Source organism: Miscanthus floridulus, chromosome 8 (genome assembly GCF_019320115.1).
Source record: "Miscanthus floridulus cultivar M001 chromosome 8, ASM1932011v1, whole genome shotgun sequence".
In the NCBI taxonomy this organism is placed as follows: Eukaryota; Viridiplantae; Streptophyta; class Magnoliopsida; order Poales; family Poaceae; genus Miscanthus; species Miscanthus floridulus.
In genome coordinates, this window is record NC_089587.1 from 46,387,441 (window position 1) to 46,459,529 (window position 72,089).

Genomic DNA, 72,089 nt, shown 5'->3' on the forward strand with positions numbered 1-72,089 from the left:
CGACGACCAACGCTGCGCTTCTACTGCTGCTACTAACCAGATGCGCCTGTCCTTCAGAGACCAGCGTTCGGTCACTTACAGTGACCTCTGTCTTTTCTATCTAGGGTGCCGGTGGCACCATCGGACTGTCCGCACTCTACGGGCGAACACTCCACCGGTGAAGTTCCTATCCCTTGCTCAAATATGCCAACCACCAAATGTATCACCTTGTGCACATGTGTTAGCATATTTTCACAAACGTTTTCAAAGGTGTTAGCACTCCACTAGATCCTAAATGCATATGCAATGAGCTATAGCATCTAGTGGCACTTTGATAACCGCATTTCGATACGAGTTTCACCCCTCTTGATAGTACGGCTATCGATTCTAAATGTGATCACACTCGCTAAGTGTCTCGATCACCAAAACAAAATGGCTCTTACAATTTATACCTTTGCCTTGAGCCTTTTATTTTTCTCTTTCTTCTTTTTAAGTCCAAGCACTTGATCATCACCATGGCATCACCATCATCATGTCATGATCTTCATTTGCTTCACCACTTGGAATGTGCTACCTATCTCATGATCACTTGATAAACTAGGTTAGCACTTAGGGTTTCATCAATTCACCAAAACCAAACTAGAGCTTTCAGCAACCTGGTTCATGCCAATGCTGAGTAGGTGGCCAATCGCATCACCGCTAACGAGCAAAAGGGCTTCATGGCTATAGAGGAGACATTTGCGTCCAGACTTTGCATGTTGAGCTATTTACACGTACGTCCAATTAACATATTTGGCCACATTAATTTGGTTGATATATGGTTGTATACTGCTAGTGCTAGAGTATGAGATGCATGAAGAAAAGGAAGCCAATCAGGATATATATTATTATTAGCCAAGTTGATCAAATCATGTGCATAATATGCGTTGTAGAGGAAAAGCGTCCCAAGCACATGGTTATCATTGGCTAGTATGCGACAGTTGTGCATACATGTTTACCTGAAGGAGTCAAGGGGAAGGAAAGAGAGACATGTACATAGATATATTGGATGGCTATGTACTCAAGTCTGTGCATAGAGGGAAAGGAAATAGATGTAAGCCAAGAAAGATGAGATCAACCAGAGGATCGAGGCACATATATGCCAACACGTTACCGCGGATTATTTGGTTGATGAGTTGCATGGCCAATTAAAATAGATTTGAAATATTTTATTCAGTTTGTAACCAAGAGAGAATTATGTATCTTTCGTTTTTAGGAAAGGTCGTGTCATGTCTAATTAGGACTCTTATCAGCCCAGGATATAAATATTGGACCTCAGCTATTGTAATGTACATCTTATCCACACATCAATCAAAATCGGTCTTTACTTTTTTTGGCTTCACGCCAACCCTTAGGAGTAGAAGTAATGTAGCTTTTTCGGCAAGTTCTTCAACAAACAGCGCTGCATCGACTAATCGACCTCCAACTTGCTTGTGAGTACCATCACAACTTGTATTGTGCTTGTAAAGCTGCATCAGCTGATTAATCTTTTATGAGCCATAATATAAGTTAGTTATCGATCTGTATCATAGTTTGTAAGGCTGCATTAGCTGATTGATCTCTTATGAATCATAATATAGATCAAAGTTATCGATCTTGTTTAAATAACTTGTTGTTTAATACAATATCACCGGTCATCGAATCTACTAAGATTAGTAAGATTTTTCTTGCTATTTTTGGTTGATTCACCAGCTATCGATCTTGTTATAATCAATGTTTTATTAATTATAACAAATCACCTGATTGAGATAGAGATAGATTGGCATCGTATCATCTTAATTGGTCGTCATTTGATCTGGTCATGCTTTAAATATCATAATTGACGACTTAATTCCACTAGATCGGCTATTTTATGTCTATTTCAATCAAACATAGTATATATCCAAAGACATGTTTCAATCTTGAATAAATTAGTTAATGAGATCTAATCTAATGATACTACCATAGCTGCATCGATTCGGTCAAACCTCACTGGTAAGACTTTAGATCAAAAATTATCGATTAGTGGTTTTGTTCATGATTGGGATATGTACTCTGTTTGTTTGCTATGCCTGTATTGGCTGTTTTAGCCGATTGCCTATGCTCTCACACATATAGCATGCTTTCATGAATCTATCAATATATAGATGGTTTCATAGATTTTCTGGCTTTAGTTTGTTATCATTATTATAGCTGCATCGATCCGGTCGAACCTCACTGTTGATGATAATAGATTGGATTCAGATTGTTTATGGATTCATTTATGGTAAACAATTGATTATTCATGTGTTATACTCTTTTCATCAAACTTATCGGCTCAATGTTTTATATTGATCATGTTCTATTTAGCCAATGATATTTTCTGATGTTCCATGAGCATCGTTTATTTCGATTCGTATCATTATCGTTTAATATTAGCCGATAATCCTTGATTCAAAGGTCTTCATTCCATGAATAAGCTGGATATCGACTATTTAGTTGATAGCCCCATTGAATTAGCTATTTGGCCACATATTGGAACTGTCTGGTGCAACACCGATATGTTCTACCTTAAACTACTGATTATTCTCTCCTTGTCAATTGTAGGGTCAAATTGATTGGCACGCCTTTGGTCCCGAAACCAACCGTTCTTGTGTTGAAGCTAAGCAGATCTTTGGGTTCACTCCATCAAGATCATCTAGCTTGCTATGTGTTGATCATATCACCACATTTTTGTGTCAAGAATATTGTTCATCACATATGTGAAATTAGTTCAATGACGAAGTCCTGTTCGCAACAGTTTTAAAGGAGATCGTCATAGATGAGTCGCGCAAGTGATCTGTGATGAAATCCTGCGCTCTTCTATGATGTTTTTTGTGATGATGCCTGATTTCGTTATAGAAAGGGAGGGTTGCAGGATCGTCATCACTAATCTACGATGAAATAGAAATATTTGTCATAAAAAGCGATCTTCTATGACGGTTTTGGATTCGTCATTAAGATTTTCATCATAGAAGTGGATATTTCTAGTAGTGACCAGATGGAACCAATGAGAAAGAAGCTAACGAAACAATCTAGTTTAAGAAGAAAAAGACAACAATGTATATGATAGCACTTTCAAGCGATATTTTCAATTACAAGAAGTACTTCAAGTGATCCTCAACTTTAAATGATCATATCAACCTCCAAGTGCTATCTCTCTCATATTTCAAGTGGTCATCACTCATATCCTCACTAGAAGCATCCTTTATGGTAATTGATGATGAAGGGGAAGAGAACGGAATAAAGATGTATATGAAGAATATGACAAAGGGGAGAAGGATAATGCAAGATTGAATAATAGAAGGTGATCAAATTTTTTGAACAACATGAAGCACACAAGTAGGGAGAGCAAGCTCATGGACTTTGTTTGTATCATACATTTGGTTGTGCATAACATATGTTTGCTTGCATTGAGGATTTAAATTCAAATATATATGCTTGTGTGATGTTTGCTAACCATAGCTTGATTGATGTATTGAGTAGTAGATGTAGTTATTTTATCCTTTTTGTGCTATAATATGTTGTTAAGTTTTTAATCTAAGCAATATCTAGTTATTCCAAGTGGTATCTAGGAAACAATAATGTTAAGGATGTATTTCACAAGTGGTGTTCATGCTACAAAGGTACATTCTAATCTTGTGGAACTTCCCCACAATTTTCATATTTATACATATATGCATGACTCAAAGACAAACTTAGTAAGCAGATATGTAGGGGAAGTTATCACTACCAAGTTGAATTTTGTGAATTTTGTCCAACATATAACATGTTCTTCATGCTAAGGATAAAATGCGCAAAAAATCCAAAGCAAGTTTGCAATATATGTGTGTATAGTGTGACCTTTGAAATTTCACTTATTTTCATATATTTGTAGGGTTTTCAACAATTACCAAAAAGGGGGAGACTGAAAGCCTAATTTGGTTTTGTTATTTGAGTGACAACATTAGGTGGCCTAAGTGAAAGGATCTAGATGGCTAGAGGGAGGTGAATAGCCTATAAAATTTTACTATACAAACTCACAAACACTAGAGCAAAGTGGTTAGTAAAATAACAAATCCTAATAGCCCCTACTGTGCCTATAGCTCTAGTTTACCTAGATCAAGCTCCTACACAATTCTAGTTGCAATAGAATTCTATCACTAGAGCACATAGCCACACAAGTCTATCAACTAAACTAGCCACACTAGAGACCTAAACTACAAGCAACTACACTACACAAGAAAAGTATGAAAGAAAGCACAAGTGTAGTAATCAATAATACCGAACCAAGCAAGAGATGAACACAATATTTAACCCCGAGGTTCGGTTGCTTGCCGACAAACTTCATCCTCGTTGTGGTGAGCCTAAATGTGATGATTCAAATGCTAACTAGATGTTCAAGCTGGCCCCACAACTTGGGTGCTGCAACAATCACACAAGGAGCACTCCAACAAGCCATGAGCATTCCACTAGAGTTGTTCTTTGCGATCTCCCACAGGGACAAACACAAGAGCCCCTTATAATTAAATCGATCGAAGGAGTCAAACAATCACCACAAGCCCCTCAAAGATCCTTCAATCACCAAGGCTGCAACCACCAAGAGTAATAATAAAACCAAGGCTCAAATGATGAACTAGTGCCACAAGATGCAAATAAACTAATCAAATGCACTAGATCTCTCACAAACTTACTTTGGATTAAGAAACAAGCAAGAGATGAGTAGGTGTTCTTGGAGGCTCACACAAGTGTTGGAATGCTTAGAATGCCAATATAGCTCACACAAGAGCTCCCGCCACCCACCGAAAAAGTCTAGTGCCCAGCACCGAGACTTTTGGTGAGTTTGTTTGAAAACCCCTCTTGGTGAACAAAACACTTAGGGTCTATTTGGTTGAGCTATGCCTTCTAAAAAAGTTGTTTGTGAGCTATTGACTGTGAAAAAGCTGCTGTGGGTTATGAGCTATGGGAAAGTTGAAAGCCGCTTGGTTCAACATTTGTGGCTTCTGTAAAAGCTGTTGTCAACATGCCCCACATGTCATCTGTGACCGTACATGTCAACCAACCACCAAATTCATATTTCTCTGTTGTGTGTTTCTTCATTGGAGAAGGCAGTGGCACAGCCCATGGTGGAGCTCGTGCCAGCACCAAAGGTCACGACCGCAACATATCTCATGCCTATGGTGGTAGTGGTAGAGCTCGCGCCCACGCATTTACCCATGATGAACCTCATGCACACGGCGGCAGCGGTGGAGCTTGCACTCATGGTGGCCACGATAGTGCAGCTCACACTCAGGAAGGGGACAGAGGTTGAGAGAAAGAGTTGTTTAGGAAAAAAGAACGGGGCGGTACCTTCCATAACCAATGGCAAGTGGGTATTTTTTTTCAAAGTTACCCACCTCCACAGCCGGTGAAAGCAGAGGGAGCTACTGTGGTACTAAAGGAAAATTGGCTTTTGCCCCAAAGTAGCTATGGGTTCCCACCCCATTGGTTGGCTCCTCGCTTTTTGGAAGCAAAAGCATGTTGTAAAAGTCCAACCAAAGGGGGCCTTAATCTTCCGATGATGTCTTTTGGTATCCACTGTAACACCCCGGTGTTATGCAAGCATTTAGGCACTGCAAATCATGCATATTGTGCATCATCAAGCATCCTAAGTATCCATGCCTAATCATGTAAATAATAACTGAAACCATGCTTCGAAACATATAAAACATGTTCGTGAAACATGAATGTTGCATACACTTGTTTAGAGTTATTTTGCCCTAATTATGCTTGCTATGTTAGTAAAACATGTTTGGCTATAATTGTAAATCATCTAAAATTATTTAGCACAATTTTTGGAGCAAAGTTTGTATTCAAACTTTTGACAAAATATGCATTTGAAATTTTTATTGAAAATGGTAAAAAATCCTCCCTATTTAGCTTTTACTTCCCAATTCAAAATCTATGCAAAATTTTTAGCTGGTCCCTAAAGCAAAGTTGTAGAGGATTAAATTCTAAGCAACTTTTATTTTTGGGCCATTTTCAAAAGAAGTCATTTTCTTGCTCAAAAGGGTATTTGAAAACTGATATTTGAAAATTCATTGAAAATAGAATTTGAAAAATTGTTTCTCTCCTTTAACGGGCCGCCGCCTCACTTCTGGCCCACCAGACAAAGCCGGTCCAATGATCCACCCCGTGCCATGCCTTCGCCTTGGCCCAGCCCACCTCGCGCGCTGGCTTCCTTCTTCCCTCGCGCGCGCGTATGCGTCCGACCGCGTCAGGCACGCCGCGCCGCGTGGCGAGCGCATGCCGGTGACGCCGGCTGGGTGGTGTCCCGTGGCCCCCGCAAGCAAGCGCGCCTCACCGTTTTCAAGCCACCATAGCTCCACTTCTCCCTGCACTCCTCATTTCCTCTCCCGCGCTGTGTCTCTGCCTCGCCCCGCACCGAGCTCTGCTCGTGCCGCCATCGCCACCGCAGCCCCACCGGCGAAATTGGCCGCCGGTGGTCCACCATTGCTCGGAATCGAGCACACATTGCTCCGCCTCGCTCCCTGGCACCTGGTGCTCGCTGCAGGGACACCATTTGAGCAAGGTATAGCGGCCTTTCGCGTTTTCGCCGCCGTCGATCATGGCGCCGCCGCCGCGCTTGACCTCGTCGTGGAAGAGCTTCCCCTGTCCCTTCACCTGTTTGCCCGGTCGTGGTCGGCAACGGCCACCGGCCTGCTGGCAGCGGTCGCACCACCGTGGCACCTGGTACGCCGGCGTGGCGTGGCGTCTCGCCTCGGCCGAGCTGGGCCAGGACGGCTTTGGGCCGGAGCCCCGAGCCGGGCCGTCGCCCTTCCCCTTCGCTCAGTTGCGCAGGCCGAAAGCGGCCGTGGGCCAGTCGTTCCCATGGGCCGGCCCAGTAGTAATAGGAAAATTGTTTTCGGTTTTTCTTTTATTATTTGGGAAGAGAAATACTTTGAAAATGTTTGTGTACTCATTTTGGCTCCAAATTTGTTGAAACAAATTTTGTTGTGCTCCTTGTCACCAAATCTACATGACAAAATTATTGCATGTCATTTTTTAGATACTTTTCTGTAGAGCTTTAATTAATTCTTGATATTGCTGATATCTTGTAAAATGTGTAGTAAAACCTATATGTATCAGAAAAATATGCTTCCAAGTTTGTTACTCCTTCTTGTGTAATGTACTTCCTAGGAAAAATATATGCCATGCATGTCCTGTAGAAAAATTGTGAGGTGTAGTTCAAGTGCCTTTAATGGCTGATTTTTGTTATTTTTGCTAGAGCAAAATTTGTATAAAACATGCATGTGATAATTTTTGTACAGTGGTTATTTACTGTTTAGAACCTAGGAAAAATACTAAATCTGTTGTTTGACACTTTTCACAGTACAAAGTATTTTCATGTTCATAATTATGCCATAGCTTGTCATTTTTGTGTAGGCTATTCCACTTATCCAAATGCCATAAAAATCTGATGGTAGACTACTTAGGGTAGTACTGTGCTATGGTAATTTTCTAAGATTTTTCTAAACTATAAAAATAGATGTTGCTATTCAAACCTATTATTAATTAGGGTTTAATCAAATGTTGCTTTATGTATGATTAAGAAATTAGTGAAGCTTTGGTGTATCTTTGAAGCATTTAATGAGATGTGTTGACTTAGCATATTAGTAGTAGAAGAGAATGCAGTAGAAGACATGTGCTTGTAGTACATGTTCTTGGATGATGTTGACTACCTTGCATTCAAGCATATCCATTGTGTTCATTTCATCCGATGCACCTTTTGCATAAGCACTTACGCACCTGCATCATACAGGATCGCAAACCGAGAGCCCAGTCATCATACCCGAGGAGCCCAAGGAGCAGCTTGAGGTGCAGCCGTAGGAAGTGACCGAAGCAGACGAGGAGGACGTTGAGGAACTTTCGGAGTGCCCCCATCACCGCCCGAGCTCTTTCGAGAGAGGCAAGCCCTGGAGCATTTTTCTCCCTGGTTTGCAATTATTAATTAAATGCTTTACTTTAATTGATGCATTATGTTTAGGGGTTGTTTGCAACCGTTGCTGCATTATACCTTGTCTACCTTTGTTATACTATATCCTTATTACCCTGGTATCTGTAGTCGAGTCAATGTTTAGCTGGCTTAGACCGGTAGAAGTCGGGTGATTTCCTGTCACCTGCGAGCTATAGGTGGTTACCTAGATCTGCTTGGATAACTATGTAATCATGGTATAACTAAGTGTTAATTGAAGTTGAGACCGGACAGAGACTTATAGAGTTTCGGACTGTAGTGCTTTCCGTCTGTGTCGATTAAGGACCGACCGTTGTTGGGCCTCAGGTCATGTTGAACGCATGCCTTACATTTAGTTGGCCGAATAAAGTACCTTTCGACCGCAAAGCTGGGAGATTATTTGGGCCGAGTAGATTGCCCGCAGCGCACTGTACCAGAGCAGGTGTGGTAGGACACGGGGGCGCGATGATAAGACCAAAGGGCAGTCGGTCGGCCCCCGGGTACATGTGGTTCCTGGCAAACTCGAGATTTTTCTGGATAATTGACTCAGTGATCGATACCTCACTTTAGCGGGTGAGTGAGGTTTGTGTTAGGAATAAATCACTAGCTGGTTAGGAATCGATTCGAATCGCCATCACTCCTGGATAGTGAGCACTTGACTTGAGTGACTTCATCGTAGTAATGTTGATAGAACACTTGGACAGTTATAATGAATATGACATTATGGAAGTTGTTAATGATCTTGGTTATCATTATTTGCTTAATCACATGCTTGCTCTAGTATAGGTGCAAATGTAGTCGATAGGCAAATAATAATTAACTTGACAATAATGCTTTTGGAAAGGTTCTTGAAATGCTAAAAATGCCTCTTTTTGCAAATGAGTCAGCTACCCTACTATAAAGCCCTTCATAATCCTTGGTGTCACTTTATTTTCGGTTATGTCGGGTAAGTCTAGCTGAGTACCTTCTCGTACTCAGGGTTTTATTCCCCCTTGTTGTAGATGGGCAGATGTATTATGGCTACTGTATTAACTGCCTTTATCCTGCGATGGGTGATGCTTAGGACCATGGGCATGGTTATTCCTTACGTCTCGTCTGATGCTTTTGTTGGAGATGATCATTAGCTAGCACTGTATTTGAACTCCATGTGAGTGTGTGTGGTTTTGAACAAATGGCTTCCGCTACTTCTATTTGAACTCATTTTGTAATAACTATGTTTAAACTCTGATGTATCTATGATGTGAACTTTTATGTAATATGTGATGGTGACCACTAAACTTATTATGATCTTGGCTAGTATGTGAGTTGGTTTGAAATCCTTCATGATTTCATGGACTACCGGGTTATACGGGCTTAAGTTTGCTAAATCGTCTGCTCTAGCAGATGATTTTCTTAATTTTGTATAATTGGTCGGTTCGTTTACAACTGGCATCAGAGCATGGTTTAGCGTGTTACTGTTCACAAGTGTATTTAAAACAAAAAGGCATTTGAAAAATGTGATTTCTAAACTAAAAAGTGTGCCAGTGGTCATATCCTTTATGCCCAGTTAAGGACTCTAGGTGGCTTAATTAAGTACTAACTTGGGGTTCTTGCATCATATTTCTTTTTTGTTGCTCATACGGCGTGCTATTGTATGAGTGCCACTTGTTTGAGTGGTAGTGTATGGATCATTTGCCTCTACGCATCGGTAAGTGTGAGCTGTGAGAGCATGATCAGATACACCGCCGATCTAGAGTGAATGCTTATATGGTGCTGGAGTAATTACATGTTCTACGCATGTTTTACAAAGGTATCTCATGTGTGGGTATTCCGTCTATTGAGGCGATGCCGTCAATAGGACGATGGTTCGGGTAGTTACTACCATTGTACACGTATCTAGGGATTCGTGTAGAGCATGTAGATAAAATTTACTGTTTTTGTGCATTCATCGGGAATTGGGCTGAGATGAATCTTCTACAGGTACATAACAACGTTATCGTGTAAAACGTATTAGATACGTATTTGAGAGATCGTTTGTATGCCATCGAATTCGTCGCTAGAAATTATTTATTTCATAAGTTTGTGAGAACGTACGGCACGTACATACATCATATTACTTGTGCATTTCATTCATGTCACGCATTCCTCCCCTTATAAATTGATTATCTCATTTTGATAAAAGTTACATCACCTAAAATATGTTCCCACGGAGTGATAAAAGAAATTTTGCTACAGATGGCCCGCACAAAGCAGACTGCCCATACGTCCACCAAAGGAAGAGCACCTCGACGTCTGTTGGCCCTGAGGGAGCACCGCACCACGGACACCTTCTTGAGCAAGTTTGGCATGCTGACCTTGCTTTGGAGAGTGCTCCATGATGTGGGGTACCCAGAGGGTCAAGAGCCGGTGTACTCTTGGAATGAGAGCCAGTTAGCAGAGGATGGACTTGTAGTGGTAGAGATCACATTTCCTGCTCTTGGTGATGCTCCAGAATGGGATGGTTGGCACTTGGAGTTTAAGGGTCGCACTCCTATTGAGGGTGCAGAGGGAGCAACTTTCTGTGTCATTAGAGATATCATGAGCAGATTTCCTAGTGAGCTTGCAGCAGCTCTAGCTAGCACCTTTCCTAGGGATGATCCTTATGATGCTATTTGGGTTCAGCCTCAGGGAAGTGCCTTGGTCAGAGGTCTAGCTGAGGAACAGGCTAGCGACAACAATGCTATAAGTGCTATGTTCGTCGCCATCAGAGCGTATGAGGGTCTTGAGAGTACCTACTAGACTTTGACTGGCTTATGTAGTCATGATAAGCTCAAGGTAAGAAAGCAGAAGAAGAAACATGCACGTGCTATAGCTAGTTTATAGGAGCAGTTGGCTGATATGAGCTTACAGCGGGACCAGGCGGTAGAGAGAGGTGATAGAGCTATGCAGCGGGTGCATACGTTGACTCAGGCCAACAATAATGCAGACCGCATGATTGGACAGTTGGTTCAGGAATGGAATGAAGCCTGAGATGAGAGTGACCTTCTGCTGCAGAGGGTCGATGAGCTAGAGGAGTACAACATCAACCTGCACAAGGAGTTTCACGCGCTCTACAATGGGGTTGGCCCATATGCTCCTCTAGACACCGCTGGCATGGACATCGACGACGAGGACGAGCCTATAGTTTCACCTAGGGACGATGGTGATGTCTCCGACCCTGACAATGGCCCCGAGGAGTAGGCTAGTTGCCTTGCGCTAGTATCTAGGTCCTGTCGTCATGACCTTTCTTTTGTTGGCATGTAACCTAATGTATCTTGCTTCGGAATTATGAGACTTGGCATGTGATTGGAACTTGGCTAGTAGTGCGATATCTGAACGCATAAAAGTCCAGTATATGTATGCTGGCAATTTGGTTGTATGGATGCGATGTTTGCTTTTGAAGTAATTTAATTAGTGATGTTGTTTTAATTGGGATGCAATTATTGTGCCTTTATTTTATTGTATGAATTTATTCTCTCCAGTAAATTTAGTACGGCATAATTTTTCCTTTACTCACAATTATTATAGCTTCACTCAATCATTACTTGTTGCTAAAATATGTAGATGACAAATACTCATCGTACCACTTATGAGGCCACTGAGACCGGTGTTAATGGTGCTGGGACCGGTGGTGGTGGTGGGAATCATGGCAACAACAATGAGCCCCCCATGAACCACATTTGCCACCTCCTCCCCCGCTCACCCCAGAGGTGTTCCTCGCACAGTTGCTCGGGAGTCAGCACAACACGGAACAATCCCAGAAGAACATGGAGGATTTTCTGCGTACTATCGCCAACAATATTTAGCGCGGTAACAATCAGGGTGGTGGCATTGGGGTGAATCAGTATAGCAGCTTCAAAGATTTTATGGACACTAGGCCGCCAATATTCAAGTAAGCAACAAAACCACTTGATGCTAAAGAATGGATCAACACTATGGAAGATAAATTCAGTGTGCTGAGGATGACTGAGGTATTGAAAACTGAGTATGCTGCACATCAGTTGCAAGGACCAGCGGGAATGTGGTGGAAGCACCATTGCACCACCTTCCCTCCAAATGCTCAGATTACATGGAGAGAGTTCGCTGAGGCCTTCCGTGGAGTTTATATTCCACCCGGGCTGACCGAGATGAAGTTGGGAGAGTTCTTGGCATTGAATCAGGGCACCAAGACTGTGACGCAATATTTGTATGCTTTCAATAACTTGTGTCGTTATGCTCCCGACATGGTTGACAATGATGCTAAGAGAATTGCTAGTTTTAAGAGAGGACTCAATCCAAAGATGATGAAGCATGTGGGTACCAACACCCACGCCAGATTCAATGACTTCATCAGTGATTGTCTGAAGCAGGAAAAGAACAACAACGCCAGCACCACAGCCAAGACTTGCAAGAGAGCCCTAGAAGGTGGTCCATCCCCAAGCAAGAGCACCTGTGGGAGGTCGTCCTCCCTATCGTCCATCTACACCTGGTGCTAGGTTCAGGCCACCACAGCAGAGAGGTCAGAATTTTAGGGGACCACAGAAGCCTTACAAGATGGCAGTACAGTCTAACAAGGCAGCCGCAACTGTGGTATAGGGTAGTTCCAAGGGAGGTGTGGGATCTGCTGGTACAGTAAGGGGGCCCTGCTACAATTGTGATCAACCTAGTCACTTCTCAAGGTTCTATCCTTATCCACCCAAGAAGAAGCAGCAGACCTATCCTGCTTGGGTGCATAGTATGACTATGGATGAGATTCCTGAGGGAGAGCCCATAACCACTGGTAAGTTTCCTATCAACCAAAACCCTACAGTTGTTCTATTTGATTCTGGATCATCGCATTCTTTTATGAGTCAAGCATTTGCACGGAAACATGAACAACTATGCACAGAATTGGGTTATGGTTACCGTATAAGTTCAGCAGGGGCTGATGTTTTGACCAATCGAATAGTTTGAGGGGCAACTCTTGAATTAGGTAGCAGAAAGTTTCAAGTGAACTTGATAGTTATGCCTGGACTAGTTCTGGATGTCATTATAGGGATGAATTGGATGAAGGATTAGGGAGCAGTTATAGATACTGAAAGTCGGGTACTTACCCTTAAGGATCCCCTAGGTGAGGGTACTTTCCAAGTACCATTGCCTTGGAGAACAGACCTTATAAGTGTGACATGTGCTACTGAAGTTATTCCTATTCATCAGATTCCGGTAGTATGTGAGTTTCTGGATGTATTCCTGAATGAGCTACCTGGTCTTCCGCCAGATAGGGATATTGAGTTTGGAATTGAGTTAATCCCCAGAACAGCTCCGATTTTAAGGAGACCCTATCGGATGCCTCCAGATGAATTAGTTGAGCTGAAGAAGCAGCTAGAAGAGTTATCGAAAAAGAGGTTTATCCGGCCAAGCAAGTCTGAATGGGGATGTCCTGCCTTGTTTGTGAAGAAGAAGAAAGAGGGCACGTTGAGAATGTGCGTGGATTACAGGCCACTTAACGCTGTAACCATCAAGAATAAGTATCCCTTGCCTCATATTGATGTTCTATTTGACCAGTTAGCCAAGGCTAAGGTGTTCTCAAAGATAGATTTGAGATCCGGTTATCATCAGATCAAGATTAGGCCACAAGATATACCGAAAACTATATTTTCCACCAGATATGGGTTGTATGAGTATCTTGTCATGTCCTTTGGCTTGACAAATGCTCCTGCATACTTTATGTTTTTAATGAATACAGTTTTCATGCTAGAATTGGATAAGTTCGTGGTTGTGTTCATTGATGACATTCTGGTGTACTTCGAGAATGAGAAGGATCATGAAGAGCATCTAAGAATTGTCTTGACTAAACTTAGAGATCATAAGCTATATGCTAAGTTTAGCAAATGCGAATTCTGGTTGAAGAAAGTTCCTTTCCTTGGTCACATTCTATTAGAAAATGGAGTTTCAGTCGATCCAAGTAAGGTGCAAGAGGTTATGGATTGGAAGGCACCGACCACAGTTCCTGAGATTAGAAGTTTCTTAGGATTAGCCGGTTACTATCGTCGTTTTATACCGGACTTCTCGAAGATTGCCAAGCCGATGACAAGTCTGCTACAAAAAGATCACAAGTTCATGTGGACAGAGGAGTGTGAAGCAGCTTTCCACACCTTGCGGAAACTGTTGACCACTGCTCCTGTTCTAGCACAACCGGATATTGAGAAACCATTTGATGTGTTTTGCGACGCATCAAAAACTAGATTGGGCTGTGTAATGGATATGGGGATCCCGATCTTTCGTCAGGTTCAAGATAAACAACGATTTGTTCGGAGAGCGACACACTAATCCGGTTTCAGATCACAAAGACTCGAACCCTGCAACCTTAGCACCACGTCTCCTCTGGTTATCAACCGTGTCACAATCCGGTTGACCTCGCTAGGAAGGCTAATCCCTGCTGTGAATCGAAGAACACAAGCAAGAATAAGATAAAAATCAACTCAAATAAAGTGACAATTACAGATGAATGATTAAGCACTCGAAGTTGGGGTCTTGCAAACCGATAATGGCGACAGTTCAATAATAGATTGATCTAAAACAAAACCCAAAACCTAATTTAGGTGGTGGCTACTGATTATATAGCCTAAGGGACGTCCAAGGATCCCTCTTCACATCCTAAAGGTGTCCCAACACGTTACAAGGCCCAACGGCCCAAAAGACGACGACGCAGCGCCGTGACAGATTTTGGATGTCAACTTGTTTCGACGATTCCCATTGATTTTGATGGAATTTTGATGTGCGACCACTTCCATTGGTTTCCTTATGAAATTATCTTTCCATCCATATGTGGATCATCAAAAACGGAGTTCGAATACGTCATGGGCGTCCATTTTATTGCAGACTGGTCCCGACGGCCGAGGCAGACTCGAACTCGGATTGGACCGGGCCTCTGGCTTGGCTTGGATGTCCTTGCTGGCCTCCTAAGGTGGTGGCCAAGGAGGAGGACGTCCAAAGCCATCTCTTAGGCATTCTCCATCTTCTTGGGCATGCTCTAACTTGGGCCTGGGTCTCAAGGATGTCTAACAAGCCCATAACGACAGTGTAGCTCCTGCCAGAAATAGCGACAGAATATCACTGTTCGCCTAAACGGCCGTTTAGCCCGTTTACACACCGTTTAAACACTACACGGTGGTACACCGTTTCCATTTAATCGGTTGTTTTGACCGTTTAAACGGCCGTTTTTCCCGTTTAAACACACGTTTTGTCCAAATAATGGGCTAAACGGTAGGTGACCGACTGTTTACCGTTTAGCGTTTAGGATAACACTGCAGAATATATTGGTGATTTGGAGGCCTTGATGACATGATATTGAGATGGAACTAGATCTATTTGAAAGCTTATCAAACAAGCTTTCCATCAAGTGCTCATTGACCTCGATCGCACTCTGGATGGATGAGTTATGGCCTTCCCAATGAGGCACTATCGGGCTACCGACGAACCAAAAGTTCAACTTTGATGAACTTCCATTATGAAACACATTTGAACCTACAATCAAATAGTGACATGTAGATGTGGAACCAAGTGAATTATAACAAAAGCCACTATGCAAATGTAGGAATGAGTGCACCTTATAATCATTGTTCGTATCTGAAGGTGCCATGTTTTCATCATCCTCCCCTTCTTGACAACAAACCATCCTCGGTATGAGCTTAGCTGGTGGACAAGTTGTCGGTAGTAGCCAACATTGCTCCCCTTCTTGAAATTTAACCTGTTGCCTCATTACAAAACTTGGGGATTTCGACATGACAACATTATCGCTATTGGTGCCCGCTAGTTGATCATATTTTTGTACAATGAAAGGAGATTTCAGAGTTGAACAAATATAGACACGATGCACCATATACTCCCCTTTACAATTATATTTGCCAATAAAGTGACATGTACATCTAGATAACCATGGCAATCCTACACAATTAAATTTCTCCTCCAAACTACTCAGAGCACATAGTGTTTCAAACTCAATATACCCCAAAGTATTTAGAGAAGACAACAATTTTAGTTCATCTTGTTCAGTGGCAATTGGAAGCAATTATTTATTTTTAGCACAAGTATTTTTTCCAAAACAAAAGAATCATTCTCATTCACTGGTTGTGGTACATTAATAATCATATCACTATCACACAACTCTTCTCTATCGCAAAGATCAGTAGAACATTCGCCATGTGTCAAAGGTAAATCAATAGAAGATTTTAGTATAGAATTATTAGCATCATTGGTGAAAAAAATCAGCACATCAAGAGAGCTCTTACCTGATACATTTACCTGTTCTTTCTCAGTCACCTTGTCCTCTTTTTGGGATACATGCTGCAAAATATTAGTTCCAACAAGAGGCAAAGCACTATCTCCATTTTGTAAAAATTCAGATTTAGATGACGGTATTGTAACATCTGAAATAGCCCATTCTTTTCTAAAAGGCTCATTTTTTCTTCTCTCTGCTCTTATGATATCTTCTCTTAAAATTTTAGTAGCAGTCATAGATATAAAAGTAATTTTTCTACCATTATATCTGAGCAAATATTTATTAGTAGTTGTGCTGTGCAAAACATTATTTTTAGATATCTATGGCTTGCCTAGCAATAATTGACATGCTTGCATAGGTACTATGTCAAATTCTGCGCTGTCCTTATAAAGACCAATTGAAAACTCAATACAAGCAATTTTAGTTACCTTTATCTTATCCCAAGAATTTACCCATTGCATGCAATATGGATATGGATGTGGCTGTGTGGTCAGACCAAGCTTCTCAACTATCTCTAAGCTTGCAAGATTGTTGCAAGTCTCACTATCAATCATAACACGACAACGTCGTTCCTTCACAACAAAGTATGTTTGGAACAAGTTGTTGAACTGGTTTTGCTCTGCCTTCTCCATTTGAGAACTAAGCACGCACTGTGCAAACTCTGTAGTAGATGCGGGAGGTGACGGTGATGACGTTGTTGTAGCAGCGGAGGAGGAAGGTTGTGTGCACGCTCTAGTGACCGCTTTTGCAATTATTTCATCCATCCTTGTAGTCAGTCGGTCCATGATGTCCTGCATTTCACACTTAAAAAGAAACTCGTTGTTTAGCATTGTTAGCAATCAAAATAAATGCCCTATCAACTATTTATGGGTAAGTGGAATCACACTCACACTTCTTACCAAGTTCTTACAAGGTTCTTACCAACGCAAAGCAGTGGACGGTACAACCGGTGGCTGGTTCGTGATACCTATGAGGGTGTGACACCAAGATTGCAAGGGTCTTTTCTATACCGATCTGAAGTATATGTGGAGCTTGGGAGGCACGAAAAAGAACAAATATATATACGTGGCGCACAAGTCAGTGACAGACAACAATATTGAATAAATGTCCAGAGCACTTGTCCTAGTTGCTGGCCTATACGTGTTCCTATCACCAGTTGTGATAAACAAGAGAGGAAACAAGGATGAAAGGAAACAAGTATCAAAGGTAGCAATGGATGTGAACAAGGTAAAAGGTATCACAAACAATAGAGCTATTGAGTGTTCCTTATGTGCTCCTTTTCGATATCTTATATTCTCTTTTACTATTTTTTTCTTTTATTTTTTTGTCCAACCTTTTTTTTCTTGCTTTTGCTCTTTTGATATTTTTTTCTCAGCAAGGAGCACACAAGAATAAACCACAAAAAATTTGAGCTCAATTGAATAAAATATGTGGCCTATAGAAAATTAGGACTGTGCTCTAAAAAGCATACCAAAACTTGTGGGCTCAAAAACTCAATTTTCCTAATCAAATTTCACAAATCTAATTTTTGCAAACCCAGCAATGCTAGGATGAAATAGATCTACAATTTTCTGGCATTCTCCGTAGATATAAAATTTTCTCCGTTTCGAGTTCGGATGCAAAAGTTATGACTATTTTAAGGAAGCTGCTCGAATTAGGGTTTTAGTGGACATAAGATGCAAACCGATGGTGATACGGAATAGCGGCGGGTGAAGGGATCAACACAAACTAGAAAAGCACATAATCTAAACCAGCAATAAGACTTTGACCTAGGACACAAACTCAACAAAGCAGACTCTGAAACTGAATCATGCAAAGGCTATGGCGCGGATGGTTATAGGATAGGAAACAAATATGGCATTGGACTATGGGATAAAAGCAAAAACACTCGAACTAAGGGTAAGATGCGAACTTGACGGTATACCTGAAGCTTTGATACCACTTAATGGATACGGGTCCCGATCTTCCGTCAGGTTCAAGATAAACAACGATTTATTTGGAGAGCGACACACCGATCCGGTTTCAGATCACAAAGACCCGAACCCTGTAACCTTAGCACCACATCTCCTCTAGTTATCAACCGTGTCACAATCCGATTGACCTCGCCAAGAAGGCTAATCCCTGCTGCGAATTGAAGAACATAAGCAAGAACAAGATAAAATACAACTCAAATAAAGTGACAATTGCAGATGAATGATTAAGCACTCGAAGTTGGGTTCTTGCAAACCGATAACGGCGACAGTTTAATGATAGATTAATCTAAAACAAAACCCAAAACCTAATGTAGGTGATGGCTACTGATTATATAGCCTAAGGGATGTCCAAGGATCCCTCTTCACGTCCTAAAGGTGTCCCAACACGTTACAAGGCCCAACGGCCCAAAAAACGACGATGCAGCGCCGTGATAGATTTTGGACATCAACTTATTTTGATGATTCCCATTAATTTTGATGGAATTTTGATGTGGGACCACTTCCATTGGTTTCCTTATGAAATTATCTTTCCATCCATATGCGGATCATCAAAAACGGAGTTCGGATGCGTCCTAGGCGTCCGTTTTATTGCAGACTGGTCCTGACGGCCGAGGCAGACTCGAACTCAGATTGGACTGGGCCTCTGGCTTGGCTTGGACGTCCTTGCTGGCCTCTTAAGGTGGTGGCCAAGGAGGAGGACATCCAAGGCCATCTCTTAGGTGTTCTCCATCTTCTTGGGGCGTGCTCCAACTTGGGCCTGGGTCCCAAGGATGTCTAACAAGCCCATGACAATAGTGTAGCTCCCGCCAGAAATAGCGATAGAATATATTGGTGATTTGGAGGCCTTGCCGATGTGATATTGAGATGGAACCAGATCTATTTGAAAGCTTATCAAACAAGCTTTCCATCAAGTGCTCATTGACCTCGATCGCACTCTGGATGGATGAGTTATGGCATTCCTAATGAGGCACTGTTGGGCTGCCGACAAACCAAAAGTTTAACTTTGATGAACTTCCATTATGAAACACATTTGAAGCTACAATTAAATAGTGACATATACATGTGGAACCAAGTGAATTATAACCAAAGCCACTATGCAAATGTAGGAATGAGCGCACCTTATAATCATTGTTCATATCCAAAGGTGCCATGTCCTCATCACTGTGTTCTTATGCAAGAAGGAAGAGTCATTGCTTATGCCTCACGTCAATTGAGAAAGCACGAGGGCAACTATCCGACACATGATCTTGAACTTGCTGTAGTTGTGCATGCCCTAAAAATTTAGAGACATTATCTACTTGGTAATGTGTGCAATATTTTCATAGATCACAAGAGTCTCAAGTACATCTTTACCCAACCAGAGCTGAACATGAGACAGCAAAGATGGTTAGAATTGATCAAAGATTACAACTTGAATGTGCAATATCATCCTGGAAAGGCCAATGTAGTGGCAGATGCTTTGAGTAGAAAGTCACATTGCTTGAATGTGCAGCCATTACTTGAAGATGGGTTCGATTTGATGCATCCTGCTGTGTTACATAGTATTCAGATTAGTTGCTCTTTGGAGAGTAAGATAATAGAAGGCCGGAAAATAGATAAGGGAATATTCCACATCAAAGAGAAAATAAAAGAAAAGCCGTCTAAGCACTTTAAAGTGGATGAACAGGGCGAGTTGTGGTTCGATGACCGTCTTGTGGTTCCCAAGGATCGAGAGCTTAGGAATAAACTCATGGATGAAGCTCACCTTTCTAAGCTATCTATCCATCCGGGAAGTAGTAAGATGTATCAAGAACTAAGACCTCGTTATTGGTGGACCAAGATGAAGAAAGAAGTTACAGCCTATGTTGCCAGATGCGACACGTGTTGTAGAGTGAAAGCTATTCATATGAAACCTGCCGGTTTGTTGCAACCTTTGTCCGTACCTAGTTGGAAGTGGGATGATATAAGTATGGATTTTATCTCGGGTTTGCCCACTATTCAAAAGGGACATGATTCGATTTGGGTGATTGTGGATCGTCTTACTAAGACCGCTCATTTCTTACCTGTCAAGACAACTTATCGACCACCTCAATATGCCAAGAAGTATATCGCAGAAATTGTGAGGTTGCATGGTATACCAAAGACTATAGTATCTGATAGAGGGCCACAGTTCACAACTCACTTTTGGGAATATTAGCACAAAGGCTTGGGAACTAGTTTGATTCATAGTACCGCTTATCATCCTCAGACAGATGGACAGACTAAACGAGTGAATGCTATTCTAGAGGATATGTTAAGAGCCTGTGTGTTGTCTTCTAGGGGATCATGGGAGTCGTGGTTACCAGTAGCTGAGTTTGCTTACAATAATACTTATCAAGAAAGTATCAAGATGGCTCCATTCGAAGCTTTGTATGGCAGAAAATGTAGAACACCATTGAATTGGGTTGAGCCAGGAGAAAGAAGGTATTATGGCATTGACTTTGTAGAAGAGGCCGAGAAGAAAGTTCATTTTATTCAACAAAATATAAAGGCGGCCCAATCACGTCAGAAAAGTTATGCAGACAGAAGAAGGAGACCCCTTGTATTTGAAGTTGGTGACTATGTTTATCTGAAGGTCACGCCAATGAAGAAGAAATGGTTTGGAGTTCGGAGAAAGCTTATCGCTAGATTCGTAGGACCATACAAGATATTAGAAAGAAGAGGTCCAGTAGCTTATAAGATAGAGTTACCTGAGACAATGAGTACCGTATTTCTAGTTTTCCATGTATCGTAACTCAAGAAGTTTTGCGTGTTCCGAAGGAAAGAATAGAACCTCAGGGCATCAAACTTAAATCAGATTTGGTGTATCGTGAGCAACCGGTCCGTGTGTTAGACACTAAAGAACGTGCTACTTAGAATAGTGTGGTGAAAACATACAAGATACAGTCGAATCACCATGATGAGGGAGATGCAACTTGGGAAACGGGAGAATATCTACAAAAAGCTTATGAAGATTTTTATAACAAATGGTTCATAACCCAAATCTCGGGACGAGATTTTTATAAGGGGGGAGGGCTGTAGCACCCCAATGCTATGCAAGCATTTAGGCACTGCAAATCATGCATATTATGCATCATCAATGATCCTAAGTATCCATGCCTAATCATGTAAATAATAACTGAAACCATGCTTCGAAACATATGAAACATGCTCGTGAAACATGAATGTTGCATACACTTGTTTAGAGTTATTTTGCCCTAATTATTCTTGCTATGTTAGTAAAACATGTTTGGCTATAATTGTAAATCATCTAAAATTATTTAGCATAATTTTTGGAGCAAAGTTTGTATTCAAACTTTTGACAAAATATGAATTTGAAATTTTTATTGAAAATGGTAAAAAATCCTCCCTATTTAGCTTTTACTTCCCAATTCAAAATCTATGCAAAATTTTTAGTTGGTCCCTAAAGCAAAGTTGTAGAGGATTAAATTCTAAGCAACTTTTATTTTTGGGCCATTTTCAAAAGAAGTCATTTTCTTGCTCAAAAGGGTATTTGAAAACTGATATTTGAAAATTCATTGAAAATAGAATTTGAAAAATTGTTTCTCTCCTTTAATGGGCCGCCGCCTCACTTCTGGCCCACCAGCTGATGCCGGCCCAACGATCCACCCTGCGCCGTGCCTTCGCCTCGGCCTAGCCCACCTCGCGCGCTGGCTTCCTTCTTCCCCCGCGCGCGCGTACGCATCCGACCGCGTCAAGCACACCGCGCCGCGTGGCGAGCGCATGCCGGTGACGCCGGCCGGGTGGCGTCCCATGGCCCCCGCAAGCAAGCGCGCCTCGCCGTTTTCAAGCCACCATAGCTCCGCTTCTCCCTGCACTCCTCATTTCCTCTCCCGTGCCGCGTCTCTGCCTCGCCCCGCACCGAGCTCTGCTCGTGCCGCCATCGCCACCGTAGCCCCACCGGCGAAATTGGCCGCCGGTCATCCACCATTGCCCGCAATCGAGCACACGTCGCTCTGCCTTGCTCCCCAGCACCTGGTGCTCGCTGCAGGGACACCATTTGAGCAAGGTATAGCGGCCTTGCGTGTTTTCACCGCCGTCAGTCGTGGCGCCGCCGCGCTTGACCTCGCCGTGGAAGAGCTTCCCCCGTCCCTTCTCCATCCCCTTGGGTAACCCGCTCGGGTTCGCCATCTTCTTGCGGACCCAGCGCTCACACCTGTTTGCCCGATCGTGGTCGGCAACGGCCGCCGGCCCGCTGGCAGCGGTCGCACCGCCGTGGCACCTGGAACGTCGGCGTGGCGTGGCGTCTCGCCTCGGTCGAGCTGGGCCAGGACGGCTTTGGGCCGGAGCCCCAAGCCGGGCCGTCGCCCTTCCCCTTCGCTTGGTTGCGCAGGCCGAAAGTGGCTGTGGGGCAGTCGTTCCCATGGGCCGGCCCAGTAGTAATAGGAAAATTGTTTTCGGTTTTTCTTTTATTATTTGGGAAGAGAAATACTTTGAAAATGTTTGTGTACTCATTTTGGCTCCAAATTTGTTGAAACAAATTTTTTTGTGTTCCTTGTCACTAGATCTACATGACAAAATTATTGCATGTTATTTTTGAGATACTTTTCTGTAGAGCTTTAATTAATTCTTGATATTGCTGATATCTTGTAAAATATGTAGCGAACCCTATATGTATCAGAAAAATATGCTTCTAAGTTTGTTACTCTTCTTGTGTAATGTGCTTCCTAGAAAAAATATATGCCATGCATGTCCTGTAGAAAAATTGTGAGGTGTAGTTCAAGTGCCTTTAATGGCTGATTTTTGTTATTTTTGCTAAAGAGCAAAATTTGTATAAAATATGCATGTGATAAATTTTGTACAGTGGTTATTTACTGTTTAGAACCTAGGAAAAATACTAAATCTATTGTTTGACACTTTTCACAATACAAAGTATTTTCATGTTCATAATTATTCCATAGCTTGTCATTTTTGTGTAGGCTATTCCACTTATCCAAATACCATAAAAATCTGATGGTAGACTACTTAGGGTAGTACTGTGCTATGGTAATTTTCTAAGATTTTTCTAAACTATAAAAATAGATGTTGCTATTCAAACCTATTATTAATTAGGGTTTAATCAAATATTGCTTTATGTATGATTAAGAAATTAGTGAAGCTTTGGTGTATCTTTGAAGAATTTAATGAGATGTGTTGACTTAGCATATTAGTAGTAGAAGAGAATGTAGTAGATGACATGTGCTTGTAGTACATGTTCTTGGATGATGTTGACTACCTTGCATTCAAGCATATCCACTGTGTTCATTTTATCCGATGCACCTTTTGCATAAGCACTTACGCACCTGCATCATACAGGATCGCAAACCAAGAGCCCAGTCATCATACCCGAGGAGCCTGAGAAGCAGCTCGAGGTGCAGCCGCAGGAAGTGACCGAAGCAGACGAGGAGGACGTTGAGGAACTTTCGGAGTGTCCCGATCACCGCCCGAGCTTTTTCGAGAGAAGCAAGCCCCGGAGCATTTTTCTCTCTGGTTTGCAATTATTAATTAAATGCTTTACTTTAATTGATGCATTATGTTCAGAGGTTATTTGCAACCGTTACTACATTATACCTTGCCTACCTTTGTTATACTATATCCTTGTTACCCTAGTATCCGCAGTCGAGTCAATGCTTAGCTGGCTTAGATCGGTAGAAGTTGGGTGATTTTCTGTTACCTGCGAGCTATAGGTGGTTACCTGGATCTACTTGGATAACTATGTAATCATGGTATAACTAAGTGTTAATTGAAGTTGAGACCGGACAGAGACTTATAGAGTTTCGGACTGTAGTGCTTTCCGTCTGTGTCGATTAAGGACCGATCGTTGTTGGACCTTAGGTCATGTTGAACGCATGTCTTACATTTAGTTGGCCGAATAAAGTACCTTTCGACCGCAAAGCTGGGAGATTATTCGGGCCGAGTAGATTGCCCACAGCGCACTGTACCGGAGCAGGTGTGGTAGGACACGGGGGCGCGATGATAAGACCAAAGGGCAGTCGGTCGGCCCCCGGGTACATGTGGTTCCTGGCAAACTCGAGATTTTTCTGGATAGTTGACTCGGTGATCGATACCTCACTTTAGCGGGTGAGTGAGGTTTGTGTTAGGAATAAATCACCAGCTGGTTAGGAATCGATTCGAATCGCCATCGCTCCTGGATAGTGAGCACTTGACTTGAGTGACTTCATCGTAGTAATGTTGATGGAACACTTGGACAGTTATAATGAATATGACATTATGGAAGTTGTTAATAATCTTGGTTATCATTATTTGCTTAATCACATGCTTGCTCTAGTATAGGTGCAAATGTGGTCGACAAGCTAATAATAATTAACTTGACAATAATGCTTTTGTAAAGGTTCTTGAAATGCTAAAAATGGCTCTTTTTGCAAATAAGTCAGCTATCCTACTATAAAGCTCTTCATAATCCTTGGTGTCACTTTATTTTCGGTTATGTCGGGTAAGTCTAGCTGAGTACCTTCTCGTACTCAGGATTTTATTCCCCCTTGTTGCAGATGGGCAGATGTATTACGGCTACTGTATTAACTGCCTTTATCCTGCGATGGGTGATGCTTAGGACCATGGGCATGGTCATTCCTTACGTCTCGTCTGATGCTTTTGTTGGAGATGATCATTAGCTGGCACTGTATTTGAACTCCGTGTGAGTGTGTGTGGTTTGAACAAATGGCTTCCGCTACTTCTATTTGAACTCGTTTTGTAATAACTATGTTTAAACTCTGATGTATCTGTGATGCGAACTTTTATGTAATATGTGATGGTGACCGCTAAACTTATTACGATCTTGGCTGGTATGTGAGTTGGTTTGAAATCCTTCGTGATTTCACGGACTACCGGGTTATACGGGCTTAAGTTTGCTAAATCATCTGCTCTGACGGATGATTTTCTTACTTAATTTCGTATAATTAGTCGATTCTGTTACATCCACTAGATAAATCCGATGGCTAACCATAGCCACATGTAACACCAACATAGTATCTCTTTCTCTGGTGATGTTGCAGACACGCTTGATATAACTCAATCCTAACAGTACTTGCCATCCATTTGGCACTAAATACCTCAGAGACCGAGTTAAACAAACAAGTCTGTCGAACACACCACCAAGTTAAACAATCAAGGCCAACAGCAAGTAAGGGGATGTTTAGATCCGGCAAATAAATTACATAATCCGTCAGTATCCCATGAGACGAATTTTTTGAGCCTAATTAATCTGTTAGTAGCACATGTTTACTGTAGCAAAATATTGTCAAATCATAGACTAATTAGGCTCAAAAAATTCGTCTCACAAATTAGTCGCAAACTATGTAATTACTTTCGTAATTAGTCTATATTTAATACTCCGTACATGTGTCCAAATATTTAATGTGACAACGACTAAAATTTAAGGGGAGAATAAACACCCCCTAGCTCCACGAAAAATGGCCAGCAACCGGTAAATAGCACCAGCGACCCACCGCGTGTCGTTCCAGAAGCGCCAGTGCTGGTGCACGGCGGAGGTTTGTGCAGAGCGTGAGCTGGGCTGGCTGCAGGTGCGCAAGGAGGATCAGAACGACAGCGAGCGGGAGGGAGAATCGCGTCGCAGGAGATCTGGATGAGCTAGCTAGACTGAAACTCGACGGGCTCAGTGTCACGGTGTGTGTGTCAACCGGTTTCATCACCACTCGTGCAAGTCGAGTTTCATCGAAACTCTTCTCTCTCTTCTCGTTAATATCCCCTCACCTCAGTAATTTTGCTGATGCGTCACAGCATTAATTAGAAATAAAACTTCTTTAAAACCCTCTGAGACTGGCCTAAAACGTACAGTCAACATCATTGCTAACTAAAAAGAAACCCTGCTTCCTAGAAAAGGCACCACAGATAGCTATAGAATCAAAAGGTGAAGAAATAAATAAAAGGAGAAAAAAATAAGAGAAAAAGCTTATATACTTATTCAAAAGAAAAATAAAGGAGAAAAAGGTACCTGGCCGTACACCGGCACACGAGACAGCCACCCCAAAACGCGGATTGATGATGATATCTTGGTGGCCGACGAGCGGGGCCCGACCACTCTCTCCTCCCACTCCCACTCCCACTCCCACTTCCCCTACCAGTGAAGGAAGAGACAGCTCTCCGCCGACGCCGCCGCCGGAGTTCGATACTGACTGATGGGTGGCTTCGGGACCTCGCGCCCTGCCTCCATCGCCCTCTGCGCCTTCCTCATCTTCCTCAACCTCTTCGCCTTCCTTCTCGCCGTCGGCGCCGAGCGCCGCCGCAGCACCGTACGCGACCCCTTTCTCTCTCTCCCTTCGCTCCGGTCCCTCTGCATCTCCTCCGCTCCTACGCTACGCGCGTCGCTGAGATCTTCCTGCTCGATGCCTCGATGCAGGGGAAGGTGGTGCCGGACGAGTACGACGAGCGGTCCTACTGCCTCTACGACACCGACGCCTCCACGGTCTACGGCGTCTCCGCTTTCTTCGTGCTCCTGCTCCAGCAGGCCGTTGTCACCGCCGCCACGCGGTGCCTCTGCTTCGGCCCCGTGCTCTCCTCCCGCGGCTGCGCCGTCACCGCATTCGTCCTCTCCTGGTGCGTGACTTAAACCCTAGACCCGCACCTAAACCCCGCATTTTCCCCCTTCTTTCTTCTTTCTTTGATCTGTATGTAGCGTCATGGGCTGATGACGCGTGCCACGGCCTGTAGGTTAGATTGATCCGTAGATTTGGTTCAATTTCAGTACATTTGTTTCTCGGGTTAGGCACATGTGCATACGCTTGAGGATTGCAAATCCGAATCTGTTTGTGCAGTAGCCTCCATGGTTGCCTTTTGTAAGCTTCATTTGGAGGCAGATAGTTTTTCTTTGAAATTTTAAGATGTGGGGGCTAAGAGGTTTAGTTGTTTTCAGTAGTAGTTGTTCCTGCTTTGCTAACTAACAAACTGTTGTGTTCTATGTATGATTCAGACACAACTTGTTTCTGTTATTGAGTCCTTGCTAGTGAAAATAATCAAGAATGCACTGCTTATTTTCAATATGCTAGAACAACAGTAATGAACTTACTGATGAATAGTTTAGCAACATAGGCTTGGAGCTGTTTACCAGTTTTACCTCTACCATTAGTGCAAGAGCAGCGGAAGCAATTTCTCCATAATCATTTGATAATACTGTAAATGTAGTTTTGTAATGCTGCCATGGTGCATTCATTAACGAAATTATTTATTTGAATTCATTATATGGATAGGTCGCACTCATTTGGTTGAATTATATGGACCTGTAACGGCTTATTGTGGGTCCAAATGATGAATGGCAGTTATGCAATTATGGATGAATTATCAGCATAGGCTTGTAGTTGTTTACCTGTTTTGGTTGTTCCATTACTGCAAGAGCAGTGGAAGGGCTATGTACTCACAAGTATAGAGCAGATTCTACAAAATCATTTGATAATACTGTCAGTGTACTTCCAAAATTCTCGAATGGCTTATACATTAACGGTAGCATACCGTTGTATTCTTTCAATTAGTTCTATGGACAAGTGGCACTCTGCTGGTTCAATTATATGGACCTCCATCCTACCGCAGTACAGCTCTTTATGTGTCCAAATGGTGAATGATTTATGTAGCATACCAATACACATTTAGAAGAGAAGAGTAACGTCAATTGGTCTAACATTATGAAATCAGTGTTTCTGGGGAAGCATATTCCACTAGATTCTTCAGTGGCTGATGGTGCATCCAAATTTATCTCTGCTTTAGCTTATCTCATTTTTCCAAGATACTTTTTCCCCAACCCATTGCTTTTGTTATGTATGTGACATGCCTGCTATCAGCATGTTAATGGGTGCCTTTGATGTGCCTTCAGATTGTTCTTTTCTGTTAAATGCATGCTAGTTGTGATTTAGGTTTGAGGAGTTATGCGAGTAATGTTTGATAAAACTCAAAAAATATAAATTTTAAAGATTAGTACTCAATGAAATATTTTTCTCTTGATAATTTGAAGAAATATCACTATTTATTAATATGTATCTCAATGTGAAAACTATGAACTGCCAATCACCATAACAGTTGTATTGTTTTTCACATTAATAATCTGAGTCCCTCAAGCCTGCTTAACTTCATCTTTAATGGAATTTTAATCAAAGTTATGAGCCATCTTTATCAGTAGTCTTTTACATATATTACATATCATGTATCTCCCAACCCTTTTCTTGTGTGGTATTGATTGGTGGCGATGCCTGCTGCTTATAAATTAGTGACCGCTGTTTGCTATGTACTGCACACCTTTTGTGAAACCAAAACAATCACAGAAAATTTCAGATGTTTTTGTTAAGAGTAATCTCTACTACCTAGGGCCTCTGTTTGGAATGCAGAAATGAAAAACACCAAAAAGGAAGAAAACACAGGAATAGGAAAGAAGTGTAGTGGCCAAACAGATGATTGGAGAACATAGGAATTAGAAGAGCTGGTGTTTGGGATGCAGGAACAAAAAGAGCATTGGAAAAAATTGGAATTAATGGGAAACTTGTTTGCTTGGACTCGATGTGATTTTCATTCTTAAGTCATGATGCACATCCGTGAAGGATTGAACACTTCTTCCATCTCCTTTCTGCTGCTTTCACTCTAGTTTCTTCCATTCTTGATCTTATTATTTCTTCCCCCAAGTCTAGTCTCTCTCCTCCACCTGGGCACAATCACACTCAGCCCACGCGCAGCCACCTTGGACCACTCCCAACTGACAAGGGAAGATCGTCTATGTTGTTCCATTCAGGATGGTCCACATAACACTCTGTAGGCGCTTGGTTGGTGTGGAAGACGGAAGATGAGAAGAGGCTGCGATGCACTTGATGGTGCAAATCAATTTAGCAGTATGGATCTTGCTTTGATGCTGTTTCTTGTATGTTCACCTCTGTTTTCTCTCTCCAGCGCGTGTCCACCTCAAGCATCTGAAAAAACTTTGGGTCTGGGCAAATGTTTTAGTTGCATTCTGCAAAGGGAACTGATCCTTTGTGGAGGAATGGTGATATTCATTCCTCCAATCCAAACTGCACATTCCAATGATCCAAACAGGGCCTTAAAACATTCAAGTTGATGCTGATGATTTGCCTGCCATCACCATCACTCTGCCCCTAAACTTCTTAACCCAACCTTTGCCATTGAGTCTGATTATTGGGAATTTGTTGACTGTCTTATTTCACTTTGATGGTTTTGTCATTTTTCTGTGACACTATTATCACATGAATTGTTTATGCACATGTAATTGTTTGATTTTTTATGCCTTTGCGATACACGGGCTTTTTGCTAGTTTTGAAAATTATCGTAGTTGTAAGAAACCTCAAGCTGCTTGGCTGGTGGCACCAAATCTGAGGTTTTGGCCAGACCTCAAAAAGTTTAGCAAACCTACCCTAATAAAGTTAGCCTACACCTGACCATATTGCATCTCTTGAGTCCTTAATGGGAGGATCCACATTAAAAGCTTTCTCCATTATGATCCAATCATCCCGGTGATCTCTATTCTGGCTCCAGCAAACTGTTGTTTGATTAAGGTAGGGGGTTTTCTGAAACCTTGTTGCTTTAAAGCCTGATGTGAAGCGTCAGTAACAAAAGGAAATCTAGGTTTTCTGCACTATGATTATTAGACAAGTTTGGTTCTGAAGTTTCATCACTGTGATCATAGTCTTTATTCTTCAAAAATCTTGGTATTCAGAACTAGGACTGTAGTTTCCAGATTCGCTATTAACTCCCACTAGTGGATCCCTCTTTGGCATGCAAACCCGTCTGAATGTCTTTCTTGTATATGTGGAAACATTTGTAGTTGGTGTACAGGTACATTGTTTGAAGAATGCTTGCAATAATCAAAATTTGCTGCGGGACACTTATTTTTGTGCCTTTTGCTCTAGGACAACTATTGTGGAAATCAGCCAGTGGACATTATCTTCTGTTTTCATACATTGGCTATTGGGCACAATTCAGTGCCCTTCTGCACACGTTTGTTGTTCCAGAATACTAAATTGTGTCCTGCAGAAATTTTCCCACGATACATGCCTTCCTGATACAGAATTTAGTTGAAAAATATATAAGCTTAATTTTGTACATGGGCGTTTTTTTATTAGGTCAGATGTAGAATTCTTTTTATTAAGTCAGATGTACACATTGGTGCTATTTCCTGAGATCTAAAAGTGCTGTTTGGAAATAACTTTGTCCTTCCATTGTGTTTTCACTTGTTTGCAGGATAACATTTCTCATCGCAGAAGCTTGCCTCTTAGGAGGATCGGTGAGGAATGCAAAGCACACCAAGTATTTAGGTTACTATATGAAGCATGACTTGGTGACCTGCGCCACCCTTCGCAAGGGAGTCTTTGCAGCCGCCGCTGCAATGATGATCATCAACCTCTTGGCGTCCCTTGTGTACTACTGGAGTTACTCAAAAGCCGCGACGGGCGGATTCATGAAGCACGAAAATGAGGTTGGTGTGGGCATGACGGATTACGGCCTTGACAAGGGTGTTTCTGGGCCCTGAGTGAGGAGATGGAATCTTACTGGCGTCTCTGCACTAGGGGTTGCACCTGCGGTATGATATATCGTTGAAATGTATGTGCACTAAGTTCTGTTGTTTGCCTACGGTGTGAATGATGTACCATGATTGTACTCTGACATGTGTTAGTCAGTGGTGATGTTGTATGGTCGTGATTTATATCTATGAAAAATGTGGTAGCATTAGCTGTACTAGCCGTTGTGCACGACACGGACATGGCTTCCTGCTCACAGCGGTGGTTGTAAAACAGCAGAAATCAGAAAGCGGGACTTCAGCCCTTGTTTAGGTGGAGAAATTTGGATTTTGGGGTTACTGTAGCACGTTCGTTTTTATTTGGCAAATAGTGTTCAAATATGGACTAATTAGGCTCAAAACGTTCGTCTCGCAATTTTTCATCAAACTGTGCAATTAGTTTTTCTTTTCGTCTACATTTAATGCTTCATGCATGGACCGTAAACATTCGATGTGATAGATACTGTAGCAACTTTTTGGAAGTTGGGGTGGAACTAAACAAGGGCTCAATGTTCTTCGCTGTCATTAAATCATGCAAGGTGGTACTGTACTGATTTTGCACTAAAATAGCATCTGTTGCGCATGCAAGGACCGGCTGCGCCTTTTTTTTTTTTTGACAACAAGACCGGCTGCACCTTTATTCGCAGCCTAAAGTTAAGGGTCTGTTTGGATTGTAGGATTTTTGCAGGATTTTTTTAGGGTGTCGTTTCTAAGGAAAGAAAGTACGTGGGTGCGTTTGGAACAAGGGAAAGGAGATTTCCGTTCCGGAGGAAAGGAAACGAGCTACGTGCATTTCATAGGAAAAAAAACATCCGGTTAGAACCAATGGAAATCTCGCTGGCGCTTATCACGGCTGCAAGCGCTCTTTCCGCCTTATGATTCCTATGTTACGAATTTCTGCGTTCCAAACAGCCTAAATTTTCTGTTCCCGTGTTTTGAAATCCCATAGTTTTTCACTTTTTATCGTACCTTATTCCTACGTTTTTTTCCCTATTTCTACGTTTTGGATTCATTCATTCTAAACATGCCCCAGTGCTGTTTCCATCCTAGTAGTACCTCCGGGGCATGTGTATACTTGGGGAAATTTACTGCACATAGTGATAGTTTACGTTGACATAGCACAAAAGAAGTACTTGCAATATTGTCGACAGCACAAAAAATTGCCCTAAAAAAATTTTAAACATGTTAACCACTCATCGGGATCATGAATATAAGTGAGTTGGAGTCAGCTGCCATAATTTTCTTTTATTGCACTCGTCAGGATTTGAGTACGAGATATTTGGATGCATCGATCAATTTAACTCAAAAGTTTAAGATACTACATTGAGGTATGTGATTGTTATGTTAAGTTTTTTTATGGTAAAATTAGTTGGTGCATGGAAAACAATATACTGTCAGTACCCAGCGTCTTGAGTTTGAATTCTGGCGGATGCAATTACATAAAATAATTACACTTAACTTGTACTTTTTTCGTGTTCGAAGCCCCGGTGGATGCAATTAAATAAGGGGGGTGTTTGAAACTGCTCCACTCCACGTTCTTCAGCGTCCGCTCCACGTTTTTTAGCCAAACAGGTTTAGCTCCACGCATTCCACAAACTCTAGGTGTCGAGGTTATGATACCCCGGGTATCTTAAGACACCGATTAGTTAGCTTCACGGGCGGCCCACGACACACAAGCTGGTACAAGCCCGAGCGACCGTGGCCCAACTAAGCTGTGTAGACATGGGCCAAACACCACGATGAGGAGTCGGCCACTACCTCCTCCCTCTCCCTTCACCGCGCGTCGCACCGCACGACCTCTCTTCCGTCCCGACCCCTGAGAAGGGCAAGAGGGGTCGAGTTCCATCAAGTACACCTACCCTAACAAGAACAGGCATGCCTGCTCATTCCGCCAGGACCAAGGGGACAGCAGTCTCGGAGCAGGCGTCGTCCCTGCGCCACACCGCAGACAAGGCAGGACTACCAGGCGGTGATGACAGGTGCAATAACCACCGTCCAAATATGGCCCAACGGGACGGACGTACGACTCCACCCACTATGGGATGGGGCTCACGATAGCGGCCTTGACTTTCAAGACTGCCCAAGCCAATGAAGGCCACGACCCCAAAGTTCGGGATCGTGGCCATTGGCTCCATGAGCAGCAAGACGACTAACGACCCGGGGGAGGCTACCAACTCCTGTTCGACACCCACGGGACATGAGGAGGACAAGACGGAGACCACGTCGCATAGGATGGCCGGTGAACCACCACTGTGCCAACAGTGCCGCCATAACCGGCACAGTAGCACAATGCTACCCCATACCATGATGTGGCACAAAGACCATGACGACAACCACGCCCAGACATGTGCTACATCAAGACAAGACAACATTCCTTGCCGGCCAAGTTAGCTAGGTTCTCTCCCTCAGGCTCATGACCCCTCGGTCGGGAGAACCTATCGCTTTGTACATGGCCTGGCTCCGGACACTATATAAGGGCAGCCAGGGCACCCCTCCAAGGCATCAGAATCTTGAATCCTTCATTCGGGCAGTCCCTTTCCATTCTCCTACCTCTTTCACCCTTCTTGCATACCCCTATTGTAAGAACTTCAGAGCATTCAACAAAGGAACACGTACTCAATCTTCTCTGAGACTAGACATAGGGCTTTGGCCTGAACCAGTACAATTCCTTATGTCTTTTGGATGCTACCATCATCTTCTTGGAGCAACGCAACCATCATACAAATTTACTAATCAGTCGATAAAACATCAACAGTTGGCGCGCCAAGTAGGGGACAGTCGCGCACTCTCATTATTGAGAAGGAAGCGATAGCTCCTCGCACCATTGATGGATTCGCCCATGGAATGGACCCAGCGGCCGCATACATCATGGGAACCCCGAGTATGTTGGCGTCGACGAGCCAGCGCCCACGTTCGCCTTCAGCCCTGGCTAGGTTCTCCACCCTGGAGTCCTAGACTCCATGGCCTACGGCGGACACACTCTCGAAAACGCCTCCTAGTGGCCGCATCCTAGAGTTCACCTACATAGGGGGCCAGCACCCTCTCTTATCACTAGCCATGGCCCGGTCTTCCATCCAAGAAACCCAAGGCACGTGGCTTATGGCGAGCTTGCCCATAGAATGGCCCTTAGTGGCCACATCCTCTTGGGAAACCACGAGATCGCTCGCACTAACGAGTTCACGCCCATTACCAGCTCCTACCCCGTCTAGGCCCTCCACGCTGGATGCCTGGATCCCACGGTAGGACCATGCCCTGAACAGCATATCGTCGTCGACGGGCCACGACAGATCAAAGCGCACACGAGCGACTAAACCATCCACCGCCATACGGCGTCGTCGCAAGTGACCGAACGGCCATCCGGCATCATCCCTCGCAAGGTCAAGCCTGGACCCTAGGCCAGGCCACACGCACCAGACCGGCCATCCGCCACGATGGTATGAACTGTCAATCCTCCCGTGGAGGCGTGTGCATCCGAGGACGCGTGTCCTCCGAACGCGTGCCACGCCGCAATAAGCAGGTCCCACTCACTCTCCATCATAGACGGCAACCACAGCCAGGAGCGAAGAAGCAACGACATCAACGTCGTCGTGGCACGAGGTCTCAGGCGTTAAGATGGTCGAGCCCTCATGACCAAGGGCATCCCTAGGCCAAACACGGAGAAGCTGTCCTCGAGGGCTCGCGAGCCCGCCAAGGACATCAAGACGGCAAGGGTCGGCTCGAGGGATTCTTGAAGTATGACCCGCGCTGGTAAAGCTGGATATCGAGCTGGCTCGGCTCGGCTTGGCTCGGCTCGGTCTGGCTCGGTAGGATAACGAGCTGGCTCGGCTCGGCTCATTATACCTAACGAGCTAAAAAACTAGCTCGGCTCGGCTCGAGGAAAAGCTCGAGCTAGCTCGTTTGGCTCATGAGCCAGGGACAAAAAAAAATGTAAAATGAAGACTACCATACATTTCAATGAGTCATACATGATACACCACATATTTATCCATCATACATGCTAGCAGCAAGCATCGTATGCATACACAAGCAATAGAGTACAAATTAGGTCCATCGTCCATGTCTCCATCACATATTCATCCATCAACTATCATCCATGCAAATTACAAAGTACGACATCAGCTAGATAGGAAGGGCGCATAAACATAACATAAGTTAACATAGCAGAATGACACATTGTTGAAGTTCCATCATTCTGTATTTCCATGCAAACACACAAAAGGCATGGTCAGTTAAGACTTCTCCATGGCAAAATGTCCCTTGGTCAGTCCTTCCCCCTTTCCTATAGGTCAATAACAGTACAACAAACAACACTGTGTTAACAAGATGATAAGCAACAAGAAAAAAAAAGAATGCACAAACTGAGCACATGTACCCCACTAGACACTAATTGCTTGACACCATGCATTTTGGGAATTCAATAGACTCGACATCATCTTCATCATCTCCAACCTAAAAATAGAAAAAATATTAGCATGTCACAGGAGAAACAAAGTTGAACAGAGAGAACAAGTTATATACTTATATATATGAATCCATACCACAAGAGGATGATTGTTGTCTTCATAAGTGTCCCTTATCCAGCTAGATGCACATACTAATGCCTGAACTGTGGCCGGCTTTAAAGAGCTTCTGTAGTCATCAATAACTCGACCTGCATTACTGAAGGTGCACTCTGATGATACACTGCTCACTGGAACAGCCAAGAACCTCTTTGCCAAGCTAGACACAACTGGAAATCTATGACAGTTCACATTCCAATATCTGAGTAAGTTGAAATGCTTGTTATCTATGGGCTCATTTGGTTCATCTAGATAAATCAGCAGCTCAGATTTTGAACTTTCTGTAACACTAGATTGCAAAAATGACTGGAAATCACTTGCAATAGAAGCCATTGAGCTGGTTGTATCAAGTGAAGCTATGGTTGATTGCCTGTTCATGCCATTGTCACCCATCTTTTGCCGATTTAATATCTCATACTTGTTATAGAGCCTTTCCAACTCTTGGTTGATGTCATTAATCTCAATTTCACACCTAACTGGGTCAAAAATCTGTGCAAAACACCATTTAATGTACCTCATCTTGAACCTAGGGTCAAGAATTGTAGCAATAACCATAACATTGTTCTTCTCCTCCCAATATTTATCAAATTTCTCCAACATAGCAGCAGCCATACTCATTAAATATGTATCTCTAGATTGCTGCGCTCCTATCAATGCTCTCTTAACTTTCACTATGTAAGGATAGAAACAATTGACAGTTGGATAGAGTGACCCAGAAAATGCAGTAGTGGCCTCTGCCATTGTTCCTAATATTGGCCTAATTTTTCCAAACAATACCCAATCTGAATCCGAAGGTTTCCAAACATAGCTGGTGTCTACATCTTCGTAATAACCAAATGCATCCTTATAGTCAATGCACGTATCTAGCATTTTATAAGTTGAATTCCACCTTGTTTTAACATCCAAAGCTAAACCTCTTCCTACTTTGACAGAATAATTGTTGCATACTTCCACAAACTTATACATGCGAGATGGAGACCTCTTAAAGTATTTCACTGTGTTCCTCAAGCAAGTTATCAAATTATCTATTGGTTGGAGGCCATCATTAACAACCAAATTGACTATGTGAGCAGCACAACGAATATGAAAGTAATTAGGATCAAATACTGAATTCTTTCTAGCAAGAAGCTTTGCCTTCAAATTTGTAACAGCCGTATCATTGTTTGTAGCATTATCAAGAGTTATTGTAGTGACCTTGTCTTCTATTTTCCATTCTACCATACACTCAAAAACAGCCTGAGCTATGACAATACCAGTGTGGGGAGGATCCACCTCGATAAAGTTCAAGACACGGCATTGCAAAACCCAATTCTCATCTATATAATGTGCCACCAAACACATGTACTGAAGGTTCTGATTAGACGTCCATAAATCAGTGGTTAAACTTATTGATTCTGCCTCTTTCAGACTCCTCTTGAGTTGGTTTTTTTCAGATTCATAAACCCTCATGCATTCATTTTTTATAGACTTCCTACCAATAAATTCATAGTTACCATTCATCCATTTCATCAAGATATTAAACCATTTATGCTCTACCATCCTAAATGAATACTCATGAGCAATTATCATCTTGGCAATCAATTCTCTAGTGTGCTCGTGATCATATTCAGTAGGATTAACAACAAGAGAATTGCCATCATCTGGACCAAAGTTTAGTGTACCTTGAGCTTTAGCCTTTGCCAACTTGTTCTGATATTGTGTGCAATTAGCCAGGTGCCGGTTCAGAGTTGTTGTAGCACCACCTGGATGGTACACATAACTCCTATAGCAGAACTTACACTTTGCCTTTGTCTCCATGACACCCCTCTCCTTCTTGGATGGGACATTGACAATCTTAAAATGTTTCCAGCAATTAGCCCTTTTGCCTCTTGCTATCTTGCACTTGGGAGACAATGTAACACCAGCTTTTTTCCCTCCTGTCTTTGCCTTCTTAGCCTTTGATGTGCCATCATCAACCTCATCACCCCTCTGGCTTCCACTTCCACCATCAACTGTAGGTAGGCTTTCAGACATATCATCCCTATGGTCGAAGCTGTTATCATCATCCTCCTCATCTTCTAAAACTTTCTCCAATGGCTGCACAAACAAACATACATGTATTAATGTATATAGTTGAATCATTGCTATTGCATTAAAAATAAAGTATGACATTCTTCATTTTTTGGGATAAATTAGATAACATACCACCACGTCAATGGACAGAGTGGGATTCGATGAAGACCGAGTGCTAGTTCGTCGTCCACAAAGCTTACTCCTTGACTCCAAACTTGGAGGACGCGGCGATGCACTGTTCTCGCCCTCCATGGCCGTGGCTGACATGGCACAAAGCACTGCTTATGTTTTGCTGTTCATTCTAGGAATTGCAACATCTTCTGTTTTTATATGGCTGTTTGGTTGTGTGCAAGGCTTATTTTCTACTCAGACATTAGGCAATCAATCTACGCAAATCCTTTTCTTATAACAGAACAAAAATCAATCAGTTGTTCAGAATTGATGTTACAACAAATGCTTTCCACTCAGCCAAACAGAGAAACGCACCCTATATACTGAAAATAGATCAGAAATCCCAGCAGTCCAAAACTGAAAATAGATCAGGAATCCCAGCAACCCATTCGGCACAGCCGGGATTCCAAAACTGAAAATAGATCAGAAGTCCCAGCAAAGGAGCAAAACTTCATCTACGGCAACGCCTCCATTGTTCAAAAAAGATTGTTCAATTTGCTAAGCCGCGTGGCTTGTTCCTCTCAGCCAGAAGAACATCCTTCCGTGCCTCGTACAACACCCAGGTGATGCCGGAATGTGGCATGACCTTCAGGCAGCTTGCCCCCCACCCACGGGCCACGGTAAAGCCCCAGGAAGCCCTCCCCCCGGATCACCTGACCACCTCTGACAAAGCAGCAATCGACAAAGGAAGATCTAGAGGAAAAAGGAGAGAGGAGTGACCGAGTGAACCAGACCTGCTCGCACACGGAGAGCCGCTGGTCGCGGCCGCCTGACTTGTGGTCGTAGCGTCAGGCGTCTCGCTCGCCCCGTCGTCGCCACGGTCGCGTGCTGGCCCTGCGCCCCTGCTGCAGTCGCGACTCGTGAGCTTGCGGCGGCCAGGCGGCTCCGCGGCTGTGCGTGAGCCCCTGAGGAGGCTTAGGGTTTTATTCTGTACTTCTGTTATGTGCCGATGCCGATGTGCCGTGCGCATGGGCCTTGGGCTGGGGGCCTGTGGGCTGTGGACTGCGAAAATGCGGCCTGTAGCCTTTCCTGGAAACGCAACTCGTTGAGCTCGCGAGTAGCTCGCGAGCTAGCTCGGCTCGGCTCGTTATACTAACGAGCTAAAACCTAGGCTCGGCTCGGCTCGTTATCCTAACGAGCCGAGTCAAGCCGAGCCGAGCCAGCCGCGAGTCGAGCGAGCTAACGAGCTTCGAGTTTTCCGTCCAGCTTTACGCGCTGGCTGTGACCGCTCCGGACAATAGAGAAGCGCTTTCACCAGCATGCGGTTCATGATCCGCAACGACCTCGTCGCGGACAAGCACTCGGGGGCTCACCCACGTCCTGAGCAACGACAGTAGGATCCACGACAGCTTCCGGTACATCGATCGGTTACGACAACTCTATCCCTAGCTTCTTTACCTGAGCACGTTCACATACATGTGTAGGTTCACCCATAGCTCCAATAGCATAGAGCCAGCTCGTAGATTAAACCCAAGAACATGACACTCGCACAACTTATTTTAGCGTTGTTCACTTCCGAGTGACATGTCCCAGCCTGCATCGGCAGCCGGACATGACTCACTCGTGGGGATGTAACACCCTAAAATTTGCATGATTTTAAAATAGGGGAAAATGATATAATTATATATTTTGTGAGCATTTAAATTTAGGAAAATAATAACTTTGTTAAAATTAAAGTCAAATATAGGTCTACATACATGTATGTGCATACATGCTGCTGTGTATTATTTTTGAATTGTGTGGTTTGAAATCAAACTTCAAATTGATTTAAATTTGCATTTCAAAATTGGTTTGGAAAATTTGAAAAGAAAAATGATTTCTTTTCTCCTCCCCTCTATTCGGCCTGTTGGCCCAGCTCCCGCACGGCCTGCCTCTCTCCCGTTTTGGCCCGCCTACAGGCTTCGCTTCTCCACAATGGCCCAGTAAGCGGCCCAACCGTGCGCCACGCTCCTCCTCTCTCTCATTGACAGCCGGGACTGCTCTGTCAGGGTCTTCTTCCTCATGCGTGTTCACCTCGGACTCTGCCGCGCCGACATGACCACCTCCTCTATGCCGTGCCTTGCCATGCCGCCCAAGCCAAATCGCTCATAAATAGCAGCCACCCGTGCCCGCGCCGCTTCCCTATCAAAGCTGAGCAAGCCGCAGCCACCCCGTGCCCTATAATAGCGCCGCCGCGAGCTTGGAGATTCACCACCGCCGCGTTCGTTGTTCTGCATCCTCTTTGCCTCCACGACTGCCTTGCTGGGCTTCTACGTGAAGTAAGCAAGCTTTGAGTACCCCCTTGACCCCACTCTCGCTTTCAACCGCTGGTGCGAGCTTGCCATTGCATCACCGGATTTCTGAGCCGCCAAATCAAGCTCCGCATTGTCACCATGCCATCGCAGCCACTCTAAACCTCTCCTTCGAGTTCGTCTTGAGCTCCTCTTGCTTCCCGTGCCTTTTTTGTGTCCAATGGTGGTCAGAGTCACCGATTCACCCAACTCTGGTGAGGTCCAAGCCTCTCCGGCCATGGCGCCGCCGTGCACAACGCCGCTCCGGCGACCTCCATTCCCTGATCTGATTTGCACCGCCCGATCTGAGATCAATGGCCCAGATTAGAAGATACCCTTTCGTCTGTCATTTTGCAAAAAGGCCCTTACAATTATTTGGATCTTAACCCGCAGTCCCTGAACTTTTGTTAAAGAGCCCATGTCTTTTCTTCGAATGGTGGCCACAGTCCCTGGTTCGGTTTAAAATCGGATTTTAATTATTTTAAATTCGAAAATCAAGTTTGATCTATTTACAAAACTGCCACTACCTTCTGTGGGCCATAAAATCTTTGTTTTAACTCCGATTTGATCCGTTCAACTTGCGTTAGGTTCGTAATTCCATAATCTACATGTTCATACTATTGTTAAGTATATTTTCAACTTTTAAAATTTGATGTTAGATTTAATCTATTATTTTACTAAAGGAAATCTTGTTTAATTCGTAACTCTTCGTTTTAGCTCCGATTTTTGTGATTATCGCGTCTGTGTGTTCGTAGTGTGACGTAGATTCGTTTTACAAACTTTTTATCTTGATTTTATGTTGATTGTTGTACTGTTCTAATCATAGCTTTTGTTTGCTATGCATGATTGCTTTTGGATGCTTGTATGTTGCCGTGATTATCGAGTATATATGATGAGCAATACGTGGATGACCAAGAGTACTACTTTGACAAGCAGGATCAGCAAGAGCACTTTGTTCAAAGCAAGTATATCATGAGATTATCCTTGTTTCCTATAAACTTTAATACATTTAATTAATGTTGCATATGCCACCTTGATAGGGATTCCCTAGAATTAAACTTATAGCTTGTCTCCTATGGGATATGCATTGGGTAGCTTTGCTAGTGCTCAATTAAACCATGATCTTGTAACTTGACTAATGGTATATGCAATAAACATTAAAATATGACTTTTTAGCAACTTGGAAATAGGGGACTGGAGTGTTTAGCTAATTTCTAAATGCTTCAGATTCCTCTCCCTAAGGACTTATCTGTAAGCAAACATCCGGGACCTACAATATAGCTGTGAGGGCTACATGGCTCTAGCTTTAGCTAAGTATGAGGACCTTTTTCTAGCTTGTTAGAGGTTATCTTTATTGGCGTAAGAATGGCTTGACGAATCGGATATAGTGTGGCCTCTGTCCCCTTAAGTATAGCCTGCGCATCATTGTGCCATCGGGATGGGGGGCTCTACATCTGTTTGTCAAGTGAATCTAATGGCCCTAACTTATTAGACGAATCTTTGAAAGGCTTCATAGTGACCCCTGCCTGCTCACCTTGGAAAGTGTTTTCGGAGTAATTAACTCGAGCATATGGGTATCACGACTCATAGTGAAAGTGTACAACATCTGCAGAGTGTAAAACTAGTATATCACCCGTGCTCATGGTCACGAGCGGCCTTGGACCCTTATGGAATAGAGGATCACTAAGAATTATCCATTTATGCTATTCATTATTCATGTTTACATTGATTATGTGTTCTACTATGGGATTTAAAACAACTTGTTGCTACTCTTATGCTAAAATTGTGACAACTAAAAGCTGAATGCTGTGAAACCTGTGTCAAGCCTTTTGAGCCTCATGAACCCCATGTTACACTTGTTGAATACGACATGTACTTACGCTTGTTTATTTTTATTATTTAGATAAAAATCCTGGATGGGTAATAGATGACTATGGTAATGTTGACTTTCCTGAGGATTACTAGACTTGTGGTCAACCAGTTGACGTCCCTATGATATGGAGCTTCCATGAGAGATTTATCTTTATACTTCTGTTACATTTATGTGAAGACTCTGTCTTATTATTCGTGATATAATAAACACTTGTGATGATACTATTTATAATTTGTTGGCTTATATGTGACTGATCTCTGGGCGCATATAAGATTTTGCATCCCATTTTATCCTTAAAATCGGGTGTGATAGGGGACCACACATAAAGGCATGCATATATATGCTCTAAGGCGTAGCACTGCTTGTCATCATCCCAGTGACCCATTTCGAGTTTTTTTCCGATCGTACCTCGCGCCGCGATGAATCAGTGACCTGCTTCTCAACTTCTCATTCGTACTAAGGGGTCGCTCAGACCAAGCCTCACGAACTAGCTCCAAGGCAAGACCAAGAACCCGCGCACGAGCTCGGAGGGGAATCAGGCGCTGTTTCGTTCAAGGCAAAGGGAACGAGGGGAAACAAAACTCTTGTCGCCTGCTTGTTTTCTTCTCGCATCGCATTGGATCTGTGACATGCCCCCAACGTCTTACCGTGCCGTTAGGTTGCGCACCTTTTAGCCCCACAGGCCAGCCCCCAAGCTAAAACACACACCCACGTGTGCGAGACTAGGGGAACAGAGCACATTCTGACTCGAACAGAAAGAAAGCAAAAAAGGCAGCAAAATGACAAACGAATGCATCGACCAAACACCATATATACACAAAATATAGTGTAATTCATTACAATAGGATCACCCATGTCATACAACATATCCATGTGGACAACTATCATGCACCGAAAGCTTGGTACTGGAGGCGGACGGTGGTAGCCGACGCCTTGTTCGCGAGGACCTCTGCACACGAGCGGCGGAATTGCCGATGTAAGGATCTCGTTGTCGGATTTTTTCGATGAGTACCCTTGCCCCACGGCATCATAATCGACACCATCATAATGCGAGTCGACGCCCTCTAGTCCACAACCGTCCTCTCTACCAAATCTGAGAGTGGCTTTGTGCATAACCCTGAAAAAACAACCGGTCCTTAACGAAGTCTAATAACCAAGCGAAAGCACGAGGCAGGTAGAAAAAACTCACCGGTGCAAGTGGAGCAGAGACTCTAGCACTCAGCTTCGAGACGCTGGCGACCCTGCTCGGCCTCATTTCTAGCAGCGTCCGTCGTGTTGATCTTTGTCTCCTGAACAGCTAATGCCTCCTTGAGACCGGCCACCTAGGTCTTCAGCAAACCGATTTGAGACTGAGCCCGTGCCCCCTGCTCCGCAAGCTAACCCTGAGCCGAATCAATCACTCTAGTGGTATTGATCAGACCCTGACGCAGCTCCGCCTATGCCTTCTGGGAAGCTTCTAGCTCCTGACACAAGCGCCGCACCTCTGTCTCCGCCTTGACCAGGCGGCCACGGTCCATGACACACCCCGCCTGCATTCGGTAGGCCAAGCAGCACAGGAACCAGGATTTCTCCATTGAAGTCCTCATCAGCCCCTGCAAAAAGAAAGAGATGACCACACCATCTAACGGAAAAAGTATGACTCGGGCAACAAGCTCAAGGACAAATCGAGGCAAAGAAGGTCCACCTACCCGCGGGCCATGACCTCATCGGTCATCAACCGCTGGGCCTCCGACTCAACCCGGCAATCATCTCGGGTTTTTGTGCAACCCAAAAATATGATCTTTTTAAAAATTCTCCTGCAATTTGTGTTGCATGAAGACACTAGGTCAAACCTAAGCCAATTCCTTCCTTTCTTGGCCTAACTTCAACTTAGGACTTCATAATCTAGTACACGACATATAAATTAGTTGCATATTTGAGTGCCTTGAGTTGGATCTTTTTGGGTGTTTATTGTTTGATTGTAGGGCCAAATAGTTTCAGAAGAAGTAGAAAATCCCCTTAGCAAGAAATAGGAAAAGCCCCATCCCTTTTGGACCTAGCCAAGCCCTCATTCGGCCCACCTCCTCTCTTGCCCACGCCATCAAACGGCCTCGGTCCGTCCCACCGAGCAGGCCTAGCTTGTCACGCCCACAAGTGAAGCCTCCTACGCCTTCCCTCCTAGGCCTCGGCCTTTCCCATGGCCTAGCTGCACCCCGCCTCCCCTCATGCCCGCTCCCATGCACAAGGCCCAAGCCGTGTCCTGCCAGTCGCTGCACCCTGGTGCCCGAACCCTAGAATGTAGATGCGCCCCTAGGAAGCCGCCACCATCGCGACCCGTCCCATCTGTGCGTCCGCGTCTGTACCAAAAGCCACATGATGGACATCGCGTGTCTCGGAGCTCGCACTAACGCCGGAGATGGCCGCCTAGCCTAGAACCCTAGCCTAGTGCCGCTATAAGAACAAGAGCCACCACCCCCTTTCCCCTGTTTCCCATCTACGCCGCCATGAGCTCCCGTGCCTCCTCTTCCTCCCTACCACTCTCTGGTCAGAGCACCACTGCCTCAACTGTCTTCGTCGAGCCTCCGCCATGCCAAAGCTGCTCCACTATGACCCTGACCCCGACGAGCCATGGCCAACCCGACGCCCCAGACCACCTCTGCTTCACTCACCTTCACCATGTAGAGCACCACCGTGAGCTCCCACTCCGCCTCGCTGTCAAGCCCACGCCCCGGCTATCCTCGACCTCACCGAGCCAGCCACCATGAGCCTCCTACGCCACTCTGCTTCATCCCTAGCGCACAATGATGACCCACGACACTAAGCCATGATGACCGCTAGCCCCTGCCTCTAGCTCACCATCCTCTGCTTCACCATGCCGGAGCTGCACTGCCTCCAGCCTCATCTCGAGCCATCGTAGCTGCCAACCCGGAGCCCTGCCTCGCTGTCCCCAACCATGAAGCCACCCCAACGCGTCCCTGCTCTAGGACCACGATGCTAAGCCGATCACTGCCTCGTCGCGACTCGTCCTCGCCAAGCCCCTTCCACGCCAACACGCCCTCGCTGGCGTCCATGCCTTGTCTCTGCACCACCGGTGATGACCAAGCCTTGCCCCGAGCACGTCCTACTGACCGTGACCACCCCCGACAAGCCCTGGACTACTGCACGGCAAGGGTAAGCCCCCCTCCTAGCCAAGCTTGCTCCTTTTCCTTCAATCGAAGACCCCAACCACTACCCACCCTGAGCCCAAGGCCATGGCTTTGTAGAGCTATCGTTTTGCTGGAGCTGCGAAGCCGACCTAGACATCGTGACCAACCCCTACTTCGCCTACGACAAGCCTTGAACCGAACCCTGATGTGTGGCCACAACAATGTTGCTGCGCTACCGACATCGAGCCCAACCCACATAAAGCGACCTGCTGTCCACAAGCCCTCGGTGAGACAACGAAAAGCTGGACCTTTCCAACCCCTACCTACTGTTGGCCCAAGGCCAATGACCCCTCCATGTGTTTGGCCTTCGAGCCATGTTTTGCTATAGGGACCTCACCGACCACGTGCTAACGATGCTCGTAGACACAACGCACATGCCCATTGTGCTCATTGTGTCAATCTGTGGCACTTACGCCTCAGACGGCACAGGCATGAGCATGTTCTTATCGCACTATCGACACCCTAGCTTGACCCTCGTGGCACAACCATAGGTCACCTATGCCACCCACTGCCATTTGTGCGAGGCCTAGCCCTAAACTATTGTGACCGCCACGTACACAAGCACGCCGCGATATGCCACGGCCTAGCCATGGCCGTGATCGGGATATCAGAAACCAACCGCAACCCCTAGGCTGCCCTCGCTAAATCAATGGACTAGGTCGACCCTCCCTTCCACTCGTTGTTGTTGCCATGTTTTGCGTTGGCCAAAGCAACTTTGGTATGGCCATACACACTCGCACGCCGCGAACTGGCAGTGGCTAGGCACCGCAAGCAGGACTTGCCCACCTTCCAAGCAAAAGATGCCTTGCCACCAACCTACATGTGCACCACCACCTCGGCCATAGCATGACCGAGTAGAGTCCCAACCTACAACCCGTGCGACCTACCTCGGCATTCGAGTGTAGTAATTCCAAGATAGACCTAATCCCAACATTTGGCATAGATAGACCTCCACTTGATAGCCTCGCTTTTTACCCAAACCTAGATGACATAACTTGACAGTCCAACCCTTGTAGCCATGGGAACCTAACGCCAACATAAGGAGCCATCAACCATGTGTCCATGTCGATCTAGCCCAAACATGGCACCTAACCTAGACCTAAAGCCACCTTGCGCCTACCATATTCCCTAGCCTTCCGTTAAAACCCTAAGGATACCCAAGATTAGGTCAAAGCCCTAGTTTCATAGCCATGTGTGAATGAATTTGGTTCTTCTTTGATCTTTTTGCTCTCTGTGATAATCCGTAGTTTATAGGGATCAGTTGGATGTGTGTTGGCTCTAAAGGAGGACCCGTGGAGTGGAGCTGACCCTAGAGATGGAGGCCCATGCCGATCAACTACACCGACTAAAGTAGACTTGTACCACTACTACCTCAACATTGTAGGTGTCATGTAGCACCCTTTACTTAGAGAACCCTATTAGGCATTGCAAAGTAGAAACTGCTAGCACTTTATATCTATTCCTTTGCTACAATATGTGATGCATGCTATTTCCTAAGCCTTGATTGCCTGATTGAAACCACTTCACCCTGATTACATAGCTCCGCGCTTGCACTTATATATGCATGTCTACTTGCTTGCATTTACTTCCATCATAATTGCATATATTCCTTACTATGTGATGTGTGATGGATGTTTGGATGATGTGGATGGTGGAGGGGGTTTAGCCATGAGGCACCCCCATGAGGTATATGGATTGATACGCGAGGGGAGCGGTGAATCCCGAGTGGGTGGTGGTGATGTGAGGAGTTCTAGAGATATTCTTGCCCTGACCTAATTCTTGGAGATACTGGTTAGAGTGAGAGTTTGTTGTGGTGTACGGAGTGCACCAAGGGTAGTTCCTATGGCAGGAACACAGAATCCTGAGGGGATGGCAGTCCTCGAGGGACATTTGGGTTAAGGCATTTAGGGATGTGATGGTTAGACCACCTCTGTGGGGGTGGATCTAGTGCTTTGAGAGCACACGATTTGGTGGAAGGTCCTCGCTCTGGCCAAATTAAGGACTTTGTAGGTTGCAACCATAAATCATGGGTTACTTTCATGCACACCACATGCCAACGGGGAAGGGGCTAGTTGCCCAAAGTAGTGTAGGTGACCATTAGTCTCTGTGGGAGAGAGTAGGCACATGGTCTGTGGCCCTGTGCAATTAGTGTCAGGAGGACGGAGAACACTCCGTTTGGCCCTCGAAAAGACATGACCCTAGCTTATATGGTGGCATCTATATATCTTCGCTCTGACTGGTGGGCAGGACTAGTGTTAGTTGGCCTAGTTTGTGGTGGCGGTGTTCATCGCTGATGGTGATTCATCGGCGGTGTTCATGTGGGGCAACACTGTACTCTCTATAGAGGTTAAAATCTATACATATAGCCGTGGTCTCGGATATGATCATTTACCTCTGTGCAGGGTTTAGCTATCAAGCTTCTCTTGTGCTTTGCTTCTCTCTCCCCCTAAAGTTAAGGTCTGGCTGGAGGCCATTGAGATGAGGAGCGTGCAGAGGCCGCCTCGTTGACTAGACTGAGAGACAGAGGGTGTTGTGAGGGATGATGAGTTGTGACTTATGATGATAAGTGGTGGTTTATGGTGATGAGTGGTTGGTGAGAATGAGATTGTGGATTAGGTTTAGAGAAGATTTATACACTACTTTTGATGCCTTCTCTGCATGCGCTAAGGATGCAAACCACATCCAAACTTTTAGGATCGCCAGATCCCTTTATTTTCTATTTTCCAATAAAGCTCATCGGTGCTGACCATGGCCTGCACACATCTGGTGGTTTGTAGATTTCTTGACTTACAGAGATGATTGAGATTAGTAGCTGGTTTTGTTCTACACTCAAGGATGCCTCTGGATGAGAGATGCCAAGCTTCACTTCCACAATAGAATAGCGGTGTTTTGTATGTTGATAGCTGTATTCAAAATGTTGTAATATATTTATATTGTGCACTCTAATGTTGTATGACTCTATAATCAGCTGTAAATTGGACGCCCATGATAGCCGAGATATCCTAGGACTATCACAGAGGGGCAAATGGGTTGGAATTTCAAGTTTTGGAATCCCGGTCCACTACAGGTGGTATCAGAGCCATACTTGACTGCTCCCGAAGAAACCCCAGGAGAAAATCCGACGCTGGGATCCCAAACTCGCACTCATGGAAATCGGTGAAGGACACTGTTTCCCCTGGTCACGGTTTGGGGAGCACCTCGCCAGTGGCGGCCCTCCACCCAATGACCTCCTTCTGTAGGAGATGACCCTCATCTATGAGCCACAATAGCCTCTCCTCCGTCACCATCGAAGGTACCCATTAACTCATCTTGTGATGTAGGCAAGGCGCTGCTCAAGGTCAAGGATAGAGCGAATGATGGAGGGTGGTGGCACTAAGCAACTACCGACAACAATGCACCTTCTAGGTAAATCTCTCAAGTTCAATTAATCTTCCCTTTCGTCCCTCTCTCAATTGTAGCATACAACAATGGAAGGCGAGAACAAGGTAAGGGAACCTGAGCTAAGAGGGCTATTTATGTGGTGGCATCCAAGGATGCGAACCACACCCGCATGGAGTCCACTCTAGGACGGGCCCCATAGACCCTCGAGAAACAAGCCACCACGCCGCAACACATGAGCGCATGCGCGAGGGCACCATTAAGTCATAAAGAAACCAGGGAGGTCAACCACCCCTAGGATTTACGCGTAGAATGACCCTCCGCTGTCATGACTGTGCGGCGTGGCATGGCACACATTCATACATAGGTAGGTGCCACTAAGTCGTGCCACGACCAAGGGGACAACAAGCCCCTAGCTCCACGCCTAGAGTGGCCCGTCACGTTTATGACCCCACATCGTACCTAGGAAACCTACTCTTGGGCCGGCCCTTAGATGGGCTCAAGGCCACAAAGTGGTAGGGGTAGGATGAGATGGGACCCAGCGGCTCTTATCGATGGTATGGAGACTCACAACCATCTTTTCCTATGTTCGAGTCGTTCGCTTCAAAGTTGCCTGGGTTGATGCCCTCTGGGGGAGGCATCTTGCCCTCTAGGCACCGTAGAGGTGGTTGGGGACCGATGGGCTTGATGGCCAATGATTTATGGGATGTCTCTCAATGAGTCACAACAGAACTCCATGTCGATGAGGGAGGATATTGGGTCCTACTTGAATTACCCATTGACCTTGATGAGGTGCACCGCTCCAACCATGTGGTTATGATGGACGAGCCTCTCCCCACGTGGGGCAAAACTTAACATGCCTACACTACTACAGATTTACTTTTCACTATCGCCACTTTCATTGCTGTAGTGATAAAAGCGTCGGTGTGATACTTCCACCATCGGTTGGACCAATAGGGAGGCCTCATAAGGAATGAAACCGGTAGTTAAAAACCATCAATGCGGCGGTGGTAGTGGGGTTGAATTCCACCATTGTTTGGAATGTCGAGCCGACTAGGATAGGCATTATGGCCACCGGCCCTACATGACCGTTTGGTGTACCGGTGGTAGTAAATTCAGCGTGAGTTATTTCCATATTTCCTAACTACACACAACACAGTTGCATCACCATTACTTTCTTACAGAGTATGCCTCATCTTCCCTGATGTTTATATTAAGTTCTCCTCTTTGCTTTTCCATCTTCAAGGTTGACCTATTTAAGCTAGGACTGAATGTGCTTCTTGGCAATCCACACACACTCCTTCCTCCTTACAAAGTAGATACGGATAGATACAGACAAAGCTCTTTAAGCCAACTAGCTATATTTTCTTCATCACCATGGCGCTCCTTCTCCAACTCCTCTAGCGGCAGCAGTGGCATTGGGAGAAGGCCTTCAAGATTGGGTACAACCGGCATCTAGGCGCACGGGGGCTGCTCGATCTAGGTGCTAGTGGAAGTTTTGCGATTAAGGTGTTCGCTTATTTAGGGAAGCCAAGGGGTACTCAATGCACTTTGGTATCCCTGGTTTGCCCTACATATTTCTTGTGCTGATTCACCATCCTGATGCCCTAGCAATACTCCTTCCTCTAGAGCGGTAGTGACGACGGCGACACTTCTCTTCCCTGCCTAGCCGCCTCCTCTTCTTCAATGCCTCTATCTCCCTCGCGCTCGTGACCATGAGTGGTGTAGTAGGGAAGGTAAAGCACCTCACTGAGATGCTCGTCTTCTTGCCTCTATCTCTCTTGTGCTCATGACCATGAGAGGTGCAACAATAGGGAAGGTAAAGCACCTCACTGAGATGCTGGTGGAAGTTTTGCGAGGTGCTACCTCGTCCTTAGCTTGCACTGCCTGTCTCTAGACTCGACTATGGGATGTACCTATACTTGATAGGTCTTGTTATTGTACAACTATGGAATGAAATTGAAGTTATCAATGAAATTGCTGTGATGATTGTTACTGTGTCATTTATATATAGTTTTTGCCTTAAAAACAATTAATAACTGAATGGTTGTGATGCTTGTTACTCTATTTTTTGAAGTGTCATAGTATTTGCCTTGGCTACACAGACATGAGATAAAGCACCTCACTAAGATGGTGCTAGGGTAGAAGTATTTGCCTTGGTTTATTTGCAAATTGGTTTGCTATGTTTGCAAATTATCATTATTGCAGCTCCCGTCGTCGCTTCATATGGTGATTTAGAGTTAGTGTTAGATCGCAAAGTGTAGGGAATCAAATGGTCCACGTCGTGTTCCCTACTCCATCGCCCATGATTTGCGTGGGTGGACATGGATGTCACGGACCTTGACTGTTGCCTTCCCCGCTCGTGTTTATTAGTTGAGATGACTTGAATAACTTGTATTAAGAAATTGGAAACATGTGCAACAGAATCTAAACTGCATCATACGAGAAGGAAGGTAACTGTAACAAGTTTAGAAAGGAATTGTACTTTCATATCATTGTATTAAGGAGAATGAAGAGTTTATCATATAAATCCCCATCATCCAGATATATACATATCAACATTGATCTGCACATAATCTACCACATTGATCTAAAGAACCTATCACACTCATTGCGGATCCTACACTCCTCACTGTAGATCATAGCCCACTCCTCCCAACCTTTCCATCCTGTGTGGACGTCGTAGCCTCTACCTCCGCACTGATGTTCATCCTGGTGATGCACCGGCATGGCCAAAGGAGGCAGAGGACTATACTCACCCGGCATCGGCTGCCCGACCAAGTCCTACAACATGAACATTGCCTATTGGAGGCACCATGTACATATCTCGTTCTTCCATGTCACATTCATCGCCGGGCCTGCTTCATCACCTTTGACCTTCCTCAACCACCGCTAGGCAATGTTGTCGTTGCTGTCTATTGGACCTGTGGAGCACAAGGGAGAGAACAAATGTAGCAACAACATGGCTTGCCACGGTAGAGTGCTGAAGCATGTTGAGCCACAGCATAAGCACCCTATGATCTTCCATGAAGATGGCACACATCCCAATGTAGAAGTAGGCCTCTGGGTTGTCGACACTAGCAAGCCTAGTGATGAGCTTGGTGTCGTCGTGGTCATAGAACCGGTTCTAGGTCCCATGTTGTTTCCCACGCAGCAGCACCCGCCGTAGTGGTATGCTCCATCCCACTACAGCGGCGGCGCACACCCTACGCATTTGCAAACAGGTTGCCTATAGGCTACCAAGATCTTCCATGGGATCCACTGCAGCCGCAGCAATACAGCTAGCAATCTCAAAAGCCACATCCATTGGGAGCTTCTCCATGGAACAAGGACACGCGCAACAGCTGCAAAAGATGGATCCTTGGGTCGGGGAGAGACGTCATGGCAGAGCGGAGCACTAGGGAGGGGGATCAGAACGGAGCAAGGTGAGTTCCAAAAAACCCTCTTAGGATTTTATGATTGTTCCATTCTTGAAGGTTCCATGGCGTGGGGATGTCGAATGTCTTAGGGAAGTCAATCGTCATCCTCCATGTGAATTGAGTAAACCATGTATGAAAATGCGAAAAAATTTAGAATAAAAGAATCTTTTATCATACTATCTTACGATTCTAATTAGAGGCCCCAACGGTGTAAACCGTGTGAACCGCACAAACCGTGTATGTAAACTGTGTGAACCCCCTAATTTTGCATGTAAATTACCCACCTCTACCATTACAAAAGATAATTCAATGCAGTCGATAAGAATAAAATAGGCTAGCGGTTTGTCACTTCATCTCCCCTAAGATCGTGGTTAGCGCTAGAGGGTCCGAGCCGCGTGGTTGAGTCTATTTTCTCTGTCCAACTTCCAACACCATTCCATCACCATTACTTCCGCCGGGAGAAGCGTGTGAGACATGGCCTCTGTTGGTGGTCCTTAACTCACATAATTAACCACCAACACTTGCATAAAATCCTAGCAAACAGACACCAAATCTAGAAATAGGGCTTTAGAACTAACACTTTCCACAAGTTCTGGTGAATTATCTTTTGTAGGAGGACTTATATGGAAACCATGGAAAAGTCATAAAAAATGCATAATCTAGAGAAGCGTAATGTAGAACTACGCAAAGGAATAAGGAGAAGGCTAATTCTCTGGAAGGATTTGGGCCAACCACCGACACAACTAAGGTCCAGGCCCAACCAAGAACCCACCTACCAAAGGCGGTGGCGAGGCAGGCCACCATGGTGCGGCTGCACCACACCCCCTTGCCACCTCTTAGGCCCACCTTTGGCATGGCGGTTCCATCAATGCTCCAAAGGATGGTTTGGGTGGTATCCTAAAATATCTCAAGGCAAACCGTCCTATTCAAGCTATAAAAGAAGGACATCTCCCCCCTTCATTCCATCAACACACAAGAGGAAGAGCACCAAAGAAGTAGAAGGGCAACATCACCCCAATGGGCTTAGGCCCTAGCTAGCTATAGAAAAGTAGTAGGGAGAGATGTGAGGGAGAGTTCGGGGAAGAAGTGCCAGGCTTGTCGGTAACCTTCCCCCGCTTGTACCTTAGCGAACATCGGCTTTGTACCTCGATGGGTATTTAGTAAGTGTTCATGATTCCTTTGGTTATAAAAGCCTTTTGATTAGTTAAGCTATACTTTTACTTGTTTACGGGATCGTCGTCCGTCCCCATGGCGGATGCTCTAGTAGAAGGGCCCTGATGAAGACGAATAACCCTTGTTAACGCACTAGAGTAGTAATCGATAGCGTAGATGTGGTGTCTAGGCTAGAGGCTACCTTCATTTGCCTCATACTCTCTAGTTGAGGGGTAGACGGTAGGTGGTGACAACCCTGTCTGTCCCTTGTAATCCTCCACATTCAGGTACAGTGTAGAGCTATAGGCCGGCATCACCTGGCAGACCAAGTGCAATTCGGCGCCCGAAGTAAGGAAGTATAAGTAGAGTTTATCTATCCTTAGACCCTAAGCCATATGAATCCTTCTCTACCCTTATCAGCTATCATTGTGTTGTCCTTGGATGAATTAGCTAGAAAGAACTACCTCTATTCCCTATAGAAATACGATACCCTGAATACTTCTGGGTGAAAGCTACAATGGTAATTCCGTACGCTTGCAGATTAACTTCTATAGACGTTAAGAAATACCAACAACCTCACCTTAACTCTTGCTCTCGCTCAGTGCCATTGAAGGGAACTCCAACGGGCGCCTATCTCGCCCATCCTTCTATAAAAGCGGAGGCTAAGGCGGGGAAAAAAGTACATGATTCCTTTTCTCTCAAACTCATTACACTTACCTATCTTCTTGTTCTATCTTCTTCGTCTGGCGCTCCACCTCGACACCCCATCTTTCACATCACATCCAATGGCAGATTAGGCAATGAAGCGCCCAATGGAAGAGTCGTTGGTGGTTGTCCCTGCTTGTCCCCACTTTCGTGCGATGCTACGATGGGACAGGGAGGGCAGCTCGGCGCCGCCGCCACCGGAGAGCCAATCCCCGCTTCCGGCTATCATCGACGATGACAATGGGGGTGGATGATGTCCTCACATTGGTGGAGCAGCTATACATGGCCACCTCTTTCCTCTGTGATGAGAGCTAGGAGGTGGACCGGCTATGCCTCTCAGTTGTCGCCGCAAAGCGGTAAACAACCACGGCAGAGCTTGCTACCGCCGAGACCTAGGCGCGCCTTGCTGGTAAGGCATTCAACATGATATGATCTTGCTCTTTCACTATGTGCGACATCATGTCTTCAGTTGTAGCATTTTCTTGTCTCCTTTTTAGCTGTCTAGGAACAACTGATCACCACATAGGGCAAGGCAGTGGAGGCGATACGCCTTTGCCATGTAGCTGAGGAAAACGCTCATGTCTCCTCTTGGATGGCGACTGAGAGCAATAGGTGCTACCAGGACCTCCACACGGTAGTAGGCAACGCCGTCCATGTGCTTTCGCCTCCTACACCTATGGGGATGACCCTAGTGGACTGCCTACACACCGTGCCATCGTGGGTCATGGAGGTGGCCACGTACTGCATTCGCCTAGGGGCCGCTTTGGCCATGGCTGCCGCCTAGCTTTGACTAGGTGAGGACCTAACCATGGTGGAGCTAGGGTTCCCGAAAGAGACGAGCTATCGGTAGTGCCAGAACCTGATCGATGATTTCTCCGCCATGGGCGATGGAGTCTTGGCCACGGTGGATGTAGAGGACATCATTTGTAATGCTCCCTGTAAGCAGTTCAATTGTAACATGCCTCTGCATTCTGACTAAAAATTTTCATAATATTTAGTAGTTATTACTTTGAGTTCATCTCTGTTTGTTGTGACTTGAACGTTCCATTTCTGTGCCTTAGAGTTCGTAGACCATATGACATGTCCATCATTAATAGGTGCTAACATCTCCCAATCATCACCACCGGTAGCCTTCACCACCGCTTTCGTTAATTTCCAAGCCCGCGCATGAGTCCTACGCATCACTCCCGTGCCTATTTACAAAGTTTTGCAGAAATTTGCATTTCTACGTCTGATATAGTTTCTTACAAAGGATGCTCCACACTATATCTTTCTCCTCCTCAGTGCGGCTATTCCTCATCACTGCACTTGCTCCCCAGTGCCAAACTACGTGACCGCCCCTACTCAGCGGTGTGCAAGCTGCTAGTCACCACCGACAAGCTAATGCTCCATGCTGGTATGCCTCACCGACAGGTAGACAACATAGATCCACCAATGACCTGGCTGGTACTCATCATCGCCGTCGTTGCTCGAGCTCAATGCCACAGGATCCAAAGGCAATGGTAATGCTTTCGCACTTCCCTTATGCATTGATCTTAGATTTTCATTCTCTTCTTCACTCATCTGAGTACGAATGAAGCTTCCATCTGATTATTAATGAGATCACTAACACATCCCTACAGTCGCTCCTTCTCTAATTTAGGCGATAGCGCCGTTGCTTCCATCGCTGTCCCCGCTCCACCAGATCCTCATCAAGATGGAGGAGGCCCCCAACAAGAGGAACAAAGTGTCCATCCTCACAGACCATGTCTTGGTCCTCATCCTTAGCCACCTCACCGCCCGCTCCTTGTGCACCTACAAGTGTGTCTATCGCTCCTGGAATAGCCTCATCTCGAGATCCGAGTCCAGTAAGGAGCTACCCCAGATTCTCGCTGGATTCTTCTGCCATAGCTAGAAATGCAAATACAACTTCACCAGCATCAATGGTGAATACCCCTCCTTGTCCTTCTTGCCCTTCCCCATTCAGGATGTCATGATCTCAGATTGCTCCCGAGGCCTCATCCTCTTCTAGTACTCTAGGTTTCGCTATGTTGTTTGCAATCCAGTGACTAAGAAATGGTTGCTACTGCTGGGTAGCAACCATTCTTACCATTCTTGTGGTTCAACTCCCTTAGGGTTCAACCCAACAGTCTCCTCGTACTTCCATATGTTTGAATATGGGATCAACGATGATGACTCCTTAGGTGCCAACATCTACTGATCTAAAACTGGAGCATGGATCTTTAAAGAATCTGAATGTGGCGAGGGTATTGTAGTATCCACATATGGGAAAGGTGTGTTTGTTAATGGTTTTATTCACATGCTGGAGTTCACCCATATGGAGGGAAAGACATGGAGGAAAATTCATAGGCCAACTGGTGATGCAATCTCCATCCATGAAGCTTAGGGTTAGTTGTATTTATGTACTGCTGATACTTTGAATAGGTATGAGCTTTCAATCTGGATTCTTGAAGACTATGGTACTAATAAATGGACATTGAAGCATAAGGTGACCACGCTGGAGCTATTTGGAAAGAAGAATATTGAAATTGGTACCGAGATTTGTGATGTGACCTATAGAGTGATTGCAGTTCATCCAGAATGGAATTTGATTTTCCTTGTTGGGGAGGACCAATCACTACTTGCATATGACATGAACCATAGTAAAGTTCATGTCCTCCCTACCCAGGCCATCGGCTATCTAAAAGTACCTAGAAACTATTATGTATGAGCGGCGGACCTCACTATCTTCCTTATGTTCCCTTGTTCATGGTGTCATTAGTAGATAAGTAAAGGTTCATATGCTTTATTTTGTTGTAATTACGTCATGCATTTGTTCAGGTTAGTAGTTGTTTTGATTTTATATATAGGCCAATGTAGGCTTCGTAACTAAAGGAATGATGTGTTGAATATTATTAATTGTGCTGCTTTGTGCAGGTGGAGTCTGAGTGTTTTTGAATAATTTTCCTGCATTGGCTAGAGGAAGAAGAGGGGTTCCATGATGCATTGCCTACCAATTCAAACGATGCACTAATTAGGGGTGGAGACAAGAGGGGCGGGCAGGGGCCTACCCCCCTAATGTTCATGGGCTTCATTAGATGTCCTCCTTAATCACCCAAAACAGGCCCTGTTAATGCCCAGTTAGAAGAAAGTCTGGCTCTGCAGATTGCCGTCATAGTCTTTGGCTTTCCGTGAGTGTCATTGCCTGTCGCACCACACCCTGTCTATGCAGCACTCTCAGCAGAGTTGCTGAATGAGCACCGTACATGCAGTCAGAGAAGCTTCAAGCTACCAAGCTAGAACCTGGAAGAGACGCTAAAGAGGCAAGGTGCAGCACGTGTCACAGTAGTACTAGGTTTTTTCTCCATTCTCAAATCAGTGAATCATATCTCTTAAAGCCAAAGGTCACTAAGTGGCTAGATTAAATAAATATAATGTTATCTCATACCTATTTATTAATAAATAATCTCATTTTATCATCCATTGAGGCATTTAGCATTTGCCCCAGCCCCCAGACGAAGAGGTAAAAACAATTGCTAGCTCGTCTTTTGTCAACACTCGATGCCTCGACGGATTGCCCCCCCCCCCATGTATGGATCCTGGCTCTGCCCCAGGTACTAATTATATTCATTTTTGTCTAGCAAGTAAGAGTGCCATATAGGAGGAGCATAGCTACGTTGTTTCATTATGTAAGTATGTAGAGATTAGTACCTTTTGTTTGCAATCTATGTACCGCTTGTGTTAGGACATCGGTTGAGAAAGATATTATGGTAAGCGTCCATTGTTATTGTAAGAACATGGTTTATGGATGCAATGATTATATCTATATGCTTTGTGGTTAATAAGCTATTAAGGGCCGTTTATTATTTTGTTATCACCACCACCATTGGTGGTGCAAACGTTCAACACCGTTGCTATACGTATTATGCGGCAGGGATAAAAGTGTATCACTACCGAATTGTTTAGTAGCCCGACACCAACTAAATAATCATCAAAGGCGGATCATGGTGCAAGGCGACAATGACCATGACCTTTGTACTGGCAGATCATACGCTGAAGCGACGGTGGTGTTAACCTCTACATAGGCGTCTCGGTCATCGAACCAACAGTGAACCCGCATCGCTGACAGTCAGATCGAAGTACAAGGCGACGGTGCCGGTGACCACTACATAGGCGGTTGATGTGCTCACATGATGGTTTTGGTAGCCTCGACATAGTCAGATCATTTGTTAATGCGGCGATGTTAGTGTACATCCACAGACGGGTCATGTTCCAATGTGATAGAAGTAAGGACGTAATCACAGATGGATCATAAGCCAATCGACGGTGTTAGCGTACACCGCAGTCGGTCTCAGATGCCGACTGTGAAGGCTATGACCATCACTCTCGATGGCTTACCGTCGAAGCCGAAATTGGACTGCGATGTGGGTTATGATGCGGCTATGAAAGATACGAGTGTAGTAGTGCTATAACTAGGCATCACGACCTCTCTGGTCAAAAAGGGCATCAGGAAAGAAAGGAGTCGAGTCCACGTGACCCTGTTAAGGGTCAACACCAAGCTATGACTAGCCTTCCCTACGTCTCGGGTCATCGACCCATAGCCGTCCTAGAATCTCACAGACCAGTGGAGGCCAACGGCCCTGCCAGGAGAAATCAGCTGGGCCGACGACCAAAAAACTTTTTGCGGGGGCATCTTCTTAGGCCCCGTTTAGTTCCCCCCAAAAGCCAAAAATTTTTGCGCAGTACCCGTCACATCGAATCTTGCGGCACATGCATGAAGTACTAAATATAGACGAAAAAAACTAATTGCACAGTTGGGTGAGAAATCACGAGACGAAACTTTCGAACCTAATTAGTCCATAATTAGACACTAATTACTAAATACAAACGAAAGTGCTACAGTACCCAAAACCCAAAAAATTTTGGATCTAAACGGGGCCTTAAGTGAAGTGCTAAGTCCCACCAAAACATAGGCCGCATCCTGGTAGCGCATGACAAGGGTCACTTTGAGCCCAAGCAACAATCCTCGGCTGACGAGGGTGTGTCCTAGACCATGATGCTGCCAGGAAGAGCGGTCGCAACCCGACCATGATTGGGAAAGTTCAAATGAGCCAAAATGAGGAAAAGGCACATGGGCAAAGGTCGACCTTTTTGTCACGCGTAGAGGGGAGCCGACAACTTGCAATAAATTCACGACCCCAAACAAACATGCCCGTCCCCGACCAAAAGGCTCAGGGGCTTGTTACAACCATAAATAAATAGCTCAGAAAAGAGGCTTTTCTTTTCACGGGCACAAGAGCGGCCAAGCCGCATACCAAGTCTAGAACCACCACACGGGTGGCATCTCTAGTAAGCTCCGGGAGCTCCTACTGCTAGCATGAAAGGACAAGGTGGAAAAGAACATCACGCCAACCTTCCTGTAGCACCACAACTCCAGGAGCATGAGAGCATGGGGAGGGAGATGGAGGTTGCACCAACTCAAGGATGCCTCAACGGGCACCCGTGGGCTTTCATAAGCGCCACCGAGGCACGAACAAAGGGTCGTGGAGTCAAGGGAGAACCATCACTTTCATGATGGGATTGCCTGATCTTCGTAGCATGGGTGTGCCACCAATGTATCCTCCATCATAAGGATGATGAGGTGAAACCGTCCTCAGCCAGCGACCACATCGAGAAACCAAACCCATAGGGGTAGGGGAACGACGGAGTCGCTTGGACACGGGAACAATCACCACGCCGCCTTATCCTTCCTTGCTCGCAAGTCTCCTTCTAGAACCAGTTATTGGAAGGGGCAACACTAGACTTCGGCCAATGCAATCGACCACTAGCAGGTCGCCTATTCGAAAACTCCATCATCTCTCTCCCTCTCAAACTTAACCTCTCGAAAAGATTAAGAGTAGTTCATAAACATGGCTGGGAGTGGTTCAAACGGTAGAAATGCCTCTATTTAAAGGCCCTAGGGCGGACTAAGCAGCCTGAGACCCCCACGCCACGTGGCAAACTATGGGAGGTCATAGCTAAAATCAGATGCCCGCGTGAAGTCAGGAAAATCGAGATCCTCTTCAAGGCAGAGCCGGTACAACGTTGATGAGACCACTCGGCCCTACCCGAATCATGTACCCCAGCATGCAGCACATTGACATGGCCAGGCTCGGCAGAGCAGTCGTGTACCACACCGTCAGGGCACCCTGACGGGACAGGACGAAACAACCACCTGCTGCATTGAACGCACTAGCCCGCAAGGGGTCAAGCACCGAGCTCGGACCAGCAACGACTTCGAACCTGCACTCGATATACATAGATATTAGCACCTTCACGATCACTTTGTGATCGCAAAGATGCTCGAGGGCTACTATCGAGGTTATGATATTCCGGGTATCTCAAGACACCGATTAGTCAGCTTCACGGGCGGCCCATGACACACAAGCTGGTATAAGCCCGAGCGACCACAACCTAACTAAGCTGTGTAGACATGGGCCAAACACCATGATGAGGAGTTAGCCATGACCTCCTCCCTCTCCCTTCACCGCGCACCGCACCGCACGACCTCTCTTCCGTCTTGACCCCTAAGAAGGGCAAGAGGGGTCGAGTTCCATCAAGTACACCTACCCTAACAAGAACAGGCATGCCTGCTTAGTTCGCCCAGACCAAGGGGTCAGCAGTCTCAGAGCAGGCGTCTTCCCTATGCTACACCACAAACAAGATAGGACTGCAAGGCGATGATGATAGGTACGTTAACCACCATCCAAATACGGCCCGACAGGACAGGCGTATGACTCCACTCACTACAGGATGGGGTTCACGCCAGTGGCCTTGCCTTTCAAGACCGCCCAAGCCAACGAAGGCCATGACCCTAGAGCTTGGGATTGTGGCCATCGGATCCATGAGCATCATGACGACTAACGACCTGGGGGTGGCTACCAACCCCTATACAACGCCCCTGGGCCATCAGGAGGCCAAGACAGAGACCATGTTGTGTGGGACGGCTGGCGAACCACCACTGTACCAATAGTGCCACCACAACTGGCATAGTAGCACCATGCCGCCCCATACCGTGACGTGGGCATAAGACCATGACGACAACCATGCCCGGACGTGCACTACACCAAGACAAGACGACATTCCTTGCTCGACAAGTTAGCTAGGTTCCCTCCCTCAGGCTCAGGACCCCTTGGTTGGGAGAACCTATCTTTTTGTACGTGGCTTGGCCCTAGAATTTATATAAGGGCAGCCAGGGCACCCCTTCAAGGCATCGAATTCTCATATCCTTCATTCGGGCAGTCCTTCTCCATTCTCCTACCTCTTTCGCCCTTCTTGCATATCCCATTGTAAGAACTTCAGAGCATTCAACCGAGGAACACGCACTCAATCTTCTCTGAGACTAGACATAGGGCTCCGGCCTGAACCAATATAATTCCTTGTGTCTTTTGGATGCTACCATCGTATTCCTAGAGCAACGCGACCATCATATACAAATTTACTACTTGGTCGACAAAACACCGACACTAGGTCTTTTGTGGAGTTGCTCCACGGCGGAGTTAGTGGAGCAGAATTCGTAGACCAGTCCTAAACACGCCATAAAATAATTACAAGTCAGCTCTTAATTCCGTGTTTGAGGCCTTCAGGACCCGCATGTAGGGGGTTTGTTTGTGTGTAAGCAAGTTGATCACCATTATACACATTTTGGGTTAATCTAGTTGTTTCATTCAACTCAGTATAGTAGTATCGGGCCAGGACGGAGAGGTCTTGAGTTTAGAACATGACAAGCGCAATTGAATAAATAATTACACCAAATCTTATTTCCATGTTTGAGGCCTTATTTATCTCCTACCTTTGCGTTGACAAACAACAATTTAAGTCTTCCTAATGACATGTAATCATGTATAGAGAATGATGATGACAAAGCATATACAAATGCATTATGGGTTATGACTGAGTTATATGATGTCCCTGCCCCATCCCACTTATATGAGATTGATGAATCCTAGTTCCTGGGGTGGAGCCAGGATCCATACATAGGGGGGCCAATCCGCCAGAGGCATTGAGTGTCGACAAAAGACTAGCTAGCAATTGTTTTTACCTCTTTGTCTAGGGGCTGGGGCAAATGCTAAATGCCTAAATGGATGATAAAATGAGATTATTTATGAATAAATAGGTATGAGATAACATTATATTTATTTAATCTAGCCACTTAGTGACCTTTGGTTTTAAGAGATATGATTCACTGATTTGAGAATGGAGAAAAAAACTAGTACTACTGTGACGCGTGCTGCACCTTGCCGCTTTAGCGTCTCGTTCAGCAACTATGCTGAGAGTGCTACATAGAGAGGGTGTGGTGCGACAGGCAACGACACTCACGGAGAGCCGAAGACTACGACGACAATCTGCAGAGCCAGACTTTCTTCTAACTGGGCATTAACAGGGCCTGTTTTGGGTGATTAAGGAGGACATCTAATGAAGCCCATGGAACATTAGGGGGGGGGGCAGGCCCCTACCCCCCCTTGGCCCTGCCTAGTGCAAAGAAGGGAGAAGAACCTCAAGTAGGAGGTCTTTACAAAGCATGGATGATTCTCGTCGAATAGGCTTAGTGATTAGCTTACCGTCTCCCTTTTCTGTGTTGCATTTTACAGCTTTATTTACACATATGGGCCAGGAACCGTAACAATGAAGGGTTGTGTGCATGACACATACAAAAGACTAGAATATAGTTTACTAATCTATGTAAGTGTTTTTCTATGGATTTTCAAGATTTAAGTTCTTATCTTTTCTTCGATTCATGTGAACCTAGAGTATATGTGAAACTTTTCTTAATGCAGACTCAAAAGCGCACTACACTATTAAAACCAAACATCATATGCACTGAACTCTAAATATCGTTCAACCTTGTTGCCTGGTTTCATCGTGTCTTTAGTTAACAAAAATCTAGTAAAATACTTGACAAGGTTTTCAAACCACAAAAAATGTCTCTACGATAAAAATGCTAGAGATAAATTCGGATAAAAAGATCCAAACAAATTATTTAGAGTTTATGAAAATATCTCAATTTTTAAAAAATTAGATTTACCTCTAGAAAAATGGGAAACCAAGAAAATTCTCAACACATTCAGATTAATGTCTAAACAATATTTTGAAAACTTTCCAAGACAAAAATATAAGATGTAATCAACACGAATGCATAGCATGAATGCATTCAACATTAATATATGTTGCATTCATGCTAGTTACATCTTAATTTTTTGTCATGGAAAGTTTTCCAAACATTTTTAGACATTAATTAAAATGTTGTGGAAATTTTTAGTATTTTTTGAGATTTTTTTTTGAATTTTCTAGAGCTAAATCTAATTTGTAAAGCTTTTAGACATATTTTTAGGACTCTGGTTTTGTCATGTGTGGTGTTTCAATATATCTCTAAGATTTTGCTCAGAAATTTTAGAAGTTTAGAGATATGTTCCATGGTTTCAAAATCTTATCTAGAATTTATCATATTTCCATCAACTAAAAAAAAAGATGAAACCACCTTCAAAACCTCCTTTGAGAGTTCGGGATAAAATGTGTTTTAAAATTTGATTGAGGAGAAAAACAAAATTATGACGATAGTTGATGGAGACAAATTGGACCTTTTTTAGTTTTTTTTTGGGTTTGGTGGTTGTGGTAATACCATGTGTTGGGCTTCACAAAAAACAGTGAACCGATAGCCCAAGACTGATGGTCTGAAACCCAGCCCATTGGCCCATCTTACAGCCCACGTAATCATGCACGTGCGTTGTGCAGTCGTCGTTGCCCAATTCAACATTTTCCCTCCATCTTCCAGCTTCCGCTATATCTACCTCCCCTGCTTTCCCCTTCTTGTGGCATCCTCTCTGCTTCTGCGTCTGAAATCACCATCGCGGCACCACCAATGGCACGGCCTCGTTGCAGCAACGCCGTCTTCGCGTCCTTCAACGTGCTCACCCTCCTCCTCGGCGCGGCCGTGCTCGCGTGGGGCATCTTAGCCGGCGCGCCCCACCACGGCGGGGGCGGCGCAACCGACTGCCAGCGCTTCCTCCGCACGCCGGCCCTGATCCTGGGCACGGCCGTCATGGTCGTCTCCATGGCCGGCATCGCGGGTGCGTGCTGCCGCGCGTCTCTGCTCCTGTGGCTCTACCTCTTCCTAGCGGCGCTGCTCATCCTCGCCGTGCTCTGCTTCGGCGTCTTCGCGATCGCCGTCACCAACGCCGGGGCCGGCCAGGCCGTGTCGGGGAGAGGGTTCAAGGAATACCGGCTCGGGGACTACTCCAGCTGGCTCAGACGGAGGGTGGAGAACGACCGCACCTGGGGAAGGATCAGGAGCTGCCTCGCGGAGGCCGGCGTGTGCGGGAGCTTGCAGAGCAACCGGACGTTCAATGAGTTCGTCAACGACAACCTCTCGCCGGTGCAGGTCAGTGGGCTTTGCTAATTCTTGTGAAAGACTTCTTTGCTTGTTAGAAAAACATGCTTAGGCCTTGTTTGATGTATTTGTATTCACTTCAATCCACATGTGTGGAAGTGGAATGGAATAGAACTTAGTTTAATTCCACTTCAATCCACTTCAAGACATGTAGACTGAGATGAATACATGCGTATCCAAACAAGTCCTTAAGGATAATTGTTGGCATGTTTTCAAGTTACACTGATGGAACTAAGTAATGATCTACTATGTGATCTTCATAGTATAAACTAATTGTGAAGGAAAAGGTAGCTTTAAGATTGAGTTCTTAAAAAAGGTGCTACTTTTTGTATGAAAATTTGTATTTTCTGTGCATGTATTGTTGCAATTTTTCTTTGAAAATGGTCTAGTTTTTGCATTTTTGTCCTGCAAAGGACATGTTCTTCAGTTTCATAATCTCAGTGTTACCTAATGCATGCATGTATCCCTAAAGTCAACAGGAGGACATCTTCACCTGAACTACCCTAGATATTTTTGAAAGCAAATGCTTTCTGAACCATTCTAGCGAAGTGATCCAGTGGATTGCTCAAGTTCCTTCTTTTAGCATTTAACTGTTTGTTTAGAACAGGGAGAGGGAGTGACTCTATTGCCAAAAAAAAAAAAAAAACAGGTGACAGCACGGTGTGTACTATTTTATTCTGTACCCAGGGGCAGGTGCTAAAATCTAATTTATTAGGAGGCAATTTAACATATTTTTCAAATTACATATACAATAAAATTTCATGTAGTACAAGGGGGTTGAGGTCATATTTATAAATTATGTTTGCCTTTTTACTCGCTCAAGGGCGTTGCATGTTTTTTTTTCTTGATAGAATGCACTACTAAATATAATGTTTTGGTCTTTACACCTATTTTCAAGTTTTCAACATTCCTCCCAGAATTGATATTTAGCAACCTATTCTTGCCTTCAAGTGTATAAAATGTGAAATTTGAGAGATATCGGTATGATAAAGTCAATTTGAGATGTACACAAGTGAAATTTTGTGAAAGTACCTTTCATCTGGCGTCACTGGATGTGATATTTAGCAACCATCACGACTTCATCAAAGTCCTACATGCGCAATAGCTAGAGTAGATGACCAGCACAAACTTGCGATCCATATCATAGGATTTCATCATCGTTGACAACTCTTGTAAACTACTAAAAGTTTTCAGTAGATGATAGTGATGGTAATGGGTAATCGTGAATGGAAGGCTTCCACAGTGTACATCCATTGACTTGGTCTTAGATGTGCACATGCAAGAGCATGCTTCTACACTCTACATGTGCTTTTTCAATAAAAACATTGATGTTGCAAAAAGGTCAAGTCTACATTACGCACTCAGATTCGGCTGTGATCGTGCATTTTCTGAAAAAAAATTGTGTTTAAGCTTAATGACTTTGTGATCCAACTTGCATTGTGTTTTACACAGTCTGGATGCTGCAAGCCCCCAACTGAATGCAACTTCGCATACCTGAACGAGACCTACTGGATGAAGCCCTCAGGTCCTAGTAACTCGTCCAACCCTGACTGTGACACCTGGTCCAACGACCAGTCTGAGCTCTGCTACGCCTGCCAGTCTTGCAAGGCCGGCGTCCTGGCTAATCTCAAGAACAGCTGGAAGAAGATTGCCATCATCAACGCTGCGTTCATCGCGCTCCTCATCGTCGTCTACTCCCTCGGATGCTGCGTGCTTCGGAACAACCGGCGGCAAAAGTACACCCTGGTTGGGAAGTAGTAGCTAGGAAGAAGAGTCTGATTTGGATCTTCAGAACTCAGAATTAAAATGCGTGCCACTGCCATGGAGTATATTTGTGTTCTCTTGTGATACCCCACGCCCACTGCAGCTATATTTTTGAAGCTTCTGTGCAAGAATGTTGTTGGATGGGTCTTCTTCTTCTTCTATGTAAATGGTCATCGTGTGTGCCATGGTTCATGGTCCGGTTCTTATTATGATATATGTGAGAATAAAATGGAACCATGGATTTTGGATCAGACATTTTATCCAAATCACATTTTTTGTTTAAATTTCAGATTGACAGAAACAGAGTAGAAGTTCTGAATCACGGTGATCACTATTATCATGTTTGGAATTTAGGTTGTGCAATGTGGAGGTTTTTGTTTCACGAAAGCTGCAAGGTAGATACCCTGAATGCAAGGATGAAGTTTTGGCAGTTTTGGTAATGTTTGGGATTTTGGGATGAATTATTGCTTCAGCATATTGAGTGGGCACATACAACTAGCAATAGTGCTCAAGGATCCTAGGTCACTAGGTAGTAGCAAGGCCTACTACAGTTGGCAGAGGGGGTCCAACCTTTTGACAAACCTACGGAAGTGCTGATAATACAATTATTTGCTTTCCAGCTGATCGAGATCCAACATGTGAATGTGGTTAATGTTCATAGCCTGCCTTTTACAGTCTTGATGAGTATTTGGTGTCCCACCGTATCTGAAACTGAACAAAAGAGAACAGTAAGAAACTGATGTAGCTTCAGATCATAACCCCTAGTCTCTTTCTTATCTTTGAAAATAGGAGTATCATATATAATAACCAAATGTAGCTGTTCTGACAAAATATTTAGTCTCCCAATATTTTCCCTATCCACTGTGGTGTACGGCCGGTGTACCCTCAGTGATATTGAAGCATGCACTAGTGTGCATACTTTGGATGGGCACAAGTACAATAATGCACTTATGTAATTAGTTCATTGTTTAGTGTGCTATTTACACATTGACATACCCCCACACATGTATAGCTGCCCAGTTGAGCCTTTTGGAACCGATTGACATTTCCATTTCCATTGATAGTGTTCTTACTGGACTAAGGATTAGGAAGGACATGAAAGTCTGTCGAGATCTTTCTTAGAAAGCCCGACGGAGACGAGCCAAGCCAGCAGGGGACTTGGGCCATTTGTAACAAACTGTTGTCTAGGAGTTGTGGCTATTTTTTTTTGGTTGCTGTGAGACAGACAGGTATGTGACAATTTCGATTCATGTCCGGTTCCTCAGCACTACTTTTCCGCGAACGAACATTGTTTTTCTCTCACAACAAATCAGCATAAGCAGCAGCAGCCGCGTAAGCCAAATTCCAGCGAAGCGAACAGGGCTAGGAAAACGAATGTGTATAATGTCCTGTTGGCAGTGTGGTACTAGCTACTACTGTAGTAGGGAACAGGGATTTGCATGTGAGTGTTCGTCGGATTGAATCATTACCTTGGCAATCTTAGTGGTCTACATAAAAGTTGCAATAGTGCTGTCGAATCCTAGGCCTCTAGCTACTAGATGCAACGACGGATACATACAGTTGTTGCATACAGAGGGTTCAGGTTCAACCCTTTTTCATACACATACACCTACTGAAGTATTGATAATGTACACTGCTAGTATTTTTCACTGGTTTCCTTGCTGGATCACAGCATGATAGTCCTAGTTTCTGAACCTGAAATGGCAGCAATGAGAAACTTGAAACTTTATTTGAAGACATAGGACACTGCTTACTCTTAGTTCTAGTCTTGCTTAAAATAAGTGCTCCCTCTCCTAGTACACAATACGAGTCACCTTTGATCACACCACCTCTTTTTTCCTTAGCAGTTCAGTACATACAGGCTAGTAATATTATGCCATATTTTGAACATACACAAACAGAGCCGTAGACCAGAAAAATCCCTGGCCCATCCCATCAGGACTGCAGACTCCACGTACAAGCAGATTATATTTTGCCCACCCAATTAATAAACCAAAATTTGCTAGTTATTTAACAACGACAAAACTTATTTCACCAAATGGATGATGGCTTGTGTTCATCCTATGCTGTGAGGGAGGAGATACAGCAAAACCAGGTCCATCTTTGCACTGACATGTACTTGCACAATAGTTACATTACCCACTGGTACTGCTGCTAGTACTGCTAGCTATAGCTATAGTAAGTTGGCCCCCGGAGACAATTCATCGGACAGAGCTCTCCCATGCCCATCCAGATCAGACGACGGCTTCAGTTGCGGTCCTTGCCTTCTGTGCATGCATGACATGAGCCTGGTGCCCAAGGATTTTCATTCAATCCTCTCACACCTCTCATGCAGCTCTGCACCTGCAGTCTCGCAGTTGCTGCTCCGTCCCTGCAATGCATTCAGCAGGCAAATGTTACTGACAGCGATGGAGGATATATATATGGGAAATTGTTTGTCATGGCGAGTCATTTTTTTTATGAAACAGGAGGGGTTTGAACCCCTACTGAAATTTTATTAAAAATAAAGGTAAAAGTACACAAAGATACAATCCTTCAGGTAAATATATTCTTCAATGTTCCAAGTAAGGTTAACAAGAAGCACCTTTAGATAGATTATCGTGCTATGAATGTGGCAAAAGTAAGCTTAAGTAAAGAAGATTGTTACTTTGGGCAAATCAAGAACTAGAAAAGGAGGCAATATGGCTGTATATTTCAGTAAACAAGTGTGCATTCAAATGGAAAAATCAAAGCCATGGACTTTTTTCTAGTAGAAAGGAAAAGTTGTGTGAGATGGAAGTGGAAGGGTAGCTAAAACTTCAGAGTAGGCCATATGGATATGCAATGTACCACAGATACATCATCACACTTGTGTAAAAGAAGAGACATTTCAATCACTGACAGGAGGTACAGCAGTACAGTACTAGCTACTTATATATTAGTAATAACTCTGAATATAATAACCGTCAACACCCAAAACCCTGAATTCAGAATACTAAACTTTCAGATACTCATCAAAATCTAAAGAAACAAATAGCAGATGCAGACTAATATATTTACTTCACATCACACATAGATTAAACTAGATCATCCACCATCAAATCAAATAATAAAAAGACTCAGAAGTTCAAAAGATTGCACAGACAGCAGAGGACACTACACTCACCCTGAGATGTGAGACGAGATCATGAGACCTCAGCCCAACTGGGAACGGGATCCTTTGCAGAGGCATTGCAAGAGCTCCACCTGCGTCTTGAGGCACACAACGTAGTCCAGCGTCTCGGAGAGCAGGGAGAGGCCACGCATCGCCTCCCCTCCCGGCACAAGGCTCCTCAGCACCTGCAGCCTCGCCCTCACCATCCTCCTGGCCGCCGCCATTGCACTGCATCTGCTGCCGCCTCCGCCTCCGCCGCTGCCCGCTGCCAGCTGTAGCGAGCTCCTCCTCTTCCTCCCGGCGGCGCCGCTGCATACCCAGTGCGACCTCCGCACGATCCTCCTGCTCCGGGCTTCCTTCCTGACCCTCGCCGCCGCCGCGGCCATCTCGTAGCCGGCGCCGCCCATGATGCGGCGCAGGAGCGCCTCGTTGCGCTGCTCCGCCGCGTGCCTCGCGACGAGCGCGCGTGCCCACGCCGTCGAGCGCAGCGCCGCCGCGCTTGGGCGGGCCCGTGCGGACGCCAGCGCCATCGCCACGTCCGAGGAGAGCCGCACGGCGTCCCGGCGCTCCCGGAGGCCCATGGACTTGGACGCCTGGCCGGCCTCGCGCAGGCTCAGCAGGAGCTGCGCCATGAAGGCCTTCTTGAACTTCCTCGGAGCATGCATTGGTGTCACTCGCGACGAACAAGCAATGGCAAGCTAGCTTCGTTCCTTTGCTTCTTTTTTTTCCCTTTCAGTTTGTTCTTGGAAGGAGGAGAAGAAGAAGGTGATGGATGGGTTTGTGTTGCTGTAGGAGTTCAAGCTGCAAGAGGAGAGGTTTATGTGAATATAAAGCAGCAGGTAGCTAGCGCCCTGTTCGTTTGGCTTATAAGCCGTATTTTTTCGATCAATGAACATTATTTTTTTCTCATAATAAATCAGTCAACAATATTTCCAATCATGACTTATCAGCCAAACGAACAGAGCACGGGTGAGCTCAAGAAAGTTGCATGTGGGCTTGCTCAGCTGCTATTCATTGCGCAGCGTGCAGGGTATATTGTTCTGCTTTGAACCATCCATTTTGATTTATTAAAACAAACAGCCCTGTTTGCATTGGGATATAGACATTTTAGTACTGTATGTACTAGTATTTCGTTTTTTTCCTGGTAATTGCAGAACAAGGAGTAAATTCGGCTAGAGTAGTACTTATTAGTTACAAAATCGGATAATTAGTTATTAGTACTGATAAAAGGGCAATATGCTGTACATGTACTTTAGGTGATGAATGCATTTTCTTTTTGTTAATTCCAAGTGGAGAGGTTTATGATACTGAATAAGTACCATGCGACTAATCATAGATGAATACAATTATGTAGTAAATATATCCGAAGATATAAATATTGATATTATTTTCTATAAATAGAGTCAATCTTTTTTTTAAAAAAAAAATCATGTTAGTTCCAAGCTAGAAGTGCACTCCTTTTAGAACGCACAAAGCAAAAATATCTCCGATACATGAGGGGACCCACCCCAACCCCGAATGGTCAATTTAACTGTCAAAAGCAGTTATATAACTTCCACTGGAGCCAGAATCTTTTTCTATGAAATTTTATGTGCTCATTATTAAATAAATAAACTTAGGGAGTAAGAAACAAAAGGTGAGAGGTCTGAAGTATGAAAGATGGTATGGAAAAAGGAAAAGAAGAGGAGAAAGAGTACACTTTCTGTGGGGGAACATGTTACAAGGAGAGAGGGGTGATGGGCAGAGAGAGAGACCATGCACATGCCTGCACATGCTGGACCAGCCCCACTTGGAGACCCTATAATAACATCCAAATAGTCATCATAAATCAATGCTAAACATTGTTCCCGGAGAAACGGAAGACACGTCCATTCTGCCAAAGATGACTCACTAATCAGGTCGATAATTAGGGGATTCTTTTTCCTTTGTCAAAGTAATGCACTGCATTTCCATCTAAGCAACCAACTTCTTTAATTAATTGGCTACTGCAATGTCAAGTTTACTGTACAGCTGTGGCTTCTGTTCTGGGTGTTGTTGGTAAAAGTGTCATATACATAATACAAACTAATGAGTTAGTGCAACTTAGCATGTAAGCACATCGAGCAATTAGCAAAGAATGATAAGAAAAGACTACAAAATCATTGTACTAAAATTATAGCCCATGGAGATGGCATACCATTGTTGAAATCTTTAGACAAAAAGTAAGTTGATTTTAAAATGGAGTAAATTGACCATCCTTTACCATTGTTTCCGTACAGGTCCATATATACTCTAGTTTTCTAGGCCACAACTATTCCGTACATGTCATTAGACAACCTAAATATTTTAAAAACATGATATCGTACTTCTATTACTACTCATCCATGTTTCAAAAAAAAAAGTACTACTCATACCGCAACCTATCAATTGAATAAAACAACACCTTTCGTGATTATGACATACTAGGGCTAGTAATTTTAATTCATGTATAATTTTGGGCCACGACTAATTAAAATTCCTTATTTTTGCTCTTTTTTTTAAACACATTATATGCATGCATACTAACCTCATATGAATAAAAAAAAGTAATCTGTATTCTCATGAGCACCTTTGAGAAACTTAGGGCTTGTTAGAATACACATGGCTAGTCACTAGTAGTTACTAGTTGGGGTTAAAAATTAGCTTAAATTAGCTATGGTTGGTTAATTAGTTGGCTAACAGCTAATTGAAGATTTGGCTAAATAAGTAACCCACTTATTAGCTCTCCTGTTTAAATGCACTAGAACTAATTTTAGATAATTTTTAGCTATCTAGCGATTAGCTCTTATATCAAACAGACCCTTAGTTGGTGCCTCATTTTTAATAATAGCGTCATTTTGTTCTACAACAGAAACATAAAAATATACAAGCACCCATATGAGCATGCACTAGCGTGCACTGTCTCTTTCTCTGCTCCCTCGTATTTGTAACACCCTAAAATTTATATTTTTTAAAATAATTAAATTTGATTTATTTATGCAATTATGTGTGCTTTAAAATATAGAAAAATAATAATTTTTATGAAATTAAAATCAATCATAAGGATAGATACTTGTTGATGCACTCATGCGGCAGCATTTTATTTAATATGTTGAGTGGTTTTGATTTAAACTCAAAAAGATTCAAAAATCAGTTGGAAATGAATTTCGAAATTTGATTTGGAAAAAGAAAAGGAAATTCTTTTCCCTCCCCCTCCCTTTCTCAATTTCGGCCTGCTGGCCCATTTCCCCGCCGGCCCGCTCGCCTCCCTTCCTTCCCCTTCTTCCCTTTTTCTTCCTGGGCCGGCCCA

The 72,089-nt window shown here is 44.4% G+C and overlaps 4 protein-coding genes across 4 annotated transcripts; 2 read left to right on the top strand and 2 right to left on the bottom strand.

Annotated features, from left to right (window-relative positions):
• Positions 1–26,221: 26,221 nt before the first annotated feature.
• On the top strand, positions 26,222–30,895 carry LOC136471873 (uncharacterized). The gene is made up of 3 exons (XM_066469622.1): positions 26,222–26,463; positions 26,571–26,767; positions 30,401–30,895. Exons 1-3 carry the CDS (start codon positions 26,350–26,352, stop codon positions 30,687–30,689), a joined length of 600 nt encoding a protein of 199 aa, XP_066325719.1. The 5' UTR covers positions 26,222–26,349; the 3' UTR covers positions 30,690–30,895.
• A 4,204-nt stretch (positions 30,896–35,099) lies between these two features.
• Positions 35,100–37,072, bottom strand: LOC136471874 (zinc finger BED domain-containing protein RICESLEEPER 2-like). Its single transcript, XM_066469623.1, has 2 exons — positions 35,255–37,072; positions 35,100–35,165 (listed from the first exon to the last, which is right to left on the bottom strand). Exons 1-2 carry the CDS (start codon positions 37,070–37,072, stop codon positions 35,100–35,102), a joined length of 1,884 nt encoding a protein of 627 aa, XP_066325720.1.
• A 26,251-nt stretch (positions 37,073–63,323) lies between these two features.
• On the top strand, positions 63,324–65,935 carry LOC136471876 (tetraspanin-8-like). The gene is made up of 2 exons (XM_066469624.1): positions 63,324–63,876; positions 65,338–65,935. Exons 1-2 carry the CDS (start codon positions 63,358–63,360, stop codon positions 65,641–65,643), a joined length of 825 nt encoding a protein of 274 aa, XP_066325721.1. The 5' UTR covers positions 63,324–63,357; the 3' UTR covers positions 65,644–65,935.
• Positions 65,936–67,249: 1,314 nt separating this feature from the next.
• On the bottom strand, positions 67,250–69,588 carry LOC136471877 (transcription factor IBH1-like 1). Its single transcript, XM_066469625.1, has 2 exons — positions 68,795–69,588; positions 67,250–68,020 (listed from the first exon to the last, which is right to left on the bottom strand). The coding sequence occupies exon 1, from the start codon at positions 69,445–69,447 to the stop codon at positions 68,824–68,826; it is 624 nt and encodes a 207-aa protein (XP_066325722.1). The 5' UTR covers positions 69,448–69,588; the 3' UTR covers positions 67,250–68,020; positions 68,795–68,823.
• Between the last annotated feature and the right edge of the window lie 2,501 nt (positions 69,589–72,089).

What these genes read in the sequence shown, in the direction of transcription:
- LOC136471873 (XM_066469622.1), top strand. Translation starts at nt 26,350, where the DNA reads ATGGGTGGCTTCGGGACCTCGCGCCCTGCCTCCATCGCCCTCTGCGCC. An exon ending in CCGAGCGCCGCCGCAGCACC is followed by an intron (nt 26,464 to 26,570) that starts GTACGCGACCCC and finishes GCCTCGATGCAG; the next exon opens with GGGAAGGTGGTGCCGGACGA. An exon ending in ACCGCATTCGTCCTCTCCTG is followed by an intron (nt 26,768 to 30,400) that starts GTGCGTGACTTA and finishes ACTTGTTTGCAG; the next exon opens with GATAACATTTCTCATCGCAG.
- LOC136471874 (XM_066469623.1), bottom strand. Translation starts at nt 37,072, where the DNA reads ATGGAGACAAAGGCAAAGTGTAAGTTCTGCTATAGGAGTTATGTGTAC. An exon ending in ACAACAATCATCCTCTTGTG is followed by an intron (nt 35,166 to 35,254) that starts GTATGGATTCAT and finishes TTCTATTTTTAG; the next exon opens with GTTGGAGATGATGAAGATGA.
- LOC136471876 (XM_066469624.1), top strand. Translation starts at nt 63,358, where the DNA reads ATGGCACGGCCTCGTTGCAGCAACGCCGTCTTCGCGTCCTTCAACGTG. An exon ending in ACAACCTCTCGCCGGTGCAG is followed by an intron (nt 63,877 to 65,337) that starts GTCAGTGGGCTT and finishes TGTTTTACACAG; the next exon opens with TCTGGATGCTGCAAGCCCCC.
- LOC136471877 (XM_066469625.1), bottom strand. Translation starts at nt 69,447, where the DNA reads ATGCATGCTCCGAGGAAGTTCAAGAAGGCCTTCATGGCGCAGCTCCTG.